This window comes from Gossypium arboreum, chromosome 3 (genome assembly GCF_025698485.1).
Source record: "Gossypium arboreum isolate Shixiya-1 chromosome 3, ASM2569848v2, whole genome shotgun sequence".
Lineage (NCBI taxonomy): Eukaryota > Viridiplantae > Streptophyta > Magnoliopsida > Malvales > Malvaceae > Gossypium > Gossypium arboreum.
This window is the reverse complement of record NC_069072.1, coordinates 25,257,894-25,329,982: the sequence shown is the minus strand read 5'-3', so window position 1 is coordinate 25,329,982 and position 72,089 is coordinate 25,257,894. Positions and strand designations below refer to the sequence as shown.

The 72,089-nt window shown below is 33.4% G+C and overlaps 1 protein-coding gene and 1 long non-coding RNA gene across 4 annotated transcripts; both read left to right on the top strand.

Moving 5' to 3' along the window:
* Positions 1–27,377: 27,377 nt before the first annotated feature.
* Positions 27,378–31,020, top strand: LOC108467559 (squamosa promoter-binding-like protein 16). Of its 2 annotated transcripts, XM_053025603.1 has the most exons (4): positions 27,391–27,690; positions 29,332–29,620; positions 30,056–30,192; positions 30,264–31,020. In XM_053025603.1, exons 2-4 carry the CDS (start codon positions 29,409–29,411, stop codon positions 30,842–30,844), a joined length of 930 nt encoding a protein of 309 aa, XP_052881563.1. In that variant the 5' UTR covers positions 27,391–27,690; positions 29,332–29,408; the 3' UTR covers positions 30,845–31,020. The 2 variants fall into 2 exon arrangements, with proteins under 2 accessions (XP_017623714.1, XP_052881563.1); XM_017768225.2 differs by having other exon boundaries at positions 27,378–29,620.
* Positions 31,021–36,927: 5,907 nt separating this feature from the next.
* LOC128290636 (uncharacterized) lies at positions 36,928–38,908 on the top strand. Of its 2 annotated transcripts, XR_008280416.1 has the most exons (3): positions 36,928–37,520; positions 37,623–37,690; positions 38,737–38,908. It is a non-coding gene; the product is annotated as an uncharacterized LOC128290636 (long non-coding RNA). The 2 variants fall into 2 exon arrangements; XR_008280415.1 differs by lacking the exon at positions 36,928–37,520 and having other exon boundaries at positions 37,561–37,690.
* The last annotated feature ends 33,181 nt before the right edge of the window (positions 38,909–72,089 follow it).

Below are 72,089 nucleotides of genomic sequence, written 5' to 3'. Positions count from 1 at the left end.
GTTATTAGCAGCTTAATTGCGAAAAGGACAAAATCGCATCAAGGGCAAAAGTTTTGTTTTACTAGAAAATGGTGTTAAATAACTAGAGAATGATAATTAGGGTTCTTTATAGAGAAAATAGACCTATTTTGTAGGGGTGGCCGGCCATATAGATAAAGAAAATAGAAAAGTCAAAATTAGGTGAAGTTGGTAACCTATTTTGACTAGACATAAGATAAAATAAAACAAAAGGCTTCATATTTTTACCATTCATCTTCTCCACTGAAAATATCAGCAAGAAATGGGTTTTTGAAGCTTGAAACTTTCAGCCATTAAGTTCTCTTATAAGTAAGTGATTTTGATGACTTTTCTTAATAATTTTTGTACTTTTGGAACCCTTGTAGCTTAATTTAGCTAATGGAGGGACTATTTTGCAATATGGTTGCGAGTTTAGGGTTTTGTCATGAAAGCAGTTACGTTATGAGCTGAAAATTTATGGAAAAAAATGAGTTATAGTTGTGAAATAAACAACTTTTTTGAAGTGGTTTTCATGAAAACCCCTAAAAGGGACCATTTTGTAAAAGTTACAAAATAAGTAGTAAGGGTGTGAAATAATTGGATTTGTGAGTTGAAATAAGCTTAAAATAGATTTTGCTAGGCTTGGTTTATGAGGAAATTTGATGAGAAATCGATTTACGAGCCTTAGGGAAAAATCATAATTTTTTGAAAGTCTAAGGGCAAAACGGTTATTTTGCCAAAATATGAATTATGAAATGTCTTGATTTATGTGATGATTAAATTAGTGAATTTTATCATTTTAGATCAAGAAATACGAAATTCAGACTTATACCGGGAGAAGACCAAGCTAGTAGACTAATTTAATCTAGTCGCCCACTTTTTGTATATCGAGGTAAGTTGCACGTAAATATTACAATTATATTGTTATTGCACATTAAATTATTGATATTGCATGAAATGTTCGATTTTGTTACGAACATGCATAACAAAATTTGATGTGGTGAAACTCCCGGTTGAACCGTAGGAGTAGATTGGATATCCATACTGTGATAATAGGGTTATGTGAGACAGTGTAAGACCATGTTTGGAACATGGCATTAGCATTTATATGAGAGCTAGTGTAAGACCATGTCTGGGACATGGCATCGACCTCGACATGTGGGCTAGTGTCAAACCATGTTTGGAACATGGCATCGATACAGATATATGAGAGCCAGTGTAAAACCATGTTTGGAACATGGCATCGACATTTATATGAGAGCTAGTGTAAGACCATGTCTGGGACATGGCATCAGCCTCGACATGTGGGCTAGTGTAAGACCATGTTTGGAACATGGCATCGGAACCGATATATGAGAACCGGTATAAGACCATGTCTGGGACATGGCATCGGTATCTTACCCTTTGTATGAGGCTTATTGGACATCCATTTATTTTTCTAATTGGTTCAACGGGTAATTTAAAGATTATATCAAGATTGAAAAAAGTTATGATTACGTTGCAAGTGGTACAGGTACCTACACGAAACTCATAAGAATGAGCCAGGTTATGTATATTAATAGTAAGGATGAAATGAGTAAGTTATGTCTATAATCATTCGAGAATCTTGTGCAAGTGTATGATATGTTATGAGTATGAAGTTACTTGGTAAAGTGATATTAATTATTTACTTCTAACTTACTAAGCTTTCTGCTTACTTTCTCTCTTCTCCATTTTTCTTATAAATCCACCAAGCTAGCTCAGGAATCAAAGGACGTCGGAGGCATTGATCATACTATCACCTCAAGTTTTTGGTATAGTTAGTTTAAATGTTTTGAGTGTGGCATGTATAGGGACTTGGTCTTTTTGTTTAGTGTCATGTTGGTTTAGCTACAAGTGTTGGGTCATATGGATGTGATATTCATTTTGTATAGGCTATTGATGTTGGCTAATATTGATTATTATTAAATTCATTTAATGAAAATTCTCATGGTTTGTGTTGATAAGTAGGAGATGTTGTATGTGATAGGAAATAGCTTGAAATTGATGTATGGATGCCTTGGTATTGGCTGATATAGTCATGTCTTTATATGGTATCGGTAGTGTTTTATGTTTTTGTAGGTGGGTGTAAGTAGGGGTGACAAAAGGCTTGGTAAATAGCCTTGTTTTTGTCCACACAGGTAGACACACAAACGTGTGTCTAGATCGTGTGTAACACACGGTCTAGACAGGCGTGTGGTCCAGCCGTGTGTCCCCTGCACCTAAATTTTGCAAAACAAAATGCCCAGTGGTAACCAACGGGCGATGACACGGCCGTGTGTCTCAACCGTGTGAAGGACACGACCGAGTACACAAGCGTGTACCAAGGCCTTGTTCCCCTAAATAGTTGATGACGTCAGAAGCAGAATGTCAAGGGTTTTGTACAACGCTGAGACATGGACATGTCATGGCCGTGTGAGGGACACGGGCCATGGACACGGGCGTGTGCCAAGCCTATGAAAACCCCTGTAAGTTCAAATCGAGAAATAAATTCACACAGGCTAGGGATATGGGCGTGTCCCTATATGTTCAGGCCATGTTAGCCACACGGGCCTTCAACATGGCCATGTTAGGAGGACAGACGGGCGTGTCGCCCTTCTAAATGGGCGTGTGCCCCTGGTTGCATTGAAATTTTTCAAAGTTTTCAAAAGTGTTTGGTTTATTCTCAAACTGTTTCCAAAGTGTGTTTTGGGCCTTGTAGGTCCATATTAGGGACGTTAAGAGAAAGTCTGAAAGTTTTAAATTTGTGCAAAATTTTATGACCCGAAAATGTTTGTATGTATGTTTTTAAGTTTAGTAACGCCTCGTACCCTGCCCCAGCGTGGGATACGAGTAAGGGGTGTTACACTAATCGTCCATGCTTAGATCTAATTTAATTTACATAATTTGTTTCCCAAAGTCTCTTTATTTATGTTATTTTCTTTATTGTTATAAAAACCTCAAAAATGTCTCTATAGGTTTATTCGAAATATAATTTATTTAAAGTACTAATTAGATCCATTTGTGTTTAGATTAAGATTAATTTAGTACATGCCTCCCTTGGGTACGGTCCTCAGAGTACTCATTTACTTCATTTTAATTATGTTACAACATGACCCATATAATTGTAGATTCCATATATTTCATATCTTTTGTATAGGTTTCTTACTTTAGAAGTTATTACGTCTGGAGGTGGTCAATTATCCTTTCAAAGTTTGCCACAAAGGCTATTAAAATGCCACCTAAACATTTCGTGACTTTTGTCTTAGCGATATGGATTTACTTAAACTCACATCACATAAGGTTTGCCCATCACCGATTTGGGACACACAAAGAACCCCCGGCAACATACGCTATCCTTAGTTCCATTTTTAAATATTGTCATGGCCATGGAGTTTCCTTTAGAGTTTCATATCAAAGTTCATGTTTCTAATCCGACAGACTTCGTTACATACCACTATAGTGACCAGACATGAACTCACTTTACAGATTCTTTAAGCACTAACACAATCTAAACCCAATACTTAAATTCCCTAACATACACCCAAAAGAAGACACATCTCCCAGCCTATATTCCAAATAGACATATACAGCCATACTTCAACATCACAATACTAATATACCACCAATCACATACGTCAACATCACAATACTCATATACCACCAATCACATACTTCATCTTACCAAATTCCATACCAAATATAAATACTATCCCCAGCAAACATTCATATAATCGCATACATATCATACTTATACTATACTTTCCATGGTATCAAAATTCATAGTTCGATCAATCTCCTATAAACATACTTCGGTGTGAATAGTATAAATGCAATAGTCAATGTAAAATTCTCCTGACGCTCATGAACAACAACTTAAGCTCTAGGCTCAAATATCCATTATGAAACTACAGCAATCATTGCTTATAAAACATAAGAACATCGTCAAAGACTCGTTCAAGAACAATTCCTTATGTTTCAAACACTAATAACCATCATGCAGAGCCTCATACTTTCATTCTACTACTCATCTACTCTTTATAAACTACTCTTTCTGAGTTCCAAGTGCAGAGTCATATTACTGGCCCATACATACAGTAAATACTAAGGAGATCTAGAATTACAACATCAAACTTAAAGGAGAAAGAAATGCTTTTGGTTCCAGAAAGAATTAGATAGTAGCAATTTAGAAGAAGGAAGAAGAACAACCCTCTTTTTCTTAAGCCCATGTACAAAAAAAATATAATCTAAGTCTCCAAAGTGGCACTTAACATGTGTCACATTCTTTCAAAATTGTCTTTAATAATGGTCTAGAACATCTGAGAAAAACATAAATGAAAATTCAATATTTTAAATACCTAGTTATTCAATTCAATTCACTTCTAACTAGGTTTCCTTGCATCATAACTTGAACAGTGCTTCAGAAAAATAGGTGCACTATACCTCTGACGTGAACTCATACCATAACTAGCTTTTTACTTTGTTATTATCATAATCTAATTAACATAATAGTTTAAGATAGAACCATCATTAACTTAAACATTTATCGAAATATGCCCAACATAGATGCTTGGTCAGATACTTACTCGCCATATAGATTATTTTGAAACTACGCACCATAACCTTGAATCCACCAAAACTGGGATGTTACACTATGTTATTATGCGAACCCATGTTATTATATGAACCAATGTTATTGTGTGAACCTTAATATTAACTTCTAAGTACTTGTGTATTTTTGTTCTAGTATACGAAACCTGAAATTCTATGTTTCTTTTACTTCATACGAACCCTTCCTATTTATGTAGATTTGATGTGCTTGCATGTTTAATATTTTATACATGTTAATATGACATTCCGCTGCAATATGATAACTTAGCACATTTTGGTGCTGTGAATCGTGGTGTGTTGGAGGTTAGGTTGGAAGTTAAAGGAGTCACTACGGTGGCTAATACGGTACGTCAGATTTTAGTCTAACCAACTCGGTCGGGTTTGGGGTGTTACATTTAGTTTGACTTGAAACAGCCTATTTTCAGTGAAATCAAAATAGTGGTTTTAGGACCACAAATTCGAGCCGAAAAAAATTTAATTTAATACTATTGCATGATTTGCATTATGATAGGAATGTCATATGAAAATTTTGATAAGAAAATTTTATCCATTATATGCTTAATTGGGGAAATGACCAAATTGCATAAAATGAAAAAGTTGAATTCTAGTGGCTAGAAGGATTAAATAGCTATGGAATTCAAAATTTAAAGTCCTTATATGGTAATTAGACCATTCAAGAAAAGTTAGTAGATATTTTTGGTGATTCATCTATGGAAAAATTAGACAAGGCTAAGGACTAAATTGGTAATTAAAATAATTTAAAATGATAAATAATTAAATAGAAATATCATCTTATTTTATTATCATCTTTATCCCCAAATTTCATGGAAACCCTAGAACATTGAGAAGAAACTAATCAAGCTTAATTGGGTAAGTATTCTTGTCCCGTTTTTAGTAATTTTTATATTTTTGAGATCGGGATAATCTAATCTATCTATTTTGGGGATTAATTTAAAAATTTATCAAAGTAACAAAGTTTTTCCATGGATGAATATGTTGAAAATTTGAAATTTATGGTAGAAAATGAAAGGTTGTTGATAGATAAACAATTACAAAGAGGATTTTGATAAAATCATGATTTAGGGACTAAATTGGAAATTGATAAAACCCATGAAAAAAATTTTGATTTTTGTGAAATTCAAGGGCTGTTATTATAATATATAAAATTTGGTTAGGCTTGGAATAAGGATAAAATTGCATGGATTTCATTTTCTGAGCCTATAGACGAAAATGGAATTTATGAAAAGTTTAGGGGCAAAATGGTAATTTTTCCTAAGGTGTAAATTGAATCCAATTGAATATGAAATGGATTAAATTGATGATTAAATTCATTTATATAGATTTGGACAACTCAAATTCGAAGCTAGATCGAGGAAAAGAAAAAGTTTCGGATTAGTAGAATTTCTTGTACGGACGATTATTAAGGTAAATTCGTGTAACCGATTTGTGTATATTTATATGTTTCTATTGAATGTGTTATGTGATTTTATGAATTATAAATGTTTAAAGTATGAAATAAATTATATGCCCTATATAACTTAAATAAATGTTAAGTTCAGTTTGAATAATGAAATTTAATGGATATATGTAATTTCCCAATTTGAATGTGATCCTGCATATGTTGTAGACAAGATTTAGCTCAAACGAGTAATCCTGATAAAGCCTTCCCGAGCATCCTGATAAATAGTGTAATATCCTGATTTTGGGCCTAGTCAGAATAGTGGTTTCGTGACCACAAAATCCGATATATAAATAATTATTTTATGATTATTTTAAGGTCTATGATATGATTGCATGATTGTGTGAAAATTTCGTGAAGAAATTTTATGCATAAAGTGCTTAATTTGAAATTTGGGACTAAATTGAATAAATTGCAAAACTTGTGTTCTAGAAGTATTTTGCATAAAATTGAATTAGATTATTAATTAGAGGTCCTTAAAGAGTAATTTTACCAATTTCTAAGTCTATGGACAAAAAATTGGACATGGATGGAATTTTGGAAAGTTTAGTAGTAAGGGCATTTTGGTCATTTAGGGTAAAATGAATTAAAATACAAAATTAAAAGCCAATTTTGCTCATCTTCAACCCCATGGCCGAATATAGCAAGGAGAAACCATGGCTAGGGTTTTCAAGCTTCCAAGCTCGATTGTAAGTCCGTTCTAGCCTCGTTTTTAATGATTTTACGTTTTGAGTCCCGGTAGCTCGATTTAGCTTATGCTAGCAATAATTTAACCTAGGGTTTATATTTGGAAAAATACCCATAGGTGAAATTTGTGTATTTTGGTGTTTTATGATAGAATGTGAGGTTTTAAATTATGTTAGACAACTTGTGCTACTCGGTTTTAAGTGAAAACGAGCAAAAGGGCTTAATCGGTAAAAATACCTAATAGTCATAAGTACATGTTAGAGTGAGAATTTGATGTTGCCATAGAAGGAAAAATGATCAGCATGTCATAAAACATAAGAAAATAGGCTGAATTTTAATTTACGAGCTTTGGGGCAAAAGTGTAAATATGCAAAAGTTTAGGGGCAAAATTGTAATTTTTCCAAAATATGATTTTGGGTCAATTTGAATAATGTGAGTCCTAATTAGACTATATTTTAAATGATAGAGCAAGGAAAACTGAAATTGGGCTATAATGGGGAAAATACCAAGTTGTGGACGAAATGGTAAAAATAGCCATTTTCGCATACGAGGTAAGTTCATATGTAAATGTTGGTAACATAGTTATTATTTTAAATGTTTTAATGTTTTTAAATGATATGATAATTATTATGAAATATTATACTTGTGATAATTGTTTGATAATATGTCAAATTATGTGATATACTTGGAAAATGTGAAATACTACCGAGTATCGATATCGGCATTCCGTAGAAGATGGTTGAGACACATGATTGGGAAAAAGGTCCGTTGAACCTCAGGAATGGATTAGGATACAAGTGACATGTCACTGGGATATTTGGTCATACGAACTCGTTGAGTTGAGTCCGAGTTCACTTATGGATGCGAACGCCTGAGCTCGTTGAGTTGAGTCCGAGTTCGCTTATGGGCGGGTTACATGGTAGCTTGGCTACATATGTGGCACTTATGTGCAAACTTTCCATGTATTCGAATTATATTCCGATGTGTTCAACGGGTAAAGTTCTACTCAAATGGAGGAATACTCAAGATGAAAGGGACGTATTGGTAAGTGTTGTGAAATGGATACTTTGAACAGTATGTACTTAACCCTCGGGTTGAAAACTCAATATAACAACAATATGGTAAGATGATAAATGAAAAGGTGATATGAATGTCTTGGTGATGATTATGCAAATGATGTTTTATGTTTGCTTATATGGTTATGTTACTTGCTATTTGCATGTGAGCTTACTAAGCATTTATGCTTACTCCTCCTTTTCATTCCTTGTAGTGTTGACAAGCCGGTCGGAAATCGGAAACGGTCGGAGGCACGCTCACACTATCCGTATACCATCTTGGCATAATGGCTTGTATATTTTGAGTATGGCATGTATAGCATTATAATCATTTTGTATATATGGTCTTATGATATGGTTATTGAGTGGTATGGAAATAGAAATGCTTGGTAATGATTAGCCATTGGAATGGCTAATCATGATCATATTTGGTATTATGTATGTCAAATTGCTAGCTAATCCATGGAAACCATGAAATAGGTAAAATTTACCATAAAATAGATTCAGACAGTAGCAGTGACGTGAGTTTAAAAAAATCACTAAAAAAGTAGAAATGGAATTAAATAATGAATAAGTTATGGAATCGAAGCTTGATGAGTCTATTTTCATATGGAATAAGCGAAACAGGTATATGAGCTATATTTTATGAGATGTTTAAATTTTTGTGAAACAGGGCCAGAGCAATTTCTGGATCCCCTGTTCTGACTTTGGAAATTCACCATAAATTTTACAAAGATAATTAGAAATCAAACTTTATATGTACAGATTCCTTATTGAGTCTAGTTTTATTAGAGACAAACGGCATAGTCATTGAAGCTCTGTACAGGGAGATATCTGATTCGTAATACATAGAGGTCAGAGTAGTTGAACCCTGAAACAGGGAGACTTTAACTAATAAACTGTACTAATTGGCCCAACCAAAATTCTAGAAAAAATTAGTAGATATATATATGAGTCTAGTTTCAGGAAAAATTTACGGAATTGGATTTCGAGTTTCGTAACTCGAGATATGATTTTTAAAGCGACTGTGATGCAGTTAGCCAGCTTGTCTGGAAATTTTAAAATGAATTGTATGAGCTGTTTAATTAATGAATTAAGTCCGTTAACACCTCGTGTTCGACTCCGGAAACGGTCTCGGGTACGGGGTGTTACAAATAGTTCTTGTGAGCATCCTGATCGGGTGATTCTGCATGTGTTGCATACTACTGCAACTCTTTGTGAGCGTTCTGTTACATGACTTGATTTGTTGTGATCCAGCATATAATGCGAACATAAACGCAGCTCTATATGAGCGTCCTGATATAAGCACTTATGGGCTTCCTAACATGGCTTGCTTGAACTCTCTGTTACCTTATCCGGTGCTCTCCGATATTAACTCTTCGGAGTTACCTGTTAAGCTTTACGAGCTCCCTGAGTAAAACTCTTATGAGTTTCTTGATTAGCCTGGATAAGTGTCCTATTACATAGCTCATCTGAGCATCCTGATAAGTGGCTCGAGAATGTGTTCCCTGATTAAGTGCCCTAATGGGTACCCTTGATATGAGTTGACCGTTTACGGTTTTTTACACCTTGTGTGTATTACCTGAGTATCCATCAAAATTTCAATGATTCAATAGAAAAATTCCTGAAATAAGAAATTATGAGATTAAATGAATTATATCTCGAATACGCCTCAAATACTTGAAAGTTTGTAACATGATAAGTTCATCTATCGTTTTTTGGTGTAAATGTGAATTATGTGACTAACATACTTGTTTGAGTGTATGTGATTAGGTAAACTTGTCAAGTTGTTGGAAATCGTGTTATCGTATGCTTATTATAATGAATGTAAATGGTAAGTTTAATTCTTGTTATACGAACTTACTAAGCATTAAATGCTTATTAGGTTTTATTTTTCCTTTGTTTTATAGTGCTCGGAAGCTCAAAAGGGTTAGAAAACGATCGGAGTATCATCACACTATCCTTCAGCCCATTTTGTTATAAATAGCAAACTTTTTATGGTATAATGGCATGTATATGCTAGTTAGGCAAATTGATGAAATATTTTGGTTGTAACTAGCCATTGGAATGACTAGTGTAAAGTATGTTTTGATGTAATTATATATGGCCTAGTCATGTTTGATGGATGAATGGTTTTAAATTGGTATATTTGATAACATAAAGCTATAATTATTATTGTGTCATTGGTAAGTTTAATCACATAAACAAATGAATTAATAAGTCATGCAAAAGACTTGTTTTTGGCTGATTATTATGTCTTGAATTGGTTGATATAAGTATGTAAGTGTTGATGTAGGTTGTTGGCAAATTTGGGTGAGAAATAAAGCTAGAAAATGGCTTTATTTTGTCCACACGGGTAGACACACGAGCGTGTGTCTTAATCGTGTGTGACACATGGCCTGGCACATGGGCATGTGGTTTGGCCGTGTGTCCCTTGCATCTTAAATTTGAGAAACAGAATGCTCAGAATTTGGCACATGGGCAGAGTCACGGGGGTGTGTCCCAGCCATGTGTGATACACAGCCTAAAACATGGGCATGTGTCATAGCCATGTGAACCCTGCACCTAATTTTTGAAAATTAAATTAATCATACGGCCTACTCACATGGGCGTGTGGCTAGCCGTGTGGCACAAGTCAGAGAGTTACACAGGACTGGACATGGCCTACAGCATAGGCATGTCCTATGGTCACATGGGCGTGTCCTTTGACCACACGGGCATGTGTACCCTGCATCTAGGAAAAATTTTGACATTTTACGAAAAATTCTTGAGTTCCTGATTTAGTCCCAACTCGATTTCAATGTTTTTATGGGGCCCCAAAGGTCCAATCAAGGGACAATATGACTAGTTTCAGAAAAGAATAGTAATTAACAATAATTGTCTGTAATTGTTCTATAAACTCCGATAATACTCTGTAACCCTAATTTGACGACGGATATGGGTTAGGGGTGTTACATGACCAGTTTTGTAATTTATCCAATATGAAAATTTTACTACACTAAGAGCAACAATTTACTTTTTTATTCCCTACTTTACATGTTTTACATATTGCCTTAATAGGTATGCTAAATGGCAAGCCCCCAATTGTATGTACTAGACATTTTGGAATTATATAACAATCAGAGATACATTATATAAATTAAGTTTTTATACTTCTCTAGCATCAGTATTCCGCCGATCAACTGAAAAAATGTACACTCTAGCATGATGTTGAATATCATTAGATGTTAGATTTCTAGGAGATGCTGGAGGTAGCTCTTCAACCATTTTATCTTTATCTGATGCCCTTTAAAATCATACTTAAGGTCAATACTTGGTCCTAACATTTGAACAAAGATTTCCCTAGATCGTACTCAGAAACTCACATTACTAGACACTTATTCATTGGAAAGCTAGTAAGTACCTCTCTATCTTCTGACGTTACTATCACTTCACCGCATGGGAGATGAAATGTATAGGTCTCAAGTCTCCATCATTCAGTCAGAGTGGAGATAATAAGGGCATTGATCAGCTGTTTAACGTCACAGCAATAATGTGCAAGCTTACACTGTCAATGCAAGTATAGTAGACAGATATGAGTCTGTCGGATATCGATCCCACGAGGATGGCTGTCTTTTGTTTATCAATGTCAGCGCAATAAATAGATAGAAATGAAAAAATTGTGAGAGTAGTTGTCAAAGTAATAACTTGAAAACAATAAGATAAAATATGATGATAATAAACTGGGATCCCTAACGTGAATATTCAACAGAATGCTAAGTACTCACAAGGTAAAAAAGATAAGTGATTGTCGATGCATTAAATTGCAATGAATATCTTACTAAGCTTAACTTTTATATTTAATCTAATACTTAAACATGCACATTAACCACACCTTCCGATGCTAGCAATGGAACACTATTAAGAACAAGTGGGTTAAATTCCTTTAATACTCAAGCAACTTCTATTGTCATGTTTGTTAGCTTGAATTGTCGCTGCACTTTCTAGTGTCAGTGATGGCAATAAAACTTCCATGCTAAAAATATTCAAACCCAAAGATTAAACAGTAGAAGCCAGGTTGAATAAAATAACATTTAATCCAGAAATCATGTGTGTAACAACCCGATTTAGACCTATTCAAAAAATGGTTTTGGGACCATGAATCCAAGTTAGAAAAATATTTAAAAATTATTTTCTGTGTTTATTGTGTGTGAATTTATGTGTGTGAAAATTTCATTCGAAAACTTTATCGTTTGAGTGCCCGATTTAATAAAATGGCTTAATCGCGTAAAATGAAAATTTGATAGTTTAATTTGTAATTACCGAATTGTGGTTGTCTTTATAATTTGAAGTGTTTAAGTTGTAATTAGACCATAGTTAAAGGTGATGGACGGTTGTGACCTTATTTTATAATGGTTACATATTAATTAATAAAGGTTAAAATGTAAAATGTAAAATAATATATATGTTATAATAAAACATAAAATAAACACATGCATTCATCTTTTTCCACCATGACCGAATGCTAAAAGAAAAGAGAAAGAATAAGCTTTGAAAGTTTCGGCCATTTGGTAGCATAATCAAGATCAAAAACCAAAGAAATCGGATTTGGATCAGGGGAAAACTAAAGTTGTCGAATAATCGTCCCGTTCTGATTATCATTGTCCGAGGTAAGTTTATAAGCAAATAGATGTTGTTAAATTTCAATATATATGATCTATAAATAATTGTAATGATTATTATGAATCGACATTAAGTAATGAAAAATGTGAATATGGTATGATTTGTGTGTTATATGATCTTATAATTCGGTTTTATAATGGTACATTTTTGAGTTGGCATTGATATGTGATTCTGATATGTGATTACGTGTAAGACCACGTCTAGGACGTTGGCATCGATATGTGATTACGTGTAAGACCACGTCTGGGACGTTGGCATTGATATGTGATTATGTGTAAGACCATGTCTGGGACGTTGGCATTGATATGTGATTACGTGTAAGACCACATCTGGGACATTGGCATCGATATGTGATTACGTGTAAGACCCTGTCTGGGACAGTGGTATCGATATGTGATTACATGTAAGACCATATCTGGGACATTGGCATTGTATGATATATGCGACTATCCGAGTATCCTATTTAATTCTGAATGGTTCAACGGGCAATGATAAGTTAAGACCGAATGTAATATCAAGTTAAAAGGCTCAGGTATGTATTCATACTAAGTTATGAAAATATGGTAAGTTGGATGTTTGAATTGATGATATAAAATTTATATGTTAATGAGAACTATGTGTATGCATATGTGTATGTATACATTCGGCCAAATAATGTAATTGTGATGTAGAAAATGAAGGTTAAACATGCTAATGTTCAATTAAGTATTCGGCCAAAGGAAAACTTATGCAAAATTATATGTCTTGAGATATGAAATTATAAGTTTGGAAATGTATATGAATTTATGATGGTTTATTTTCGTTTAGCTAAATTGAATTATGAATGTGACTGAATGTCTTATATGCTTATGACTTATTAAGCTATGAAGGCTTACTGTGTGTGTTTGCTCTATGTTTTATAAATTAAGGAAGCTAGTTACAGGGCTCGAGGATCGTCAGAGAAGTCTATCACACTATCGACTATTTTGGTACTTTTATAAGTTTGAACTTGAACTTATGGCATGTATAGGCTAGTTTATATATATGATTTTGAGGTATGTAAATATGAGCCATGCGAAAATGGCTTATTATTGTGTTAAGCTTAGATTTTATGCTTTGATCAAATGATGGTTATGTTTAGTTTTGGTGTTTCGACTATGGCTTATATATATAAGTACATATATATGTGAATCTCATTTCATATGCTTTGTTAAGGTTTTGTTATGTGAATTGGTATTAAGGTAAATTCGGTTATGGCATATAGTGGAAGTGAAGTTGATATGATTTATTAATATTTGAGGTTTAGTATGTTTGATTATGGATGAGTTTATTTTGGTAAAAATGTTAAAGATATATGTGTTTGATTAATGTATTCAGCTATGATATTAAATTTAGTAATGAATATAAGTTGTTTGAGATTCGCAATAGATTAATTAGGAAAATAATGTGTATTCATAAATGACTATGATTAAAATTAAATTTTATGCATTTCGACCATGTTTATATTTATATGATTTATTGATATGTTTGTTTTTTATGTGAAAGTTTGGTTAAATTATGTATATATATATATATATATATAAAACTTGTGAAATGCTTGACATGAAATGCAAATTATGGTTGATGTATGGAATTTATTTTATGAAATGTACCATGCGTGCGATATGGTTGAGTAAAATGAAAGTGGACATTGAATAAGCATATGTATTTAGCAAGTTTATATTCGGCTAAGGCATTGGAAAATGACCAAATGAATAGGAATTTAAGTTATAAGGAATCATGATTGTTTTTAAACAAATTAGGTAAGCTGATTTTCGAGTTTAAGTTATTAATCAAATGGTTCCTAATAATATGTACCATGCGCATACTGTTATAAATTTTGAAATTATGCTTGAGATATTTGTGAGATTTATTAACGCAGTATTTGTTGTATGTTTAATAGTTACGAATTAACAATTATTACTATATGTTTCAAAGCATGGTTACGCATTATCTTTATATGATTATTTTTGAAGATGACAAGGTTCGAGTATGAAATGAGATGTTTGTCTAATGTTAATGTTTCGTAGAATTTTACTATGTGTTTTATAAATTATTATGCATGCATTCGTAATGACCTAAGAGTTTATGTAATCATTTGGAAGTTATATCTGGTCCAGTAATACCTCATAACCCTATTCTAGCGACGGATTTGGATTAGGGGTGTTACAATGTGTACTTCCATACTAACATGAAATAGAAAGTAATCACCAACATTTAGAAAAGAAAAATAAAAGAAACAAGTGGAGAATACTATTCCTAGACAACTCGACTTGAGTCTCTCTATTCCCTCTTATGTCGCACTCAAGGCTCCTCGTCAAGAGTTGGTCTGCATCCTATTCACATCAGTTCACCCGTAGGAGATTTAAGCCGCCACAGCTAAAAAGTTTCGAAAGAAAGGTTGAAAAAGATCCTCCTCTTCTCTCCCCTCTTTTCACATAAATATATTGATATTTATCCAAATAGCACAAATGTCCTTTTCATCATAAACATGTTGCCTCTGTATGTACAAGTTTGTTGTACCAAACTGGACAGCTCACACTTCTTTGTTGTTATTCGGAAAACTATCAAGTGCGGCGACAATTCTGGACTCAATCTGAAAACACTTATGCAGCAGCATTAGTACCAAAACATGAAAAAATTAAGGATAAATAGGTTGAGATTCACTGAGTTATAAAATGCAATTTAATGAATTGAAAATGCTAAATATGAGCTAAAGATAACTAAATGGGTACAAATTAACAAATAAGTAGGAAAAAATATGTTCTTTCTAGTACTATCAGGCACATAAGTAACTTTCCTAATTTAGCTAGCATGATAGAAATTGGATTTTATTAAGTGAAGAATTATTGTGTCGTTAGGCCAATTTATTCTCATATTATTGTGACATCGAGCCACTGGAGAATACTCCAACTTTTTTTTGCATTCTAATCAACATATATTACTTTCAATCTTAATACAAGGACAATCATTCCTATTGATTGTGTAACAGTCTGGTTTTGACCCTAGTCGGAATAGTGGTTTCGAGACCACATATCCGAATTATAAAAATATTTTAATATTATTTTTCGTGCCTATTATATGTGAATGAGCATGTGTGAAAGTCTCGTATGAAAATTTGAATATTTGTGTGCTTAATTTTGAAAAAGGACCTAATTGCGTAAAATGTAAAAGTTGCCTGCTACTTGTTAAATTGTCTATTTGATATGGCTTTGTAATGAGAGGTCCTTATGTGGTTATTTTACCATTGGAAGTTTGTATGGACATTAATAACCATCCATTATGTGATTTTATAATGGTTTAACAAAGGTTATAATGGTAAAATGTTTATTATGTAAATATTATTATAACAAAACATGAAAAATAAGGCCATTATGTATGTTCATCCACTGAAAATAGAAAAAGAAAACTTATGTTTGAAGAGATTTAAGTTTCGGCACACACAAGGCTTAATTAAGGTATGAGTTTTGATCGGTTTTTGATAATTTTTACGTTTTTGTGATTGTTGTTAAGCATTGTAACTAGCCCATGCCTCAATTTATGATTTTGTTGATGACTTGAAAATTTTCCATGGATGAATTCATGAGCTTTGTGATGTTATATGATGAATTAAGAAAGCTTGATGTTGGGTTTGAATGTTTTGTTTTTGGATTTTCGATAAATTTGAGCAATTTGGGATAAATTGTAAAAATGTTATTTTGAGAGACTAAAATGTGAAATAAATGAAATGTGTGGACTAGTATGAGTACTAGGAGAATTCGGCTAAGCTTGTGTATATGAAAATTATGTGTATTTTGTGAATTTGTGAAATAGGGACTAAAGTGTTGAAATGTGAAAATGTGAGAGCTAGATTATAAAATGCCTTAAATATGTGTTTTGGATTAAACTGAATTATTTGGTGAATAAAATGATTAATTTTGAGAACATATAGATCAAGAAAGAAGGAATTTGGACTTAGATCGAGGAAAGTCGAAGGTTATCGAGTAGACAATTCAAATTGACAATTCCGAGTGCGAGGTAAGTTCGTACGTAATAAATGATGTTAGAGCTATGTTTTAATGCGTTGGTAATGCATAAATTGTATAGATATTTGATTACGATTTGAGCATAATGTTATTCGACTATGCTTGGCACTAAGTGTGTGGTTTAGTATAGCTTCGGCTGCAAATGGCACTAAGTGTGCGAGTTGGAATAGCTTATGATATATAAGGCACTAAGTGAAATGGCACTAAGTGTGCAGAATCATTTTAGCTTCGGCTAACCCTTATAGCACTAAGTGTGCGGATGTTAAAGTATGAATAATTTACGAAAAGTCTTGAATTACTCAAGTAAGATATAAGGATGAAAGTGAATAAGTATGGGAAGATCCAGGTATGTATGATGCCTTTGTGCTAGATGACATTATGTAGGTGAAGTTCATTGAATTATTATGAACTTATGGATCGGATTGTTATAGATTTGATAGATTATTTGAGAATTTATATATATTTATGTATTGATGTCTTATGTTTATATACTGTTGATAATTTTAGTACGAGCTTACTAAGCTTTTGAAAGCTTACTTTGTGTGTGTGTTTAAATTGTTTTTTTTTTTAGATATTGAAGCTACCACAAGCTTGGGGACCGATAAGGATCATCACCATACTATCGAACTCATTTTGCTACTTTTGAAAATGTAAATATTTTTAAGTATAGCATGTATAGGCTAGAACGTCTATGTATTTAAGCTTTGATATGTATATATATGTTATGCCATGAGAGTTGGCTAGCAAATGGTATGTTTTGTGCTTAGTTTTGGTAAATGGGTTGCCAAATTGTGTATACTTGTAATGGTTATATAGTCTTGTATGTGGTGGTCATTTTAAAATATACCAAGTTGAGGAAATGGTAAGTTTAAGCATGAGTTAGAAGGTGCTATAAGTGAGCTATGAAATGAGCATTTTGGCATGTTGTTATAATAAGAATTTTAATGTGTTTTGGTATGGATTTGAATAGGTTATTGAATGGTGATGACTTAGTTATAATGAAGCATGTGTTGAACATGGAATTGGCTGAAAATTTTAGTATAAATGTTGTTTAATATTGCTTGTGGGAATGATCCAAAAAGGGGTGGCAAGTTGGCTTAAACCAAGCCTGCATTTTACCACACGGTCAGGGAACACAGGAGTGCCTTGTGGTCATGTATGCAAAGCAATAACCTCTTAACATCTCACGGTTAAGACACATGGGCATGTCATATAGCCGTGGGCTCAAGTTAGTAGCTAGCTAAGTATCACACAACCATAGCACACGGGCGTGTCTGTTGGCCGTGGGTGAAAGTCAGTATGTATGCTTTGTTTTGGCACGGTTGGTTCACATGGACGTGTCTGGTGCCCGTGTGAGGCACACGGCCTAGTCACACGAGCGTGTGACCTCAACAGAATTGAAAATTTTCTGAGTTCTGAAATTTATGTATGTGTTTGGTTTAGTTCCGACTGTCCTTAAATGTATGTTTTAGGTCTCGTAGACTATCATAAGGGATGAATTATTGATCATTGCCTATGTATTAATGTTATGTGATATATGTGATTCTAAATTGGTCTGAAATGTTCTGTCTGTCTGGTTATGCCCCTTACCTATTCCGGCGATGGTTACGGGATATGGGTGTTACATTTTATTAGTATCAGAGTTATTATTTAGTCGGTTCTAGGACTACCATAGCATATATGAGTCTAGCTATACATGCCATATTTATGAATTGCGATAGTGTGATGAATCCTAACATTGAAATGTGCTTTTATATAGCAAATGGATCCCGATAGAGCTGTAGTTGACGATGTTGAAAGCAATGCACCTGTTCCCACGCAAGGGACGGTACAAGCTGAATCTCGACTAGCTACGAGTAGTCGTGATGGTGAGGCTAAACAAGCCTTCTATCAGATGATGAATGATTGGTTCACCCAATACATTAAAACCAATCCGGCTGTACAATAACCTCCACCCCTGGTTAATCCTTCTCAAACTCTTGATATGCCACGAGTGAATCTGGTACAGTTGAGTAGACCATCAGTTGATAAGATTAGAAAATATGGAGCTAAAGAATTCCGAGCTACAATAAGTGATGATGCAGAAAAAGTTGAGTCCTGGTTAGAAAATACAATAAGAGTGTTTGATGAGTTGTCTTTGAGGCCAAAAGAATGTATAAAATGTGTCATTTCACTGCTGAGAGACATGGCGTATCATTGGTGGAAAACTTTGACATCTATGGTTCTAAGTGAACGAGTTACGTAGATTTCTTTCAATCTGAATTTCGGAAGAAGTATATCAGTCAAAGATTTATTGATCAAAAACGCAAAGAGTTTCTCGAGCTTAAACAAGATCGTATGTCTGTCACAGAATACGAGCGAGAATTTGTAAGGTTGAATAAGTATGCCCACGAATGTGTATCTTCGGAAGCGATAATGTGCAAGAGGTTTGAAGATGGTTTGAACGAAGATATTCGTTTGCTAGTTGGGATCTTAGAAATCAAAAAATTCGTGGTGCTTGTTGAACGAGCATGTAAAGCAGAAGATATTGGGAAAGAGAAAAGAAAGGCTGATTTTGAAGCTAGAGAAGTACGAAAGAGATCATCGGGCAAATCATTTAAATTTGGATCCAAGAAGTTTAAAGATGATACCAGTCATTCAAAGGCTAGTGTGGGACATTCAAATAGAGATCGTGCTAGATCGCAATCAAATTTCAAATCTTTAGCCATGTCTGTTGCTAGTGTTGATAATGCAAAAAAGGAAAGGCCTAAATGTGATCAATGTGGAAGACGACACTTTGGTGAATGCTGGGGAAAAAGTAATAACCGAACTTGTTATAGTTGTAGTTCAAGAAATCATTTTATAAAAGATTGCACAAATTTAGTTGAAAAAGATAATGTTCAGAATTTGAGGTAGAGTGGTAATGTTTCTCGGGGTAGACCTCCTAAAAATTCGGGAAATGTAAGTGGTAGTCAAAGAGGAACGAAAGACACAACTGTTAAATTTGAGGCTCGTGCACTTGCTAGAGCGTATGCTATCTGAGCTCGTGAGAAAGCCTCATCGCCAGATGTGATTACGGGTACATTTACTCTTTATAATACTTTTGTGATTACTTTGATATATCCTGGATCGACACATTCGTATATATGCATGAACTTAGTGAACAGTAAAACTTTGCCTGTAGAGTCTACTGAATTTGTAATTAAAGTTTCGAACCCCCTAGGCAGATGTGTTCTAGTTGGTCAAGTCTGCAAGAATTGTCCGTTAATGTTTTGAGACAATTGTTTTTTCAGATGATCTGATGCTATTACCTTTAGAGGAGTTTGATATAATTTTGGGTATGAATTGGTTAACTTTGCATGATGTTGTGGTGAGTTGTAAAAGAAAAACTATTGTTTTGAGATGCAGGAATGATGAAATAGTCAGAATTGAATCTAGTGATTTGAATGGATTGCTGGCTGTAATATCTTCGATGAAAGCTTTGAATAACTTGAGAAAGGGTTGTGAAGCTTATTTTGCATATGTAATTGATTCAAGAGTATCAGAAAAGAAAGTTGAATCTGTACCTGTTGTCTGCGAGTTCCCTGATGTGTTTCCTGAAGAACTTCCGAGATTACCTCCATTTAGAGAAGTATAATTTGGCATTGAATTGGTACCTGGTACTGCTCCGATTTCGATAGCTCCATACCGAATGGCTCCGACTGAACTAAAAGAATTAAAGTCTCAGTTGCAAGAATTGACCAATCGAGGATTAGCTAGACTGAGTTTCTCACCTAGGGGTGCTCCAGTTCTATTTGTGAAAAAGAAAGACGGTACAATGAGAATATGTATAAATTATCGTCAGTTGAACAAAGTGACTATCAAGAATAAGTATCCCCTTCCCCAAATTGATGATTTGTTTGATCAGCTGAAAAGAGCTATTGTGTTTTCAAAAATAGATTTGAGATCGGGCTATTATCAGCTGCGAGTTAAAGATTCAGATATTTCAAAGACTACTTGCAGAACAAGGTAGGGCCATTATGAATTTTTAGTTATGCCTTTCGGATTGACTAATGCACCGGCTATCTTTATGGATTTGACGAATAGAATTTTCAGACTATATTTAGATCAATTTGTTGTGGTATTTATTGATGATATATTAATTTATTCACATGATGAATCTGAACATGCCGAGCATTTGAGAATAGTGCTACAGACTTTGCGAGATAAATAATTGTATACGAAGTTCAGTAAATGTGAGTTTTGGTTGCGAGAAGTTGGTTTTCTGGGTCATATAGTATCAGCATCTGGTATTCAGGTTGATCCAAGCAAAATTTTAGCTATTTTAGATTGGAAACCTCCGAGGAATGTACCTGAAGTCCATAGTTTTTTAGGACTTGCTAGTTACTATAGAAGATTCGTGAAAGGTTTTTCGATGATTGCGACCCCGTTGACAAAACTGTTACAGAAAGATGTGAAGTTTGAATGGTCTCAAAAATGTCAGAACAGTTTTGATCAGTTGAAGATTTGTTAACTGAAGCTCCGGTATTAGTACAACCTGAATCAGGTAAAGAATTTGTGATTTATAGTGATGCTTCGTTGATTGGTCTGGGATTTGTTCTAATGCAAGAATGAAAAGTTGTTGCTTATGTTTCGAGACAATTGAAGCCGCATGAGAAGAACTATCCGATACACGATCTTGAGTTAGCTACGATTGTGTTTGCCTTAAAGATTTGGCGTCATTACTTGTTCGGTGAAAAATGTCACATATATTCAAATCATAAGAGTTTGAAGTATTTGATGACTCAGAAAGATTTGAATCTGCGACAAAGAAGATGGCTTGATTTACTAAAGGACTACGAACTTATGATAAATTATCATCCGAGTAAAGCAAACGTTGTTGATGATGCCTTGAGTCAAAAATTGTTGTGCTTTGCGTGTGATGAATGCTCATTTGGTACTATCTGATGATGGTTCAGTTTTAGCTAAATTAAAAGCGAGACCTTTGTTCTTCCAATAGATTATCGAAGCTCAGAAGGTTGATAATGAGATTTTAACTAAACAAGCTCAGTGTGATGTAAAGTCTGATTCATATTTCAGAGTGGATAAAGATGATTGCTTGAGATTTAGAGATGGAATTTGTATTCCAAGAAATCCAGAGTTGATTCATATGATTCTGAGTGAAGCTCACAGTAGTTGTTTATTTGTACATCCAGGTAGTACGAAAATGTATAATGATCTGAAGCAGCATTATTGGTGGTCCGAAATGAAAAGAGATATCTCTTATTTTATTTCTAAATGTTTGATCTATCAACAAGTCAAAGCTGAGCATCAAGTGCCATCTAGATTGTTACAACCGATTATGGTTCCGGAGTGAAAATGGGATCGAGTAACCATGGATTTTGTTTCGGGTTTACCTCTATCTCCAAGAAAGAAAGACGCAATTTGGATTGTAGTTTATCGATTGATGAAATCAGTTCATTTTATTTCGATTCGATTTGATTACTCACTTGATAAATTAGCTGAGTTATATATTTCTGATATCATGAGATTGCATGGTGTGTCATTGTCGATAGTGTCAGATAGAGACCCGAGATTTACATTGTGATTCTGGAAGAAATTGCAAGATGCTCTGGGTACTAAATTGCATTTTAGCACTGCTTTTCATCCTCAAATAGATGGTCAATCTGAACGGATTATTCAGATACTCGAGGATATGTTGAGATGTTGCATTCTTGAGTGGGAACAATATCTACCTTTGATTGAATTTGCTTATAATAACAGTTTTCAGTCGAGTATTAAAATGGCACCGTACGAAGCCTTATACGTTAGAAAGTGTGGAACTTCGTTATACTGGTCTGAGCTCAGTGAAAATGAGATTCACGGGGATGATTTGATAAAAGAAACCGAACAGAAAGTGAAAGTGATCCAAGATAGTTTAAAAGCAGCTTCTGATCGTCAGAAATCATATGTAGATTTGAAAAGAAAAGACATTAAGTTTGAGATCGGCGACAAAGTGTTTCTGAAAGTGTCTCCGTGGAAGAAAGTACTTCAGTTTAGTAGAAAAGGCAAGTTGAGTCCGAGGTTCATCTGGCCGTATGAGATTATCGAGCATATTGGTCCGGTAGCATATAGATTGTTGTTACCACCAGAGTTAGAAAAGATTCACAATGTGTTCCACGTATCGATGCTTCGACGATACAAATCCGATCCTCCGCGTGTAATTCCTCCGTCTGAGATTGAAATTCAGTCTGATATGACCTACGAAGAAAAGTCGATCCGAATCTTAGCTCGAGAGGTTAAAGAGTTACGTAATAAGAAAATTTCATTAGTTAAGGTGATGTGGCATCGACCGGTATTGAAGAGGCCACGTGGGAGCCTGAAGATGCTATGAAACAACAATATCCAAATCTGTTTAACGGTAAGATTTTCGAGGACGAAAATCCCTAAGGGGGAGAATTGTAACAGTCCAGTTTTGACCCTAGTCGAAATAGTGGTTTTGGGACATCATATCTGAATTAGAAAAATATTTTAATACTATTTTTCGTTCCTATTATATGTGAATGAGCATATGTGAAAGTCTCGTATGAAAATTTGAATGTTTGTGTGCTTAATTTTGAAAAAGGACCTAATCGCATAAAATGTAACTGCTACTTGTTAAAGTGTCTATTTGATATGGCTTTATAAATGAGAGGTCCTTATGTGGTTATTTGACCATTGGAATTTTGAATGGACATTAATAACCATCCATTATGTGATTTTATAATGGTTTAACAAAGGTTATAATGCTAAAATGTTTATTATGTAAATATTATATAACAAAACATGAAAAATAAGGCCATTATGTATGTTCATCCACCAAAAATAGAAAAGAAAACCTATGTTTAAAGAGCTTTAAGTTTCGGTACACACAAGGCTTGATTAAGGTATGAGTTTTGATCGATTTTTGATAATTTCTACGTTTTTATGATCGTTGTTAAGTATTGTAACTAGCCCATGCCTCAATTTCTGATTTTGTTGATGATTTGAAAATGTGCCATGGATGAATTCATGAGCTTTGTGATGTTATATGATGAATTAAGAAAGATTGATGTTGGGTTTGAATGTTTTGTTTTTGGATTTTCGAAGAATTTGAGCAATTTGGGCTAAATTGGAAAAATGTTATTTTGAAGGACTAAAATGTGAAACAAATGAAATGTGTGGACTAGTATGATTACTAGGAGAATTCAGCTAAGCTTGTGTATATGCAAATATGTGTATTTTGTGAATTTGTGAAATAGGGACTAAAGTGTCAAAATGTGAAAATGTGAGGGCTAAATTGTAAAATGCCCTAAATATGTGTTTATGGATTGAACTGAATTATTTGGTGAATAAAAATGTTAATTTTGAAAACATATAGATCAAGAAAGGAGGAATTCGACTTAGATCGAGGAAAGTCGAAGGTTATCGAGTAGACAATTCAAATCGACAATTTCGAGTGCGAGGTAAGTTCGTACGTAATAAATGATGTTAGAGCTATGTTTTAATACGTTGGTAATGCATAAATTGTATAGATATTTGATTATGATTTGAGCATAATGTTATTCGACTATGCTTGGCACTAAGTGTGCAGTTTAATATAGCTTCGGCTACAAATGGCACAAAGTGTGTGAGTTGGAATAGCTTAGGATATATAAGGCACTAAGTATCCGATACCAACTTAGCTTCGGCTAACTGAAATGGCACTAAGTGTGCGGAATCATTTTAGCTTCGGCTAACCCTTATAGCACTAAGTGTGCGAATGTTAAAGTATGAATAATTTACGAAAAGTTTTGAATTACTCAAGCAAGAAGTAATAATGAAAGTGAATAAGTATGGGAAGATCCAGGTATGTATGATACCTTTGTGCTAGATGACATTATCTAGGTGAAGTTTATTACTTATGGATCGGATTGGTATAGATTTGATAGATGATTTGAGAATTTATATATATTTATGTATTAATGTTTTATGTTTATATACTGTTGATAATTTTAGTACAAGCTTACTAAGCTTTTGAAAGCTTACTTTGTGTGTGTGTTTGAATTTTTTTTTTTTAGATATCGAAGCTACCACAAGCTCGAGGACCGTCAAGGATCATCACCATACTATCGAACTCATTTTGGTACTTTTAAGATGTAAATATTTTTAAGTATGGCATGTATAAGCTAGAATGTCTATGTATTTAAGCTTTGATATGTATATATATGTTATGCCATGAGAGTTGGCTAGCAAATGGTATGTTTTGTGCTTAGTTTTGGTAAATGGGTTGTGATGCCAAATTGTGTATACTTGTAATGGTTATATAGTCTTGTATGTGGTGGTCATTTTAAAATATACCAAGTTGAGGAAATGGTAAGTTTAAGCATGAGTTAGAAGGTGCTATAAGTGAGCTATGAAATGAGCATTTTGGCATGTTGTTGTAATAAGAATTTTAATGTGTTTTGGTATGGATTTGAATAGGTTATTGAATGGTGATGATTTAGTTATAATGAAGCATGTGTTGAACATGGAATTGGCTGAAAATTTTAGTATAAATGTTGTTTAATATTGCTTGTAGGAATGATCCAAAAAGGGGTGGCAAGTTGGCTTAAACCAAGCCTGTATTTTGCCACACGGTCAGGGAACACGGGCGTGCCTTGTGGCCGTGTATGCAAAGCAGTAACCTCTTAAGATCACACGGTTAAGACACATGGGCGTGTCATATGGCCGTGGGCTCAAGTCAATAGCTAGCTAAGTATCACACGACCATAGCATACAGGCGTGTCTGTTGGTTGTGGGTGAAAGTTAGTATGTATGCCTTGTTTTAGCATGGTTGGTTCACATGGGCGTGTCTGGTGCCCGTGTGAGGCACACGGCTTGGTCACACAAACGTGTGACCTCAACAGAATTAAAAATTTTCTGAGTTCTAAAATTTATGAATGTGTTCGGTTTAGTTCCGACTGTCCTTAAAAGTATGTTTTAGGTCTCGTAGACCATCATAAGGGATGAATTGTTGATCATTGCCTATGTATTAATGTTATGTGATAACTGTGATTCTGAATTGGTCTAAAATGTTCTGTCTGTCTGGTAATGCCCCTTACCTATTCCGGCAACGGTTATGGGACAGGGGTGTTACAGATTGGAAGTTGGATGAGCTATTTATAGGTTTTGGAATTAGGGTTCTATTAGGGTTTTAAGAGAACCTTAATGCTCATGGGTGGCAGATCAATTTAAATTGTAATTTCTTTTTCAAATAATCGACCACAAATAAAGATGTACAATATTTTTTTTAATTTTTACAAAGAACTAGACACTCATGAGTGTCAAGTTCGTTTTAAGTATTATCCACATGTTAAGAAAATAAGTTATATTGTTACAATTTAAAGTTAATCATTTTACACGGAGTTGATACTCACCGGTGTCAAGATGCTTCAATAATTTTACAATAGTTATTCTAATTCAATGAGATTCAAAAAACTTAACGATACAATACATTTTATTAAACTCGACACCCATAAGTATTAGGTTAATCATAACAAAGTATATTCTGAAATTTAATTTTTAATGATATCTATTTTACTAAATGATAAAAAATTTACTATACTTACGTACAAAAAGTGAATAACTAGATAAGTGCAATTAAAATTAATATTAGAATATGTTACTTGGATACAAAGTACAAACATAATAGTGATTATAAGATGAAAATGAAAATACTAATTAAATACATTAATATAAAATTTTGTTTTTGGTTAAATTGCTTGTCTTTTTCTAAATAAGTATTTGGTACATAAATTGTAAATATTTAAAATTTCATAAGTGAATTTGAGATTTTTTTATGTGAATTTAAGTTGTATTTAAATAATTAAAATAAATAAATAATACAAAATCTTATCTCCTTGGTGGAGTTGAAAGTTTTCATCATTTGTGTATTAAATAATTATTTTTATAAAAAATATTTAAAAATTTAACATGTATTATTTTATACATTAACAGTTTTAATCAGTAAACAAATTATTTAAAACTTATATATAATGACTTTTTAGGGTTAAAGCCGACAGCCTAATGCCCCTCTCTTACTCAATCATTATTCCATTTGTTGCTGCTACTGATGAAGAAAAACATCATATCCAAAATTACAAGTCAATAAAAGTATGGGTTAATACACAGAAAATCAAAATATTACACTTCAATTTTGTTTTATTTATTCCAAAATTAAATTGAACCCAATAGTCATGTTAATGGCATGATAAAAGGTTCCCAGGTGCAAAATTGGGTTCCAATATGATATAATCTTCCTTATTATTATATACCCAAATTAATATTTTCTTTTTATATAATCTTTTTTCTATTTTACCGAATTTCAGGTTTTGGTTCAAAATTTAAAATAGAATCATGTGCTTTTCATGTGAAATAAAACAAATTCTGAAATACAATTGAATAGTGAAGTATATTCAAAACAAATTAATTCATAAAAGAATCTTTTAAAAATTCATAATTAATCTTTTAACCGTCTAATTTTATAAAGAAAAATTATTTTAATTTTTCACTTTTTAATTTTGAACTTACCCACCTCAAAATAGATAACAAAAAACAAATCATCCTAAAATTGAATTTAGGAAAAAAATATTTTTAAGAAAAATTATAATTAAAAAACAAAAAATATTTGATAAAATCAAATTAAAATAAAACTAAATAACCAAGACATCCAGCAAAGGACAAACAAACAAATAAAATCGGAACCGGAAAGTGAAACACAACACATAGGCCTTTTGTACTTTTTTTTCCCTCTCTCTCCGGATAAAAGGTTGATACTTAAAAAAGCAATTAGAACACCCTGTCACTTTCCTTGCCACTCGTTTCTTTTTTCTTTTCAGCAACCATTATTATTGAGTTTCATTTTATTATGCAACTTGTTTCTAACTTTCAAAGCTCTCTACACCTATAAAATAAGCTGGAAACCTTACATGCTCATCTCCTTTTCCACTTTCACTTCTCTCTCTTAATCTCCATTGTTGAATAAATTATTAACCCTAGCTTAGCTTTCATAGATTAAGAAGCTCACAATCCCTTTCTTAAATGGCTATTTGTTCTTGTGCTCAAAAGTAGTTCTTTTTCACTTCACACTTCTCCCCATTTCAAACTTTTTTTTCTCCTTTTTCACAGCTTATCTGAAACTATCATTGCAGAACGTGCCCAGCTTCTGCTAGATTTCTCTCAGGTACCCCTTCACCCTTTTACTTACCTCTTTATATATGGTAAGCAAAATACTAATTCAAAGTGCTTCATTCTTTTTAAGAAATTTGATGTAACTCTATACTTTATGCTAATAAAAATCGTAGGGTTGTTTTAGGGAGAAAGTTTAGGTCTCTTTATTACTTATCTACTAAATTTATTTTAATAAAATTAACATTTGTTACTGTTTGAGATATACGTGGGTTGAACCTTAAACAATATTAAAAATATAAATAAAATAGCCGTGATATAAAAATATTTTATTATATTTTTAAATCTTATATATCAATTTTATAAAAATTAAATAAATGTATTTAATAGTAAACTAAAGTGGTTTCTTCTGGTCGTTGCAATGATAACTATATGTCACGGTTGAAAAAGACCCATATGGTCTTCCCCCCCCCTTTTTAGTAAATCAACGGGGTTTAGTATATTCACCAACCTTTGCTCCAACTTTATAAAGTGAAAAAGTCTCTACTTTGGGAAATACCCACTTAACCTAAGAACAAAAATACAATTACTAACATGTTTTTTTTGGGGTTCAATACAAGTTCAACATTTCCAACGAATTATTATTTAAGCCCAATTGGGATTTTAAAAAGTTTTAAGTGTTTTGTTTCAATATAAAAAGGAAAAAGAAAAACACATATTGTGGCAAAGGCCTTTCTTTGTTTTCCAAAAATATCTTCCATGCTACTTGTGGTTGGGATGCGAGTGCCACTCCATTGATGTCACACTGTTTACAACATTTCCAATGTCTTATTTTTAAATTCAATTCCCAAAAGCCATGTTACCTATTAAAATTCAAAAAAAAGATAAATTTAACTTTAAATATCATAAAAGGTAGGGGGCCTATTACCATTAAGACCGCCTTCCTTTCCTTTCACACTCTTTTCCTTGACAAATGTATGATGTTTTATAGTTTCTTTTTAATATTCACATATTTATAAAACAACAAACACAGATAATGAGATTCATTAAGATCATTCAAATTGCTAAACATCTTGAAATTTTTAAATATAGTCATGTTTTGCTCTTATATGAATCATAATAACATGGCTGAACAGGACAATGGAAGAGTCAACATTAGACTTCTTTTTATACTTCTCCCATTGTAATAGCAAGTATGTTCATGACTCTTTTGACACATTTACAACTTTGCACCATCATTCCCATTCAAAATTTTTCAAGTTATAATTCAAAATTTCATTTCTTCCACTTAAACTTATTAAGTAGTAAGTATTAATTGTCAACGACTCTTTAGTTTGGTCATATATGATGAGTCATTTATAGTAGGCGGATGGATGGATCATTTTTATGAGTTTCCAACCCAACCCAACCAATCATCCCCTTCCTCTTGTTCTTCATCTTGAAATGACCCAAAAAAAGAAACAAACTTTGTAGTCCCAATATATTTTAATAAAACCCAACTCCCCGAAGTATAAATTTAACATTTTTCTAGATTTGGTTTAAGTCCCATTATTTGTTTCTAAGGAACGATTTTAAGAGGGGCTTGAATTTACGTTATAGTTTGATTAAGGTGATGGGACTGAAGAACAAGAAATAAGAAGACATTGTAATGTTTGCAGCGATATTGAGGTGTTTAAAGTCCATTGTAACTCAGCAGGTGAATTAGGAATCGCCAGCCATTGTTGGATTTGAGAGTTTTGGTTATTCTGAAGATTACTGTGAAGGGTGCCATTGATGGAATCAGCACCATCATCTGCTTCGTTTAAAAGGGCTCGGCCGCCTGGTTTCGGAAACCAAGTACCTTCATGCTTGGTTGATGGTTGCACTGCGGACCTCAGCAAATGCAGGGACTACCATCGACGCCATAAAGTATGCGAAGTCCACTCTAAAACCCCAAAAGTCTCAATTAGGGGTCAAGAACAACGATTTTGTCAGCAGTGCAGCAGGTAACAATTGAATCGCTTTATGCAGATTGAACATGGAGTTCAATAGATTTTGCTTTCCTCAATCATTTTACTTTTTTCCATTGCCTCCTCATCTGCTGATTTTTCCCTATATGGATCGATTCTTGCTTAGCAATGCGTTATTACTCCGAATTTGGGTATTTCCTTTGTGTTTTAAGGTTTATGAGTATGATTTGTTTATCTTGAGATTAGAATCGATAAGCTGTTTAGTCTCCGCTAAAACTCTCCTTTTTCATGATCGAAATTAATTCTATCAAGTGAGAAATTCTTTTGTGATGCATCATGAAAGTTAATGGAATCGATAAATGTTCTAATTTAATTTGCTCCTTTGCAAGATTTTATCCCATGCTTTCATTCTTAGCTTATTTTGTTTCATAAATGGAAAGAGTTTGTTTCTGGTGAATGCAATGTAATTAGGTTTCATTCGTTAGTGGAGTTTGACGAAGGGAAACGAAGCTGCCGGAAGCGTCTAGATGGACACAACAGACGGCGGAGAAAGCCTCAACCTAATGCTTTGACTGTAAATTCTGGAAGCTTACTTTCAAATCCCCCAGGTATGCCTTCATATTCTCATGCAATGGCTTATTTGTGATGTATTTTGATAAGAATTAGACTCTTAATGCAGGGAGTAGATATTTACTATTCAGCGGCCCCCAAATATTTTCCACTACATCCATGACCGATTCTTCGACTGGGGCGGTGAAAGTCAAAACCGATATAAGTTCAGCTTTAAACTTCAGCAGCCGAAATAGCTCGTTCGTTGGAGCCTCATCTCTCAACTACAAAGGTGAAAGGCAGTTCTCTTTCTTACAAAGTGCTAATTCGTCACACCCAGGAGTTTCTGTTTGTCAACCGCTTGTCAATGCTAATCCTTCACCAGGCAATGGTGGCATCACCCAGAAAATGTTGTTGAATGGGTTAAATCGAACCGTCGAGTCTAATCGTGCTCTCTCTCTTCTGTCATCACAACCGGCTGAGACTCGGGAGATTAGTTTGAGCCCTATGGTGCAGTCTGGCTCAACCTCATCCTTGATCCCAAACTTGCAATATAAAGGTCTAGGAATGGAGGGTGAGCAAGTAGGAACCATTTTGGCCACTGATCAAAATACCAATACTGATCTCCATGGAAATGGAGTGTTTCGAACCGGACATCCCGGATCATCTGCAAGTGGTACTCACCACACACTCACCTTCTCATGGGAGTAAATATATGCCATTTCCAACTATATGTTCAAATCATAACGTTTTTCCTTTAATTATGTAGCCCTTGTTTAAGTTCCCAAGGATGTATGAACCTGTTGATATGGACTTGTTTATGAGCCATTTCCATGTATCTTCAAATTATTATTTAATGCAGGCAAATGACACACTTCTCGTTACAAGCTGCCCAAGTTAATTTAACATTGTCTCAAGGTTTCAAACACCAGATCTCAAACTTGAAAGTGATTGCATATGAAGTATGTCTTTTGCTGCAATCAGGGTATTTGAAAGAGATGTCTTTAGATGATGATGGAATTAGATTGGTTTTGAATTCGAGTAGATCGGATTGGTTTTTTGGATTCGGGTCAGATAGTCATATGATAAAATTTCTGGGTCTACACGATTACTGTGTTAGTGTTCAATATATTTGTCTATATCTGAATGAAGGTAAGAAAGGTATAAAGTAAGTATTGCATCTATTCTATAACATCTTAAAGTGAATTTTTTAAATGAACCGAAGTTAAAAAATGGATAAAGATGTGATGGTTTTAAAGTCCATAAAATGCCTTATTTTAATTCAAGTTCATCTATTCCCTTCTTCACCTTTCTTCCAGTATTTTCCAGTGAAGGCAGATGAGAACTGAGTTAGTGTCATACAAGCAACAAAACATCACAGACATAAGACGACAGCAAATTAATAATAACAAAAATTCAGACCTCACGGATCCGCGGATTCAGACAATCGCTTGTGGCAGACATGGGTTTTGTTTTTCTTTTCTTCCTTAAAAGAACCGTGGCTTAACACGAAATACCTCAAATATAAAGTCATTAAGAATAAAAAAATATGGATTTAATCAAGTAAGTTAATCCAATATTTTTAACAGATAATATTTTAGCAGATGAAAGCGATAGTGGATCAAATTCTTTGGGTTAGGTAGAATGCCTAAATGGGGTTAGCAATTAATTTCTATAAAAAAAATTTAAAGTTAAGATTTGGTAGAGGTGTAAATTTGGCTTATATTTTAAAGAAAATTCTGCTTTTAGGTATACCACAGAGCTTGACTAAGTTGTGGTACGTTTAAACTGATTCTGATAGTGAAAATAAACAAAGTCGTCGGTCAAAAGTTTAAACAGCTATCAAATAAATCAATACCAATCAGGCTTTAGTAAATTCCTACGAAAAAAGACATCCATTAAAACCATGTTTAAGTAACCAAAAAAAAAAAAAAAACCTTAAAATCATAACCCACTTTTTCATCACTTCAGACATTGAAATAGAACTCTTTTAAAGTTAGTTTCATTAATCTAGTATTGTTCTAGATTCCCAATTGTTGGCCAGTGTTAGATATGCCCTTAGGATATGCATTAGATTAGGCACATTGCTTTCTGTCTCTCTCTCTCTATATATATATACGTGAGAGCTTAGCCATCTTTATGAACTACCAAACCAAACCAAACCATCTCTTCTCAACTTCAACTAAAAGAGTTCACTTATTCTTAGAAAACCCAATATGGAGTCCACTAAGAGGAAGGGTTTTTTTTTCAAAGGCAAGTTAGCCAAGTCATTGTCTCGAGTGACCAAGCCACGAGCCACCACTGCTCATCAGCAATGCAGCAAGGTGGTTCCCTATTCCTATGCTAACTCCAACCAACCAACTGATTCCCATGAACAAATGAATGTTCCATCCTCAATGCTGAAGGTATCCTATGCGAGGTTGATCAGGCCACCCAGTTTTTACGACCAGAATATGTATGCAAATGAGAGATGGGGTGTTGGCGACGAAAATGTGGATTTCAAGGCCACTAGCTTTATTTCAATCGTTCGAGAACGCTTTAACCTTGACAGAGTTGATTGATTCCACTGGTATAAAGTACCAGGAAGTTCTGTAGAGAAATGGAATCTTTGCTAAAGCAGAGTTTGGGTAATTTATACAAGCTATATATACTTTTTTATATGCATTAGTATTAGTGATATGTATTGCCCCATAAAAACTAGTATCCTATTGATATGTGTGATCTTTTGAGTTTTAATCCATCCTGAATTTTATACTAGTGTACTAGTTTCTACATATACATAGTTTTAACTTAATTAATTAGTACCTAATTACTACATATAACAGATTTCGTTTCATTTTTCTTATTCTACTCACGATATTTTATATTTTATCAAAGGCACCTTTAGAATAGGGTTTAATAGATGATGGATCTGGAATTAGTTTCGAGAACCAAATATAAAATAAAATTGTCTAATTTAAAATTTTCAATCTCAACGAACATCTTCTTGCTATGATTCTTTTTTTAACCTAATTCATTGCAAACTCAAATTGATTTTTATATCAACTTTTGGAACTGCTATAATCTTATATATTAGAATTATTTTTGCCTTTTAACTCTCATTTCCTAACTTGAATGATTTATTTCGACTTTTGTATCTTGGGTATATTGAATTTAATTTTTTTAAACAAGCTAATATCCATTTTAAGCCATAGAAAGCAAAACAAATTTCTTTGTTCAATATTCAAAACTAAGCAAAGATAAGAAATTATCATATAAAAGAGTGGAAAATTTGTAAAGCTTATAAATTTGGAGATGAAAGAAAATAAAAGGTTTATATATGAACAAAGAGTTAATCTTAAAAACCAAATGAGAATTTAGATAAAATTATTGTGTTAAAAATCATGATGTTTTAAGTTTAAATTCTATCTTGGTAATATTTTATATAAAAATATAAAAAAACATAAATATTAATATTTGTTATTTTGTAAAAAATAGTATTTTAGTTTTTTCCTATTTCAGTTAGTGTATGGTTGACTTTGACATTAACTTATTCAAAAACTTAAATAATAGTGTCACAACTAATATTAAGTCCTTTACTAAATTTGGTGTCACGAGTAGTAACATTAACTAAATTGATTAAATTACTAATTAACCTTTCATATTTAAAAATATTATATTATTTTATAAAGATACTTTTGTCTTTTCATATTTTTAAAGAAAATCAATAAAAATTTTCCATGTAAAAGATTTGAACCCATGTGTTAACATATGGTAAAGAGTTAATAATAGAGGAAGCACACATACCAGATGATCAAGAAAATACGATTTAATATATTGATCAAGACCACAAACGAAAATTGTTCACGTATGATAACACTAACTTAGAACAAAAAATGCTTAAGAATTAAATAAAAGAATAATAATGACACTAATCCTTTTGTTTTTGTTTCAACAAAACATGGGGAACTTGTTTTCCTTTTGTTTTAAAACAATGTTGGTAATGGTTGAGGGACTGACCCCTTTTATACCATATACCATGAAATTGCTTTGGGTTTTTTTCTATATTTTTTTTCAAAATATAAATTGTCATTATTTTTATCTATCATGTGGGGCATGATTTAGTGTGTGAATGTCCATTATAGACATCTACACCAACATCTCTCACTCGTGCATAATGATCATTATTACTCTCGCACTTAACATTAAAAGGTCATTATCTCTTTTCATTTCTCTTTAAGTTTCATATTAGGAAGTATGCCATGCGACCAACATTCATTATTCTTAGGAGCTGGTTGCTAAACAATTGTTAAGTGTATATGACATCTCGTGAATATAAGTAGAGTTTGTATATAGGATCCTAGATACATTTAATAACATTTTCAGTTTCTTATCATCTCTTTTATTATTAAAATTATAATTATCGTTTTTATTCACAATTATATTCACTATTAGAAAATAATTGATAGGGTTGTGAATACAATTGAATGAGACATTATAATGATTTTCCCTTTTTCTAGATTCTCTTTATTCTAATTAAACTGCTTTCTAGATATATTTCGTTAGATCAAATCATACTTGATCATTGATAACATACTAAAATAGCTAACATTAAAATGAAACTTTAAGAAAAAATCAAAGGTCATAAGATTACCTTATTGAGATATCTAGTTGATCTCATGGGTCACACACAACTTAGAAGCAGAAATCAAAACTCTTGTTACCCATATTGGTCGTTTCATGCACATATGGTATGAAACACGTGCTACGGTATTACTTTCCCTCTTCTTAGAGCATATGTCTATTATTGAAATTTCAATATCGTACAAGTGATAGTTCGGATACACTCAATATCTAACTTGAGTCCATAACTCTACCTTTAATGAATATATTAATCTGACTCTCATCTGGCAATAAAGATAGAGAAAAAAGTGAATTGTAAGATCTATTATTCACTTTCAATCATAATTTCATCACTATGTAACCTCAACTTGATCTATTTTCAAGGAGATTCTATTTTAAGCTTAAGCTCATCAAAACTCCTAATATTGAAAAGCTTAAAACTAATTTAATCTCTACATGACACTAATTCATAGCAGCGATTGCCTATGTGAGAAGGCTAATCATCTGTCCAACATACATTTAATCATATATATAATATATCTATTTAACATATATAGGTAGTCATGTATTCATTTAAGGAACAAAAGAACTAAACTTTAGTAGGCATTAATCATATATTTCATTCATATGAATCTGTAACATACATCAATAGTTAATAAACTGTTCATAAGTCTCAATGCAGCTAGTATATCAAATTCTACACAATTGCAAGGATCTAGCATGCTTAATAAAAACATCTCTCCAAATTGGTTTCGCAAAAGGGCATGCAACAATATCTTGCGTCAATATGTACTGCATGTTGACTTCTCTTTATGCAACCAAGTCCCATACAAATTGTACTTTATATCTATCTGCTTAGATCTTGAATGGTATTTGGGATATTTAGTGAGTGCGATTGCAACTTGACTGTCGCAATTTACTAACAGCCGTGATGCATTTTTACCAAATCCTAAATGAATCAAGAATTGTTTAAGCCAAACTACTTCTTGCACTACCGTTTCCATTGTGGACAATGCAATACAAGTTTGTTTCTTTTTAAATTTATAAACGTAATACTTATATTCTAAAATATTCATTCCAAAGCCCAAATATATTATAGTAAACCTAAACCAAATAATATACTATTATTCCCCAAACTCAAAATAAACTAATTATAGCTTAAATCTCAAAGTCCAAAATAAAAAGAATTAAACTCGATATTCAAATACAATTTTTAAAGTTAGAAGCTCAATCCACAATCTATATTATAACAATATTTATATATAATAGTAGTACATTATATATTACTTATTATATATTATTGTTTATTATTATACTAGTTGAAATATGCTTTATCTCTATACTTTTGTACATTTGAAAGCTAACCCTCCTACTATATTATGTAATGTTATATCATGTCACATAATATATTAATAGTTTATAGCATCAATAATTAAACATTATAATATCATGTGATACTATATCTTTTATTACAATCTATATATAATAATAGTTATATATGTTTTATATTTTCAATAATAGTTATATATTATATTATGTATTAGTAATATACTAATTTAGTATATCGCTTTAAGGTAAAGTTAAGTAATCAATTTCGATTTTAGTAATAGTTAAATTATATATTATTATAGTATCATTAAAGTTTACTTTATAGATTTTAATAATTATTATTTTACATATTTATTATACATATATAATTATAGTATTAAAATATTTTTATTAAGTTAATTTCTTTAAAATTTGTTTCACTTTATAATTTAACATACAAAATTATTATTTACTTTTCCTATTAATAAAATTTTAATATAAATATACAATGCTTATGATTAAATTATCATTTATTTATATTTTTTTATTTTAAGTAATATTATAAAATTATATTAATTATTAATGTCTATTATGTTCAGTTATAAATTTGAACATTTTTGAGCTTTGAGTCGGATTTATCTCGAGCTTAGGCTAGATCTGTCTCAGGCTCAGATTTGTTATGGGCTTGGGCTTAGATTTTATTAGGCTTGAATTTTTTTGGGCTATGATTTTTGCAGTCTCAGATCTGTTACAGGATCGGATTGGCGCAAGCGTGTAACGTCCCAAAATTTGAATTTTTCGATTTGTTAAATTTTGTCAAGATTAAGTATTTGCTTTAGTGGTTGAGTGTTTTGGATGTGTGTTTAATGTCATGGGATTCAAATCTCATTTTGGAAAATTTTATTATTTTTGTTCCTATCCCTATCTCTATCTTTGTTCGTTAGACTTAAAAGACTATTTTTTGCTTCACTTGAGTTAGAATGAGACTGTTGCGAGAAATTAGAATTATTGTTGCTAATGTTCTTGTGTGTCTCACAGTTAGAGGAATTTGGATTCAAATTGAAGTCTAGGAAATCTGTTAGATATGAATGGCGTTAGTTGGGATAACGAGCATATCTTCTTTATTTTATTTTATTTTTATCCTATTTCTTTTTGTTTTGAAAATTAGAACAATTGAATAATATTCCTAAAAATCTGCTTCACTAGTCACATTTCCCATTGTTTCTCCCCAATTTCCCCATCCGTGTGTTTCAGTTTGTTCTCCAGTAAAGAAATTCTAAATTTTCTTCTTTCTTTCTTCCTCCTTTCATACTTTATTGTTTTCTTTGGCTATCTCTCTTGCTTTTCCCCAAGCAAAGGTTGTTTTCAATTTTGTTCTTATTTATCCTACTTACTGAAATGATGTTGCTCGTAACTTCTGTTATTTGCAATTTCTTTCTTGTTGTTTCGACCCTATGCGTATTCACGTTTGGGCAAGGTTATAAGTTCTGCTGGTTGTTATGCTATTTGAGGTTGTTTAATTATTTTATTTGCTAATGAAGTGTTTTTGGAAATTGATTTGTATGTTGTGATGCGATAGGAGAAGATCGTGTGGCGATTGGTTCTCCGACAAACTGGGTTCATTTTAAGCTACGGATTTGTTAAGAGGTAAGGGGTTTCGCCATTGCAGGAGTTGTTTGCTTCTAATATTGGGTTTGTTCGACGTTGGTTTATTAAATTAGTCACCTAGATTGGTAGAATTTCGGGTACTAATCAGTGTTAATAAGTGTTAATAGTCAATCTAGGTACTGGAATATGTGATTTTTAGGCCTATATCAGAATTTGACTAGGTATGTAACGAATACCCAAAAAATTGCAAACGGTTGAAAGCTGAAAATTTGGGCTGTCGACGCTAGGTCCTGTGCTAGACTGTGTAAGCCACACGATATAAGTAAATTAGGCCATGTGGGCCACACGAGTGTGTGTGTGACTGTTTGTTAGGCTATGTGGGTCACATGGGTTGGCCAAGTAGGCCATGTGGGCCATACAGGCTTGGAACCTAAATGTTGAAAATTTTTCCTAAGGTCGTATTTGTAGTATGAATCAAATGTAGCCATTTCGTAGGGCCAGTATGGTACAAATTGGTCTATAAACCATGATTTCTGATGCTCTATTAGTGTTAAATACGATTTATGAATGCATTAGTAGTATGTTATATGTGTTAGCAAGATCTGTTATATGCTAATATTATTTGAATCTGATGTGTAAAGCATGTATGACATACACATATTTGATATTTGTTTAGTTATGCATGTGCATCGGGGTGGGATTATAATTATGGAGGAAGTGTGGGCAATTTAATTTATCTGTCGTATTCGATAGCTCAGCTACATATATCTGTTTATGGCGGGTTACCGTATTTTGATTTGGCAATTGCTCTGCATATATTATGTAAAGTGACTTATGATCAATTGCATATATTGGTGTGTAGGGATGGTCATAGATGATGTGTAACGGATAGGGTTAGGATCTGAATCTGTATCTGTATTTGTTTTGCATTTGAATCTGTAACTGATATACATCTAAATCTATATCTGTTATGCATCAATGTCTATATCAGTTCTGTAATCTGTTAAAGCATGTGTATCTGATTTATTGTATGTAGTGAGTTACACACTAAGCTTGTAAGCTCACTTCTGTTTGTTTATTCTCAGGTAACCTACAGGCATAAGACGAATCGGTGCGACGTCGCTCGGTTAAAAACATTTAAGTTGTGTTACTTTAAACTTTGTTTACTCTGTTTTGGTATTGTTGGATTGTTTTTGTTTTGAACTTTTATTTTTTGTTTTGAACCGTTTTAAAATTAAAATTACTCTATCAGCAAAACATTGGATTTTCAATATCAAACTGCATTTTTTCAAAACTAAATTTAACTAAGAGTTCCGCTACATACATAAGTGTTCTATAAATATAAATTTGATTGACAAAATTAACGAATTAATTAAAAAAATATTTTTTTTAAAAAATAAATTGGAATTGTATTTATCATAAGTTAGCGTTATTTCTACAAGCCTCAAATGATTTATGAATTTTCAGATTGAATTATAATAATTTTTACAAATTGATCGTAACGTCTAAGTTGAATTTAAGGTGTTATAGAGCGGGCTTTCAAGCTCGAGCTTGTTTTGCCACTCCTATATAGCATATACAATTTTATCAAGAATTTGATGTTTACAAAATTATTTTTTGAACAACATAAAACCTTAAGGAAGGGAACATATGAAGAATTGTGTAAAATTATTGTGCGGTGCGTAACATTTCTTTATTGTGTTCAACATACTGAGCATGATAACATTTTTGACATTTTATACAAAGATGACAATATATGTTGGAAAGTAATTGAAGTGCATTTAATTTTCTTTCTCATATATATCTATTTAAATCTCTTTTATCTCATAATATAAATTAAATTAAATTATTTTAATTTTGTATATATAACATATATTGTATTATTGTTAATTTTAAATTATATGTTTCATTATTTGTTATATGTCATTTTATATGCTCATATGTATGTTCTATATATATTGCTTTCATAATATATATACACATAATTATTTAGATAGTAGATGATATATGTAAGAGAAAATTTTCAAAATTCTGAGCTCAATCTTTTGAGCTCTACATCTAAATTTGAAACTTACTCATTTTTTAAGTCTAATTTGTATAAAAACATTAAAACAAGAGAGAAATTATAACAAAGACTAGTATTAAATTAAATAAATTAGGTTGATTTGAGGTGACACACCGGATGTAATGCCTAATGCTTTGAACATATTTGTGGTGTTAACACGCAAACAGTCAAATTATATGGAAACCTACGGAATCGTCAAAAGAAGAACCAAAAGATTTGCTAATTGTATGTCTAAGAAACTTTGATTTCACCTAAAAACTTACTTATGACAACGAAATTCTCCTACCATTACCATTACCATTACCATTACCATTACCATTACCATCATTCTTATTCTTATTTACTCAGCCCTACTTTTTTTTCCAAGCTACATAAATTAACAACAAATTTTATTATTTTTACTCGACTATTTACTTCATAAACAAACAATTTGAATATTTTAAAGCTAAATTGGATATCACGCGAACTCGAATTTATAAAAATTAAATATTAATATTAATATCTTTCCAATTTCTTATGTAATATGTTTTAAAAATTTAAAACTTAATAAAAGAATGTGTTTCCTTTTTTAAGTTTAACCAGAATGCTACAGTGTAATAATTACTTGCTTTATAAAACAGGTAAACTATTTAGTTGGTCACCTAATTTTTAGAGCTTTCATTTGGGTTACTAAAATAAAATCTTTGTAATTTCATTACTAAATTTTTGAAGTTCTTTTATTTTAGTCACCCAACCATTAAATTGCTAATAACGGTTAATTGTACACACCATATTATAGTCATACTTTCATTTTGGTCACCCAACTTCTATATTGCTTTCATTTTGGTCACCCAAAAAATTATCCTTTTTTAAAGTAATGATTGGGGTAAAAATTAATTAAGGATTAAAGTGAGAAAAGGTAGAAATTAAAATAATGTATTAAAAATGTCAAATTGTACTTGTTTATCACGTCATCAAAATTCTAATTTTTTTCCATATTAAAATATTAAATTTCAAAACATAAAAATCAATTAAATAAATTGTTGAATTTTTTTATCCCTTTATAATATTAATTGATTTCTTCTTGTATTATTGAAATTAGTTGTCTGCAAAACTTAATTTTCTTTTTATTACATAATCTCTAATATTTCATACGAAGCTAAAAGGAAAATTATTGCAATTAATTAAATTATTAATTACTTAATTAATTAAATTAATTGCTTGTTCTTTGTTTGGATAAAGAAGTGATGAAAATTTTGGGGTTTTATTTGACATGAAATACAAAATTAATTAATTTAAATAATTGTAAGAAATTTTCTTTACTTTTAGCTTAGTACGAAAGACTCGAGATCATATAATCAAAAGGAATTTGGGTTTCATGTACAATTATTAAAAATGATTTATTTGAGTTGATTTCAATTCGGAAAGATCACTTTCAGAACGGATGTGCGAGAAGTTTAATTACGAAGCTATGCTGATATCTATCTAAGAAACATAAAATAAAATTTTAAGATTTAAAAGGAGACTAAATTAATTAATTTAATTAATTACAATATTATAGTAACAAATTAGTTGAAACTATCAAGGGATAAAAATTTTCAAAAACTTATTTAATTGATTTTGATGTTTTGAAATTTAAAATTTCAATATTGAAAAGAAAATAAATTTAGAACTTTCGACAATGGGGTAAACAAATACAATGTGACAATTTTGAAATCATTATTTTAGTTTTTACCATTTTTAACTCTAACCTTTCATTTTTTTTAATCTGATCAATATTTAAAAAAAAAAAGAAATTGGATGACCAAAATGAAAGCAACCTAAAAGTTGGGAGACTAAAATGTAAACGTGAACATGATGTGGCATGTACAAATTAACTGCATTAAAATTTTAACGGTTAAGTAATTAAAATGAAATTACCCTAAAATTTAAATGACCTTATAAAATTGACTATTATCCATTAAAAACTACTTAACAAATGTACATGTTGGGGATAAACTCAACTAAGCAACGAATGATTAAAATAACAAAGAAATTGAAAAGATCGAACGCAAATACTTTACGAGAAAAAACCCTTTCGAAGAGTATAAAAAACCACGAGTAAAGATAAATTCACTATAACGGAAAAAAATGAAGAGTACAAAGATGTAGATAAAAAAACTAAACCCCAAAACTCGAAATAAGAACTCTCAAAACATAAACACAAAATTCTTTGAAAGCTTGTAAAAGCTAATACCTAAATGTATAATAGGTTTAATCTTTTTAGGGTAGAAAAGTGTCTTATTTATAAGCTAAATTTGTATATCAAAATATTAAAAATAATCTACACTAATCAAAATTTGACTAAAACAAATACCTAGAATTTAATTAGGAGAAGAAAATCGAGAAAATTGTTTCTACTTCTCTCCTATTTTCATCGTCGCAACGTCGCTCTCTGTTTGTGCCTAATTTTGATCGAAATGTAAGGCACACTCCATAAATCCCCACCTTGGCTCGTATTTCCATAATGTCTTCTTTTCTAAAGCCTGCAATTGGCCTATCTTGAACTGTGCAGGATATTAACTAAGTTGAAGTTGTGTTTGAACTTTGAAGTTGGAAGACTTCTGGGCTTCGACTTGTGCATTGCCAAATCAAAACTGATTTGAGTTTAATTTTCACAAACGCAATGCCCTATTTTTTCAAAACCTGCACCCAAAAGAACTTAGGAAAAACCAAATATTTTTTAAAAAAAATTCCAAAATAAGAACTTGGTTATGATATCTAAAATAATAAACATTTAATCAAAATTGCACCTTTTTGATTCGTCTAGGATGAATGCTTCGACCGAGTAGTCTTCTTTGTTATCCTCAAGCTCACGTCTATCGAGTGTGGGTTGCTTCGAATTAGAAAATTTTATACAAAAATTACTAATGGGGTAATTTCATAATTTCTCTAAACTTTTAGGCCAAGTTGTAAATAAGAAAAATATCTCTAGAAATTTTCTGAAATAAGTTCTTCAGAGAATTTTCTCTACAACTTTCTCATAAATTCAAGTGTGTGTCAAATAATCACCCAAGACTCTCTTTATATAGGAGAGTTTAGAGAGTTCAATTATAATTAATCTTAATCACTTTAATATTAAATTAGTATAATACTTATAAAGATAAATATTAGATTAAATTTATTATTAAATCTTATTAAATTAGTAGAATATTTATCTACAAGATAAACATTAAAATAAATTTAATATTAAGATAATCTTTTAATATTAAATTAATAAAATACTATTAAGATAAGTATTAAATTAAATTTAATATTAAATATATTAAAATAATATTATTTTTAGAACAGTTAATCTGAAATCAAATTTTATGGAGTGTACTTCCACTACTCAACCACCAAAGACCCACTGCCACCGACCATTTGTCGGTCACCGAACTGCCACCGTGGCAGCCGCTGGCACCCTGAGCCGGTTCGGTTGCTGTCGGTTCGGCTTGGGCCAGTGAAAGTGTAACACCTCATACCCGTAACCCATGCCGAGGTGGAGTACAAGGTATTACCTAACTCGATATCATGCTTACAACCAACCTCAAGTCACTGAGACTTGGTCCAAATTAAAACTTTTTCTATTTCTACTTTAACCTTCTTATTATGGGCCTACGAGCCCTAAATCGATCATTGAAAACTATTCGGAACCTTTTCGGGTCTTTAAACCAACCTTAAGAAATTTGCCTTTAAAACAGGACACACGCCCGTGTGGAAGGGTTACACGCCCGTGTAGAATTAATTTCTAATTCATACCTACAGGGGTTTTCACACGACCGAACACACGTCTGTGTCAATGACCCATGTTTCTCACACGGCCATGACACGCTCAGGTTCTAGCCCATGTGCAAAAACTTGGACATTTTGTTTCTAACATCAGCATCCCTAAAATGTCACACGGCCATAGCACACGCCCATGCACTAGGCCGTGTCCTTCACACGGCTAAGACACACGGTTGTGTCTCTATCCGTGTGTTTATTACCAAGCATACTGACTTGAAATTTTTACGTGCAGGGGACACACGGCTGGACCACACGCCCATAGGGCTGATCATGTGTCACACACGGCCTAAACATACGTCGGTGTGTCTACCTGTGTGGACAATATAAGGCTATTTACCAAGCCTTTTTGCCACCCTAACATACTTAGATTCATACAAATACCAACCAATATCAAAACAACACAACTTCTAATATCAAATCAGCCACAATAGACATTCATTTAACCATGACAATACATCTTTTATAAATCAAAATGAGTGTTAGCCATTATTCAAGGCTTAATACAAAATGAAGGGTTCCTAGTGTAATATCCTGATTTTGGGCCTAGTCGGAATAGTGGTTTCGTGACCACAAAATCTGAGATAGAAATAATTATTTTATGATTATTTTGAGGTCTATGATATGATTGCATGATTGTGTGAAAATTTCTTCATTTCGTGAAGAAATTTTATACATAAAGTGCTTAAATTGAAATTAGGGACTAAATCGAATAATTTGCAAAACTTGCATTCTAGAAGTTTCTAGTATGAAATTGTTTTGAAATATTAATTAGGAGGTCTTAAATAGAATTTTACCAATTTCTAAGTCTATGGACAAAAATTGGACATGGATGGAATTTTTGGAAAGTTTAGTAGTAAGGGCATTTTGGTCATTTAGGGGTAAAATGAATTAAAATACAAAATTAAAAGTCAATTTTGCTCATCTTCAACCCCATGGCCGAATATAGCAAGGAGAAACCATGGCTAGGGTTTTTCAAGCTTCCAAGCTCAATTGTAAGTCCATTCTAGCCTCGTTTTTAATGATTTTTACGTTTTTGGAGTCCCGGTAGCTCGATTTAGCTTATGCTAGCAATAATTTAACCTAGGGTTTATATTTGGAAAAATACCCATATGTGAAATTTGTGTATTTTGGTGTTTTATGATAGAATATGAGGTTTTAAATTATGTTAGACAACTTGTGCTACTCGGTTTTAAGTGAAAACGAGCAAAAGGGCTTAATCGGTAAAAATACCTAATAGTCTTAAGTACATGTTAGAGTGAGAATTTGATGTTGCCATAGAAGGAAAAAATGATCAGCATGTCATAAAACATAAGAAAATAGGCTGAAGTTTAATTTACGAGCTTTGGGGAAAAAGCGTAAATATGCAAAAGTTTAGGGGCAAAATTGTAATTTTTCCAAAATATGATTTTGGGTCAATTTGAATAATGTGAGTCCTAATTAGACTATATTTTAAATGATAGAGCAAGGAAAATTGAAATTCAGGCTAAAATTGGGAAAATACCAAGTTGTGGACGAAATGGTAAAAGTAGCCATTTTCGCATACGAGGTAAGTTCATATGTAAATGTTGGTAACATAGTTATTGTTTTAAATGTTTTAATGTTATTTAAATGATATGATAATTATTATGAAATATCATACTTGTGACAATTGTTTGATAATATGTCAAATTATGTGATATACTTGGAAAATGTGAAATACTACCGAGTATCGGTATCGACATTCCATAGAAGATGGTTGAGACATATGATTGGGAAAAATGTCCTGTTGAGCCTTAGGAATGAATTAGAATACGAGTGACATGTCACTGGGATATTTGGGCATCCGAACTCGTTGAGTTGAGTCCGAGTTCACTCATGGATGCGAACGCCCGAGCTCGTTGAGTTGAGTCCGAGTTCACTTATGGGCGGGTTACATGGTAGCTTGGCTACATATGTGGCACTTATGTGCAAACTTTCCATGTATCTGAATTATATTCCGATGTGTTCAATGGGTAAAGTTCTACTGAAATGGAGGAATACTCAAGATGAAAGGGACGTATTGGTAAGTGTTGTGAAATGGGTACTTTGAATGTATGTACTTAACCCCGGGTTGAAAAATCGATATAACAACAATATGGTAAGATGATAAATGAAAATGTGATATGAATGTCTTGGTGATGATTATGCAAATGATGTTTTATGTTTGCTTATATGGTTATGTTACTTGCTATTTGCATGTGAACTTATTAAGCATTTATGCTTACTCCTCCTTTTCATTCCTTGTAGTTTTGACAATCCAAATTTCGAAATCGGGAACGGTCGGAGGCTCGCTCACACTATCCGTATACCATCTTGGCATAATGGCTTGTATATTTTGAGTATGGCATGTATAGCATTATAATCATTTTGTATATATGGTCTTATGATATGGTTATTGAGTGGTATGGAAATGCTTGGTAATGATTAGCCATTGGAATGGCTAATCATGATCATATTTGGTGTTATGTATGTCAAATTGCTAGCTAATCCATGGAAACCATGAAATAGGTAAAATTTACCATAAAATAGATTCAGACAGCAGTAGTGACGTGAATTTGAAAAATCACTAAAAATAGTAAAAATGAAATTAAATAATGAATAAGTTATGGAATCGAAGCTTGATGAGTCTATTTTCATATGGAAGAAGCGAAACAGTATATGAGCTATATTTTATGAGATGTTTAAATTTTTGTGAAATAGGGCGAGCAATTTCGGATCCCTATTCGACTTTGGAAATTCACCATAAATTTTACAAAGTTTTATATGTACAGATTCCTTATTGAGTCTAGTTTTATTAGAGACAAACGGCATAGTCATTGAAGCTCAGACAGGAGATATCTCGATTCAGTAATACACGATGTCGAGTAGTTGAACCTCAAACAGGGAGACTTTAACTAATAAACTGTACTAATTGGCCCAACCAAAAATTCTAGAAAAAGTTAGTAGATAGATATATGAGTCTAGTTTCAGGAAAAATTTACAGAATTAGATTTGAGTTTCAGTAACTCGAGATATGATTTTAAAGCGATGTGATGCGCTTAGCCACTTGTCTGGAAATTTTAAAATGAATTGTATGAGCTGTTTAATTAATGAATTAAGTCCGTTAACACCTCGTGTTCGACTCCGGCAACGGTCTCGGGTATGGGGCGTTACACCTAGCTTGAGTCATTACAATTTTCCAATTCTTAAAGACACAAAATGATAAAGTCTAAGCCCTATACATGCCATATTCAAAAATATAAATCCAGCTATACCGACTGCTTCGGCTGATAGTGTGATTGATATCTCTGACTTTTGGTGATCCTTGAGCTAGATAGGCGGCACTATAAGGAAATGGAAAGGAAAGGGAGTAAGCAAAAAGTTTAGTAAGTTGTACATAAATAAATATACAACACTAAGTCTACCATTTATCAACAACTCATGATACCAAAGTGGGCATAAGCATGACTTACTCTTCACTTCATACAAATCACATAGCATATACAATGAGTTCACATCTTATACATATGTATCACTTAGGTACCTGTAATACTTACAATACAGTCATACTTTCCTCATTAACTTAAATTTATAACTTTCGCCGTTGAACCATTTGGTACACTATCGGATATTCCATAAGACTCAAACATGGGTAAGGTGCCAATGCCATGTCCCAGACATGGTCTTACACTAGCTATCATCTTCGAGGCTGATGCCATGTCCCGGACATGGTCTTACACTAGCTCTCACATAACCGTGCAGATGCCATGTTTCAGACATGGTTTTACACTGACACATCTCGCAGCCGATGCATGTCCCAGACATGTCTTACACTGGCTTACGTCTCGAGGTCGATGCATGTCCCAGACATGTCTTACACTAGCACTCGTCTCGATGCCGATGCCATGTCCCAGATATGGTCTTAACTGGATCTCATATTTTGGCCAATGCATGTCCCAGACATGTCTTACACTAGCTTACACAAGTGACCCAAATGTTACGGCATGAATATCCGGTTTATTTCCTAAGGTTTCAACGGAAGTTCTACTATCTCAATTTCATGATCAATCAATTCATGCTATATCAATTCAATGATGATTCCAATACATATGCCAGCAATGTAGTTGTATCATTTACATACAACTTACCTCGAATATCAAAATGTAGCGAATATACGGTTTAGTCGATTTGCTTGGCTTTCCCCCGGTCTTGGTTCTGATTTAGAAATTCTTGATCTATATTAGCAAAAATACACTCATTTAGTCACTAATTACAATTAGGCAATTAAAAATTTACACCTTTGGTAAAATGACCATTTTGTCCCTATACTTTGGCAAAATGACCATTTTGCCCCTATGCTCGAAAATTTATTTTTATCCAATTTGTTCGCATCTTAAGCCTAGCTGAACTCTAATTACTCTTATAAAAACTCCAAATTCTCTCTATTTCACACACTTATCACTTATTTTGCAACTTGTGCAAAATAGTCCTTTTAGGTGTTTTCATGCTAACACCTTTCACAAAGGTTGTTTATAAGACAACCAAGACTCATTTTCTTCCATAAAAACTCAGAAAACAACACAAATCCTTTCATGGAAAAACCCTAAACTATTGATCATTTTGCAAAATAGACCCCTTATTAGAAAGCTCATGTTTATAGGGTCTCAAAAATGTAAAAAATCATTAAAGAAACTATCAAAATCACTTACTTGAGAGGGCTCAAAGTTGCTGAAATTTTTAAAGCTTTCAAAACCCCAACAATGGCTGATACTTTCGGTGGGAAGATATGAGAAGAAAAGAAAGTTGACTATTTTTTTCTATTTTAGTCAAAATAAGTCACCTAACATACCAAACTTAAAGATTTTTCCCCCTCTTTGACTCTATGGCCGGCCAAGCACTTTTAAAAGGGACTAATTGCCCTTTAATGACCCCCAATTTTTGGTTCTCTATCTATTTGACACCTTTAGCTATCAATTTAGGACTTTTGCACTTTATGCGATTTAGTCTTTTTTCGCAATTGGGCTCACAAACGTTAAAATTAGCTCACCAAATTTTTCATGCACTATAATAACCATGGTATGACTCTATTTTAAAAATAAAATAATTTATCCAACTTTGAATTTATGGTCTCGAGACCATTACTCCGACTAGGCCCTGAATCGGGCTGTTACAGACAGCCCAACCGGTCCGGTCTAGCCATCAGCCGGACCGTCAGCCCAGTTTCACATACTAGGCCCGATTCGACCAATTTTGGGATATTGGTCTCGATTTTGGGCTCCTAGGCCCAATTTACAATCTTAGGTCCAATTTTCAAGTTCAATTACCCATTGAGCCAATTTCTTACTTGAAAATTAATTTCCAAAAATATCATATTAAATTTAATTAATTTGATTAATTTAATTTTACTTGATCAAAATTAATTTTCCCAAAAATCACTTAAATTTTCCAAATTAATTTTTCAAGAAAATTCTTTAATCAAATTCTCTAGTTGAATAATTTTTACGACTGTCCAATTTAATTCCATATCAAATAAACTGACTCAATTAAAATATTTCCAAAGTCCTAGAATTTTCTTCTAATTCAAATGTAGTCCGATCGAGCTTTTATTGAGCTAGCAGAGACACTAATCAAACTATATAGTTAGGCTTTAGTAATTGCAATTATGTCTAGAAGCATTGTTCCTATAATTTGTAATTACTTAATCATGGAGTCAGCCCACAAGAAGTATCATGATTGAAAACTCCTTATTGTATACTCTTTACGAAAGCAATTCATCCAACTGCTTTGTCCAATGACCTCGTCATGTGTATGTTACCCTCATAAGATATCCTCAATTCCTTTAAGTTAAATCCATTCACTCAATACAGCCTTATTTTATCTCAATTTTATCATTGTGTCTTCTTAATGATTAATATGATCATTGTCAACTAATGTCTGTGATAAATTGCTCGTTTGAGAACAAGAAACCTGTGACTACGTTCCATATTTATCAATCCATACAATGCCAATGAGAGGATATCGTTAACTCTTTAATTGAGCTATGGATTCCACTATTGCTAATAAAACCATACCATACACAAGTCATGTACCCAACATACCGGCTATCAGTTCGATCATTTTTAGAGTATAAGCCTCCACTTTTATCAAAGCACATGAGTTACTTACGCATGGTTAGTGACTAACTCAGGAATTAGGTAAAACACACCATGAATGTCACAAGTGGATTAATTTACAAATGAATTTATAATTAACTCATCTTGGGTCTAGTCTAATGTATCATTTTGCCAATGAATACATCTATGTCTCTACCTATGGAGTCAACTGCTCCGATAGCTAAGACTAATCATCTCCTTAATGGAATTATAAATGACATAATAATCATTCTTAATATTTGAATCAAATGCTTACTTTAATTCTTTTTCGGGATTACAATGCTCACTTTAATTCTTTTACGGGATTACTGACTCGTTTAGATTATCTACTGAAGTAAGTTATCTTTCTTGCAATGTAAACGTTTTTACAGTGCCATTTATCATCAGTTTGAACTTAGACAATCAATGAGCTAATATTTTCTTGTCACAATTTTGCTATGCATGCAAAATATGAAAGACAGAAACACAAAAGACATAACAGTGAAATGCAAAATATGAAAGACAGAAATACAAAATATGTCTTGTTACACCGATCACTGTTGATCCTTCCAGAACATAAAGACTATCAATCCTTTTACCTGTCATCAAAACGAGGGCCCTACGAGATACTTTAATGTCGCTTTATTCGATGTTAATTCTACAACCCTTCGAGTCTAAATTTCTCAGGGAGATGAGATTCCTCTTTAAATCAAGTACACAACTAACATCTGATAGTGCCTTCATTGTCTCATCGTACATACTGATCTGAACAGTACCAATACCGATTACCTTACTAGGTGAACCATTTTTCATACGCTCAACTCTACCTTTAATTGAACTGTGTAGAGAACCAGTCCCTATTGGGACACATGTGGAAAGAACACTCCAAATCCAGGATCCACTCAAATGTAAGCTTAGAGCTTTCGTTTGTTGACATCAATAAGAAATCATCACCCTTGCCATAAACCAAATTAGCACCAACTAAATCTTCGTCGTTGCTCTCAGTTGCCCTTTTATTTCGCAGTTTGAAACAATCTACCTTGATGTGACCTAACTTTTTACAATAGTGACATATCTTGTCTCGCTTTCTTAATGCTACCAAAATTGAGGCTTGCCTATATGACTTGCTATCCGAACCAAACTTATTGTCGAGTTTGTATTTTCTCAACAAATGACCATTTACATCCTCGAACGACAGATTATCTATGCCCTAAATCAGGGTCTCCTACAAGACTTGTATGAAGGAAGTAAAGAGTACAATAATAGTATAACCTGATCTTTGTCGTTAATTTGAACCTTAACATTCTTTAATCATTTAAAAAAGTAATAAATTAACCAATGTGACCTCTAAAGTGCTCACCTTCATTCATGCGGAATGTGTACAATTGCTGTTCCAACACCAATCAATTAGCCAAAGACTTTGTCGTGTAAAAGGGTTTCTAGCCTTTTCCATAGGGTGTATATTGTTTTCTCTATCAACACCTTCTGCAATACATTATTCGTGAGGTACAACTGAATTATAGATAGGGTCATCTCATCAAGATTTTCCCATTTTGATTGTTACATATTCGCAAACTTCTTCCCTGTAATGACCTTTTTCAGACCATTCTTGTAACACCCCTCGCCCGTATCCCATGCCGGGACAGGGTTCGAGGTGCTACCGGACTCAACTCAAGCATACGCATATAAAAACAGACCACAAATTTATTTTAACTTGAAACTTCTCGTTCACATGCATTATGTCCCTTGAACAGGCTCACGAGGCCCAAAACAGACATTAGAAACTATTCGGGACTAAACCGAGAATTTAAGAAAAACTTGGAAAATTCATGCTTTAAGGCTCTACACGCCCGTGTAGGTATAGACCGTGTGGTCACACACGCCCGTGCCCTTAGTCCATGTGCAACACTGACTTTAAAACACGGCCATGGCATACACCCGTGTGGCCTACCCGTGTACAACATTGACTTAAAATTTTAAGTGCAAGGGACGCACGACCATAACACACACCCATGGAAGTGAGTCGTGTGTTACACACGGCCTAGACACATGCCCGTGTGTCCAACCATGCGGACCCTAATAGGCTATTTTCCAAGCTTTTCTTCACCCTTTTCACCACTTATACTTAATGGTAACCAAATACAAAGCAAAACATGATTATACTCTTATAAATGATCTTAGCAAAACTTATTGCATAGAAACCTCATATCATTAGTTTCATACATGCTAGATTATTTTCCTATCTTGTATTTATGGTTTTCCATGTCACTATAACACATTCAAAATTGGCTCGTTCTTGTGACTCATTGCCATTTATAAACAAACCATCACATATGAATATAAACATGCATAGAATTGTAGGTCATAGCCTACCTCAAAATAAGCGAATTCCCATGGCCATATACAAAAATATAGGTATATATTTACATGCCTACATTTGGTAAATCAAATGACACATATAACAAAATACTCAAAGGTCCTATACATGCCATTGAATAAAATAGAAATGTCTTTATACCACAGCTGGTCTATTTGATAGTGTGCTGGCTCTCCAACCGTCTTCCAATCCTTACGAGTCCTTGAGCTTTGAAAAGTAGGGAAAAGAGAAGAGTAAGCATTTACATACTTAGTAAGCTCGAATAACCGAAAAGTAAACTTACCAAGTAATTAGCATACATCTATAATAGATAAAAAAAACCAACAAGTTTGAAATGGTTCCCTATTACATGCCCTCAACCAATGAGTTAGTCACATAACAAAACACCATGTAATTTATCTTAGATGAGCTCATCATTCAACATTTCATTTTGTACATGTATTTGATGTTAATCCCGTTGAGTGTCTAGGAAATCTCGATGGAATATCCATTAATCATCAATTCATAAGGATGATCATTTCAGGAGTGCAGTCTTACGAACCTCACATCTTATGGTAGGATTACCAGTCCAGGCTAAATCCCACATATCGTAAACTCATAAGGTGATGTTGGGATTACCAGTCTAGGATAAGTCTTTTATTACGACAAACACCTTTAATGAGCTCAGATCTGGATTACCAGTCCAGGCTAAATTTAGACCCTGATTGGATTACCCGTCCAGGCTAAATCCATAATGCACATGTATTCTTCGGGAGGCTTAATCATCCAAAGGAACACCCGTCCGGGCTAGATCTTTTTCATAATTGAGATCAGCGGATTACCCGTCTGGGCTAAATCCTTTCCGCAACACATGCAAGATCTCATTACACATGTAAAACATGCTTTATCCATCAAATTCCCTTTTTAACTTCAACCGAGATAATTTTTCAACACATCATTATTAGGAATGCATTTCATGAAATCTTATGCTATCAATAAATGCAATCATAATTCATTCACAAATCATATAATTAGGCATATTAGGAGTTTACTTTAAGTTATCCGAACTTACTTGGTATTTGTTTCGGTGCAATGTTTCGGTTATTCTAAAACCTTTCGTTTTCCTCGATCGATCTCCAAAATTTTTTTCTCGGGGTCTATTACAACAAAATTAAATCATTAACACTCCACATTATACATTTCAAGTCTAAATTCCACCCCCGATCCAAATGACCGTTTTGCCCCTAACATTTCACATTTTTACGATTTAGTCCCTAGGCTCGTATAACGAAACACATGCAATTTCTATCTTATCCAAGCCTAGCTAAACATTTTTCTCTCTTATGGTAGCCCACATTTTCCATTATTTTCACATTTCTACCTCACATTTTACAACTTTTGTAAAAGGGTCCCTTTTGGGGTTTTTCATGAAAATCACCTAGGAAAAGATGTTTAACACACATCCAACTTTCATATTCCTCCATAATCCATCAAAATACCAGTAACTCATGCATGGGTAAATTTTTAAACATGAACCCTAGCATGAAATATGGGTAGAAATGGGGAGAACAAGCTACCGAAATTTCAAAAATACAAAAAACATTAAAAACGGGGTTTGGGAGCACTTACTATTGAGCTTGAAAAACTTGAAAACCCTAGCTATGGAGGGCTTGAGAGTTTCGTCTGGTACAAGGGAGAAAATGGCTGATTTTTGTTTCATTTTTCCCATTTTATTTCATTAAAATACCAAATGACCAAAATGCCCTTAAGCCCTTTCTTTAAAATTTCATCCATGCAAGCCCATTTTTGTCCAAAAACTTAAAAATTGGGAAAATTTCTCCCCAAGACCTTCTAATTTATAATCTAAAACAATTTCATACAAATTGTTTCTAGAATCCAAGTTTTGCAATTTATTCAATTTAGTCCTTAATTTCCAATTGGACACCTTACTCAAAGAATTTCTTCATGAAACTTTAAAACATGCATATTCTCATATTCTAAGCCTCATAATAATCATAAAATAAATATTTTGATGTCGGATTTGTGGTCCCGAAACCACTATTCCGACTAGGCCCTATTTCGGGGTGATACAATTCTGGACCAGTATTGCCGTCATCTGAACTTGCCATAAATTGAAATGTTTGATGCCATCGAAATTTTCAATGTCGAACTTTATTGCTGCTATCTCTGAACAGGTTGAATGAGGAAATCGAACTAGCTTTGATACCAATTAGTTAGGGATAAACTCGATTAAGCAACAAACAAGTAAAATAACAAAGAAATTGAAAAGATTGGACAAAAATATTTTACATGGAAAATTCCTTCGAAGAGGATAAAAAACCACGAGTAAAGATATATAACGAAAAAGAAAGGAAGAGTACAAAGATGGAGATAAAAAACTAAACCCCAAAACCTGAAATAAGAACCATCAAAACGTAAAAATAAAAGTCTCTGAAAGCTTGTAAAAGCTATACCTAAATTTGTAATGAGTTTAAACTTTCTAGGGTAGAAAAGTGCCTACTTATAGGCTAAATTCGTAGGCCAAATAATATTAAAAATAATCTACACTAATTAAAGTTCCATTGAAACAAATACTTAGAGTTTAACCAGGAGAAGAAAACCGAGAAAATTGTATGATATGTCGCCACGTTGTTTATGCTTCTCCCCTATTTTCGTTGCCGTGATGTCACTATCTGTTTGTGCCTAAATTTGACCGAAATGCGAGGCATACTCCATAGTACATATATTTATCATCCAATGAAGATTTAAAACTTTTCCGCACTTCAAACATTACACCAAACAACATTAAGATTTATTTATTTTCAAGGTAACAACATTAAGATTTATGAATCTTAAAATTACATATAATTTTCATATGAAATTTGATATATAAAATTTTAATTGAATACAAATATTAATATCAAATTTTGATTTCGATTAATTTATATTCATAAAATTTGATTTTGATTCAATAATATACGTTAAAGATAATAAATAACTTATTAAAAATTCAACTATTTATATATTAAATAAATATAATTGTTTGATCCAATTTTAACTATATAAAAATCAAATTAAAATAAAAGATTTATATATAAAATTGGATCAAACCATTGTTTATTAAATAAAAATTTTATATGTAATTTTGATTTTCATCCTAATTTAAAATGATTATTATTATTCTTAATAGGAAGAAGCCTGAAATCATTATGTAATAATAATGAGGAGTTAAAATCACCCAATTTAATTGGACTATATCGTTTTAAAAGAAATTTGCATTATGGTGATTCTAATCTAACCATACACTAATAATGTATACAATTCATTCGTTTATATATATAATATTTATTTCTTATCTCATTTTAACAAAGATAGACGTGAAAGAAATGCTTTACCGTGTAGACAGGATAATAATAATAATAAATAATAATAAGAGTTGTTAATAATTAAGCAAGGGAATTCAGGGTGAGAAACGGTGTTAGGCAGTCTACGCGGTTCCTTCACGGGGTTAGGCAGGTAGGTAGGTAGGTAGGCAGGCAGAAAATTCCCAATGAAATAATATCAAATTCAACATTCTATGCCTAGCTAATTTATGGCTCCTCCTATTTTCCTACCCCTATATTTGCATATCAAAGTTGGGTCAGGTCCTTAACCGACTTTCATTAGATTTACCATTGTTCAGCGATGTTTTTGATTGTCCAAAAGTTTTATAGTGAAATATCGGCTTCTTTTTTTCATATATATATGAAATAAAAATATTAATTAGTAAAATAGATGGGGTTGTAAATTAATTAGTGAAATAGTTGAAGCCGGCATTTGGAGCATTCAACTTGAAAGTATATGAGCTCAAATGAAAATTGGGAAAATGTCATAAACAGTCCTCATATCTTATCAAACTTCCATAATAGCTAATTTTTAGTTAGTTTCAATTGTTTTTTTTTTTCAGTTTCAATACAATATTACTAGTTTTCAAGCCAATAATTTGTGAGAACCACAAGTAAATATGATATTTATTTTGTTAATTTCTTATTTTTTTAAAGAATTTATCTTGAAATTTTGATAAATTATGAGGGACCATTTATGATATTATTTTACTAGTCCAAAGCAGGGAAACAAGGTGTTCTTACGCTCACCTAAAATAAAGGAATAATATAAAAAATGGTCCCTTATAATTTTATTACAATTTCAAGATAAATTTTTTAAAAGAAGAAATTAATTAAATTAATGCCATATTTGCTTGTAGCTCCCACCAAAGTCTTGGCTTGAAACTAGGAAAAATAAACAATTGGAACTAACTAAAATTAGTTATTATGGAAGTTTGACAAAATAGGGGGCTCTTTATAATATTTGCCCAATTTTCATTTGAACCCCAATATATATATATAGAACATGGCACCTGGAGATGCCGACTTTGAAGTTGGGTTCTCCGGGTGCGGATTTCAACTATTTCACTAATTAATCTACAATCCCATCTATTTTACTAATTAATCTTTTTGTTTCATATATATGGAGAAAAAAGTTGTGAAATATCCCTATTATCATTAGGAAATGGGAGACAGTATTTAAATTCCTACAACTTAATCTGCACATCTCCTTTGTTTGGATTCAACTTGGAAACGTTCCATTGGAGTTATTTAGAGCTACAGGGTTGAGCTACATTGCTATTGAACTTGGCAAGTCTTTGTACATGGACAGAATTACTGCCAATAAACAAAGGCTTCATTTGCCATGAGTGTGGTGTCCCCTCAAAATGCACTAAGTGAAAGGTTTTTGGTCACTCTCTCAAGAACTGCCTATGCTAACTTGAATTAAGCTTCTGCAGGCTAGACAAACACTTTGCTGATTGACAGTTATTATAATACTACTGTGAGGCAAGCAATGGAAGGATTTGGATGCTTTGCAAAAAGATTCGAATCCTATTGTTTTAGTGAAAACAAATCAATGTATCACATGTCACCTGAACCGGAATAATTCATCCATTTTCCTTTTATTAGCAGTGTGTTGGGGAAAATGATAGATTTTGCAGGAGGCCCCTTTGCTCTCACCTACAATTTATTGCTAGCATTGCCTACGATAATGTAGGGATTTGAACAAGTGACTTCAATGTGGTGGCTAGACCTAAGGCTAAGGAAAGCTCCTACTATAGATAGTGGCTTTCAAGGTAGCACTTTAGACATTAAATGCGAGTCCAATTGATCATGTCAGCTTGCTTGAAAACTCGAACATGTTCTAATTAATGATCAATGACATTTCTCATTTTTTCACTCACAAGTTTCAGTTCGTAGCTCCTGAAATTTCATATCATTATGCAACTCTTCTTAAGGTGTACACTTTCAAGTTTTTCTACTTTTGGACTAGAGATTCAAATTTCATGGATGTGGTTAAGAACTCTTGGGAAGAGCCTGTCCCTGCTGGTACACTTATGGCTAGAATTTTCACTAAGTTGAAGAGACTAAAAATTCAAGTTAAGATGTTGAAGGTTTGCTTAAACTACTGCAGTTAAAATAATTTAGTTATTTTAATCAATTGCAAAGTTTTAGATATTTATTGATTATGAATCTTTTAGTTATTTATTTTTAGCCATTGGTTTAATTTTTCAGTTTAATAAAATATATACTTTCCATAAAAAATTATTTCTACTTTATTCTTGCTTTTTAAAAAAACTCCAAATAATTTGGTATTAGAGCCATCTTCTTAAGAGACCTATTATTGAGAGAAATTTTTTTTTTGTTCCATGGATTCAGAAACCTTTTTCACTGCACTTGCACCGCCTATTTTTTATAATGACCCGAAAGTCAGTGGTGGAGAAAACGGTGGTTTCAAAACCTCATTCTCCGATGATTGAGTCAATAAATGTTATTAATTAAAATTTACTTGTCAATTAAAGTATTATATTGAATTTAGGTCTGATGAATTTGTTAATTAGATAGTTAGTTAAAGTATAAGTGTTTTAACCCTAAAGTTAGTGGTATTGCAAACTGAGGTATCGAGACCTCATTTTTGTAAACCGAGCCCGTAAATATTTTTATTAAACATTCAATGAGTTATTACAAAGGTGGATTGAGTTTTGACTAAGTAATTTTTCTGAATTAGTGACTAATTAAGGTACAAAGACTAAATTGTAAAAGTGGTAAAAGTTATTCGCTATAGATTTTTAATTAATTAGAGGGCCAATTAAGCAATTGGACCCTTATAATTATGATAAACGGTAGTGGAGATGGGCTAACACACTAATTTGGCTAATTATACATAAGGATTAATTAATCAATGTTTAACAATATTTATTCATAATTGAATAAGTTAAACTTAGTATAAAAGTTAAAAATAATAGAAAAAATAAAACATTACCTCCCATCATCTTCAACCTCACGAGCTAAATAAGAAAAATTTAGGTTTTAGCTTTTGAAATTTCAACATTAATTAGGTAAGTTCAATTTGGTCATTTTCTTGTAATTTTTATATTTTTGAGGTCCTAAGAGCTTGATTTAGCTAATTCGTGTGTCCATTTGTAAAATTTTTAAAGTTTTCAAAAAATTACCATTGTTGATTTCTTGAATTTCTTGGTGTTAAATGATTGTATTTTAAGCTTAAATATGAAAAATGACTAATTTGTAAAGTGAAAAATTTTAGTTTTGAACATAGGGAGTGTAAATATTTCAAAATCGGCATGAAATTTCTGTAATTATAGATAATAAAGGGTGTAGAAGAATTACATTGAGATCAATTTCGAAATCGATGCTCAAAATGGAAAGTTTTGGTAATTTCAATTTTAAGGACTAAATTAAATAAAATGAAAAATTTGAGGGGCATTCAAATAATAAAATAGAGATGACATATGCTTATAATAGGATGAAATAAAAGGGTTGGAATTGATAAATTAAAATGAATTATTGAATAGATCAAAAAATGGGACCAAATCGAAGATAATCAGGAAATGGAAAGATTTGCTAATTAGCCCCTAGAGAGTTGTTTGTTGTTGTTTTTACTAGGTAAATTCATATGGTATGGTTGTATATAAATTTCTCTCTCTCTCTCTATATATATATATTTAAATTATGAATTTGTGTATGTTTAATAGTAATTTGAATTGTTTGCAATTTGGTACAAAAGGTGAGATATGAACTAAATTGTAAAGAAAATGATAAATTAACCGATAATTTGAACATGATGAATTGCAATATGAAATGTTAATGAATTAATAGCTGATGATGACTAATCAAATCAAAATGGTATGAATTTGAATGATTATCAAGATAGAGGATTAAATTGAATAGAATTGAAAATAGTGTAATTTGATGAAATTATAGAATTGACCTTGAATTGGCTTGAAATAGGAAATGCTATGTGATAAACTGATGATTTGAGATATGAATTGAATTGTTTAAATGCAAATTCAACAATATGACGATTAAATAAAAGGTTACCTATTAACTGTTTGGGTAGGGTTGAATATAGTTGGCATTCCATAGGACAGTCAAGTATGGGTTACTTTGACCACGAGTCGATGAGTAACTTATACCGACGAGGCACTGGATGTCAAACACATTGATGAGCGTGAGGCACAGACCATTTAATTCGGCATTGTCCGATAAGGCATTGTATGTCAAACCAGTGTGATTAGTTAGATCTGTGTATCCATTCGAGTCCGAGTAGGTTAATAGGGATATAAAATGTAAATTTGATAAATGATATTAGAATTGAATTGATATTATGATTTGATAATTTATATACACATTGTGATATACGAATATTGATAACATGTGAAAGATCATACAAACCAATTATACGAGCTCGAAGGGCTGATATGGAAATGTGACGAACTAATGAATTCAATTAAAAATTCAAATAATTAAATGAAATAGTGAATGAAATTATATTGAAATTGGAAGTATTGTTGATAATAGATAAAAAATGATATGGAATTGAATAAATGTTGGTTATTAGTGATAAGGATGTTAAATGCTTTGTAATAGCCCATTTTCAGTGAAATCAGAATAGTGGTTTCGGGACCACAAATCTGAGCCGGAAAGAAAATTTATTTTTATATTTTTGAATGGATAGTATTTTAATAGGAATGTCATAAGAAAATTCTGATAAGAAAACTTTATTGATTTTGTGCTTAATTATGGATGAGACCAAATTACATAAAATGTAAAAGTTGGATTCTAGTAGCTAGAAGGATCCAATAGCTATGGAATTCAAAACTTGAGGTCCTTATATGGTAATTAGACCATTAAAGAAAAGTTAGTAGATATTTTTGATGATTCATCCATGGAAAAATTAAAAAAAGGGCAATGACTAAATTGGAACAGAGAAAAATTAATGGATGATAAATAATTAATAAGAAATAAAAATCATTATATATCATCTTCTTCCTTAAATATTTCATTGAATCCCTAGGAAAGAGAAAACAAGCTTTCTTGGCATAATTGGGTAAGTATTCAAGTTTTTAGTAATTTTTATATTTTTGAAACCGGGATTATCTAATTCATCTATTTGGGGATTAATTTGAAAAGTTATCAAATTATAGAAGTTATGCCATGGATGAATATGCTGAAAATTTGAAATTTATGGTAGAATATGAAAGGTTGTTGATAGATAAACAACTGTTACAAAGTGAATTTTGGTGAAAACATGATTTAGGGACTAAATTGTAAAGTTGTGAAAATTGAAGAAAAATTCTAAATTTTATAGAATACATGTGCTGTAAATTTTATATTGAAATTTCGGTTAGGCTTGCAATAAGGAGTAAATTGCATGAATTTCATTTTTCGAGACTAGGGAGGAAATTGGAATTTATAGACAGTTTAGGGGCAAAATTATAATTTTGCCTAAGATATAAATTGAGTCTAATTGAATATGAAATGTGATAAATTGATGATTAAATTCATTTATATAGATCCAGATAACACAAATTCAAAGCTAGATCGAGGAAAAGAGAGTTTCTAATTAGTAGATTTTCTTGTACGAATTATTATCGAGATAAATTTGTGTAACTTATTTATGCATATTAACATGTTAAATTGATTGTTGAATATGATATATGTTTATGTGATTTATAGAATGTTATAAATACATGAAATAATTTCATGATTGGAAATGTATTTAAAATGTTAAGTTCCGTTTGAATAATGAAAATAGATGGATACATATGATTTCCCGTATATGAATGTGTTTCTGCATATGTTGCAGACGGGATTTAGCTCAGACGAGTAATCTCGATATAGACTCTCGAGCATACTAATATACATAGTTCCTGCGAGCATCCTGATAGATAGTGATTTAGCATGTGTTGCGCACTACCGCAACTCTTTGTGAGCGTCCTGATATGTGATCTGTAACACCCCGAACCCGAGACCGTCGCCGGAGTCGAACACGAGGTGTTAACAGACTTCAAACCACTTATTGAGAATTTCCTGCATAAGTCGCCAATCTGTACTAGTCGCTTCAAAAATCATAACTTGAGTTTTACAACTCAAAAATCAGTTTCGTAATTTTTCCCTGAAACTAGACTCACATGTCCATCTACAGATTTTTTCTAGAATTTTTGGTCGAGCCAATTAGTACAGTTTATTAGTTAAAGTCTCCCATGTTATGGGGGTCGACTACACTGACCTTCGTGAGTTACAACTCGAATAACTCCCTGTGCAGGGCTTCAATACTGATGCCATTTGTTTCTATAGAAACTAGACTCAAAGAGGAATTTATACATATATGGTATGACTCCTAATTATCTCTGGTTAATTTATAATGAATTTTCATAGTCGGAACAGGGAATCCAGAAACCGTTCTGGCCCTGTTTCACGAAAACCCAAATATCTTTTAACATACAACTCATATGACAGTTTCGTTTCTTCCATATGAAAATGGATTCATCAAGATTCATTTACATAATTTATTCACTATTTAATTCCATTCCTACTATTTTTAGTGATTTTTCACATCCACGTTACTGTTGCTGCCAGCATCTATTTCTAGGGTAGACTTTCTCTAACACATAGTTTCTATGATTCAACCACCCTTTTTCATATATAGTCCAAAATATAATCATGATGACCCATTCTAATGGCTGGTCATTGCCAAACATTTCGTGCTTCTTAATGAGCATATACATACCAAATGATTATAACATTATGATCAAAACATTTATACGCCATTTTCGCATGGCTATTCAAAATTTTACATACCAAGTTCAAACAAAACATAATAGCCTATACATGCCGTAATGTACTCCAAGACCAACTACGAAGAAAATACCAAAAGTTGTTAGCCGGTGTGATGACTTCGATGACGGTCCCGAATACGCAAAAAGTCGAGTCCAAGAAACCTAAAATAGGTGACAAGCAAACACTGAATAAGTATATAACTCAGTAAGTCATAAGCAATGCACTAACAACCATTAATAACATTATCGCAAGAGGAAACAAAATGGAACTAGGCTAATTACTCCATTCAAACCGAACTATACCATAGTTCCTTAGACCTTTCGATTCAATCATACATCTACATGACCTTTCACTCATTCCGCGATAATTCTTATGTACGTGACTTCAATTTACATTGTCACATAGGTTCAAACTTACCAAGCTCAACTCCAAATATAAACATAACGCCTATTAGCCATGAACTCAAGGTACTTACCCGACCACTGTCCGTGGTCAACTCAATAATGTCGCACACTCAAGTGTCAATAGTGATTCAAAAGCATATAGTGAGTCCGCACACTCGCTGCTATATAATCAACTCGCACACTTAGTGCTATATGATCAAACTCGCACACTTAGTGCTGTACAAATTTTAAACCCGCACACTTAGTGCCATTCTCATGATCACAAATGTTTATACCCGCACACTTAGTGCCGAAATCAACAACTCAATACTTCTCACCTCTTTTCTTTTCATTCAATACTTTCATCACCACATACATACATGTATATAAATTTATCATTCCTTTTGACATAATTACATAGACATTATGTCTATTTAAATCAATACAAAATATATGCTTAGTGACCTACCTTGTGTTGGGTAAAACAGTCCAAGTCGGCTACTCGATGACCTTCGTCTTTCCCTTGCTTGATTCTCCTTCTTTAACTCCTTGAGCTTAATCAATAAATCAACTAGTTTAACCATCTTGCTAAACATTCATAATTCAATTACACATGCATCTCAGTATGTTTGTATATTCGCAACCATCCTCACTTATTACCCATTTAGTCAATTATCTAAGCCAAGATAAGGCTTCAATACGGTTGCCTCTAACCGAATACATGCACACCAATCTACTTCATTTGGCCGAATATGCATGTCTATGTTGAGGCCAATTTTACACTTAATACCACACAAAAAAAAACAGCATACATTTTACTAACTAACGCATTACATATTGTAGCTCAATACACATCTCTCATTTACTACATAACCGAAACATCATCACAAGCAAATATACACCTTGAAATAGTATATATGTCATACCAATTCATCATGTGCAAACACATATTCATGTAGGTGCAAGGGCCGAATCTCAAGTTGTTTATATCCAAATATAAACACATATCCAAAGCTCAATCTTACCTACCATGCAACATGCATGAATCATACTTATAGATATACCATGACCGAATACATCACAACACCATAATTTTGGTCATGATTAAGTAAAGAACTTAATGTCTTACTCAAAAATACTAAAAAGAAAGTCCAAGAGCCATCAATCCCCCATCACATATACCATTAACAAGCTTCATATTTAACATGCAATGGCATTAACACAAAATCCACCTTGGCCAAATACCATCCCCATGATATAACAAAGATTTGAACCATGGGCTAATAAGAACATCAAGCTAGTAACTAAAAACATGCATGAATCTCATGGCACAACCTCAAACATACCTTAATCTTGATGCAAGTATAGCCAAACCCTTCCTAATCCTCTCCCAAATCAAACATGAAGAAAAATTCTCTTCTTCCTTAGGATTTTCGGTTAAGAGAGAATGAAAGGATGATCAATTTTTTCTTTTCTTTTCTTCAATACACGGCAATAGGGGGGTTCACTCACACACATTTTTTTTCATTCTTTATTACCCATGCTTATTTGTTTATTTCTTTTCTCCCTAATGCACCAACAAAACATGTCTATGACATGTTTTGCCCATCCCTCATTGTCATGGCCGGCCACCTCTTATAAAAAGAGGGATATTTGACATGCAAGGCCATTGTTTTGCATGCATGCTTTAATTAGTCATTACACATTCCCCCATCATACTTCCAAAGTTTTCTACTAGGTCCTTTCTAGTGAAATTCTCATTTATAACTCTAAATCAAAACATCAAAATGTCACACATGAGTTAACACATATTATAGGCAATAAAATAAATATTAAATTATTTTTATGCCTCGGTTTTGTGGTCCCAAACCACATTCCGACTAGGGTCATTTTAAGGTCACAATTCTCCCCACTTAAGAAATTTTCGTCCCTCAAAATCTTACCGTAAATAGATTTGGGTATCGCTCTTTCATAGAGTTCTCGGGTTCCCAAGTAGCTTCTTCTATCCCGTGTTTGAGCCATAACACCTTCACCAGCGGAACCCTTTTGTTTCGCAACTCCTTCACTTCACGAGCTAGGATACGAATCGGTTCTTCTTCATAACTCATATCGGCTTGAATTTCAACCTCGATGGACTAATTACGTGCGACGGATCGGATCTATAGCGTCAAGCATCGAAACATGAAAGACGTCGTGAATCTTTTCAAGTTCGGGGCAAAATCGACGATACGCGAATCGGACCGACTCGTTCGGATATCTCATATGGCCCGATGAACCTCGGACTCAATTTGCCCTTGTGCCCAAATCGAGTATCTTTTTCCAAGGCGAAACTTTAAGAAACACTTTATCTCCCACCGATACTCAATGTCTTTTCGTTTCAGATCCGCGACGACTTCGACGATCGGAGGCTATCTTCGATTTTCACGGATTACTCTTACTTTCTGCTTCAGCATCTTTAATCAAATCCACTCAAAATTTTGCTCTCACCGAGCTCGGTCCAAAAAATGGTGTACGGCATTAACGCCTGCATAAGGCCTCGTAAGGCGCCATCTTAATACTTGATTGAAAACTATTGTTGTAAGCGAATTCAATCAAAGGTAAATATCGTTCCCATGAACCATCGAACTCGAGGATGCAACATCTCAACATATCCTCAAGCATCTGAATTATTCGCCGGATTGACCATCGGTTTGGGGGTGAAAGGCGGTCTGAAATGCAACTTGGTACCCAAAGCTTCTTGCAATTTCTTCCAAAATCGCGAGGTGAACCTCGGATCTCTATCCGACACAATGTAAATCGGTACCCCATGTAATCTCACAACTGGGAACGACAATTCGATTAGTTTATCCAATGAAAATCCGACGACAGGATAAAGTGAGCCGACTTAGTCGGCCTATCAACAACAACCCAAATCGCATCCTTCTTACTAGTCGACAATGGCGGCCGGACACAAAGTCCATTGTGACTCGATCCCATTTCCACTCGGGTATCATGATCGGTTGAAGTAACCTCAAGGCACTTGATGTTCCGCTTTCACTTGTTGACATATTAAACATCTTGAAACAAAGTCGAGATGTCTCGTTTCATACCATGCCACCAAAACCGACATTTTAAATCGTTGTACATCTTCGTACTCCGGGTGAATTGACATTCGGCTACAATGAGCTTCGCTCGTAATCATCGAAATGAGTTCAATTACTTGGAACACACAAACGATTTCGAACCTCAAACAATCATCATCATCAATTTGAAACTCCGATTCCTTGTTCTAACACACTCACCGCTTTTGCAACCAACTCATCGTCAACTTTCTCGAGCTTCGCGAATTTGATGAGTCAATAATGGTTTGGCCTTTAATTCGGCTATTAACACATTGTCGGGTAGGATAGACAAGTGTACATTCATTGCTCGTAAAGCAAATAGTGATTTCCGGCTTAAGGCGTCCGCAACCATATTAGCCTTTCCCGGGTGATAATCAATGACCAGCTCATAATCTTTCAACAACTCAAGCCAACGTCTTTGTCTCAGATTTAAGTCTCTTTGAGTCATCAAATATTTGAGACTTTTGTGATCCGAAAATACATGGCACTTCTCACCAAATAAGTAATGTCGCCATATTTTCAAGGCGAATACGATGGCAGCTAATTCGAGATCATGGGTTGGATAATTTTTCTCATGTGGCTTTAATTGTCTCGACGCATAGGCCACAACTCGACCTTCTTGCATTAATACGCAACCTAACCCAAGTAGGGAGGCATCACTATAGATGACAAAATCTTTGTCGATTCGGCAGACTAGTATCGAGCTTCCGTCAAATGAGTTTTCAATTGGTCGAAACTTTTCTGACACTTTTCCGTCCATTCAAACTTGACATCTTTCTGAAGCAGTTTGGTCATGGGTGTGGCTATCATCGAGAATCCTTTTACAAACCGTCGGTAGTAACCGGCAAGTCCCAAAAAGCTCCGAACCTCAGAATATTTCTTGGAGGCTTCCAGCTAAGTATGGATGAAATTTTGCTCAGTCGACTCGAATACCCGATCGCGGATACCACATGACCCAAGAAGCTAACCTCTCTAACCGAACTCACACTTGTGAACTTAGCATATAACCGCTATCCCGTAAAATTTGCAACACTAATCTCGTGTGCTCCACATGTTCGGTCTCATCTCTTGAATAGACCAAGATGTCGCCAATGAACACAACTACGAACCGATCCAAATACGGTCCAAGATCCGATTCATCAAATCCATAAATACCGCGAGGGCATTAGTGAGCCCAAACGGCATCACTAAGAACTCAGAGTGACCATATCTCATTCTCAAGGCGCTTTGGGTATGTCCAATCCCGAATTCAAGAATCGATAATAGCCCGATCTCAAATCTATTTTTGAGAACACCGAGGTTCCTTCAGCTTGATCGAACAAATCATCGATACGCTGTAACGGATATTTGTTCTTTATTGTCACTTTATTAAGTCGACGATAGTCGATGCACAACCTCATGGTTCCGCCCTTCTTTTCACAAACAACACCGGTGCACCCCAAGGTGAAAAACTTGGTCGAGCGAAACCTCTATCCGTCAACTCTTGCAATCGAGCTTTCAACTCCTTCAACTCGATTGGTGCCATACGACACGGAGCTATCGAAATTGGCGTAGTCCTGTGTACAAGCTCAATACCAAACTCTACTTCCCGAACAGTGGTAAACCCAGTAATTCTTCAGAAAACATCCGGTATTCACAAGCCACCAAAGACCGATTCTGTGATGACCTTAAAACGACCCTAGTCGAAATGTGGTTTCGGACCACAAAACCAAGGCATAAAAATAATTTAATATTTATTTTATTGCCTATAATGTGTGTTAACTCATGTGTGATATTTTTATGCTTTGATTTAGAATTATAGATGTGAATTTCACTAGAAAGGACCTAGTAATAAACTTTGAAAGTATGAGGGAAATGTGTGATGACTAATTAAAGGATGCATGCAAAACAATGGACTTGCATGTCAAATTCCCCCATAGTTAGTGGCCGCCATGACAAGGATTTATGGGCAAAAATCATGTCATGAAACATGTTTGGTAAATGGGTTATGATGGAAAGAATAAAATAAGGGTATGGAATAAACAATTAATGTTAGTAGATGAGAAACAAAAAAAAAAAGTGTCCATCTTCCTCCATAGCTTGGCCGAATGTCCTAAAGGAAGAAAGAAAAAAATTTTGTTCATCTCTTTTCACTCTCTTGTTGGCCGAAAATACTAAGGTTAAGGAAGGAGTTTTGCTTCATACTTGGTTTGGAAGAGGATTAGGAAGAGGTTGGCTAAACTTGCATCAAGATTAAGGTATGTTTGAGGTTCATGCATGTTTTTAGTTGCTAGCTTAATGTTCTTGTTAGCCCATGGTTCAAATCCTTGTTATGTCATGGGAATGAAATTCGCCAAAGTGAATGTGGTGTTAATGCCATTGCATGTTAAATAACAAGCTTGAAAGTGATACATGTGATGGAGGATTGAAGATTCTTAGATTTTCTTTTAGCATTTTTTGAATGAGATACTAAGTTCTTTGTTTCACCATGACCAAATTGAAATGGTGTGGTGTTGTGGTATTCGCCATGATATATCCATAAGTATAATTCATGCATGTTGCATGGTAAGTAAGATTTAAGCTTTGGAAATGTGTATATATTTGGATATAAGCCACTTGAGAATTCGCCCTTGCACCTACATGAATATATGTTTGCACATGATGGATTGGTATGACATATATACTAATTCAAAGTGTATATTTGCTTGTGATGATGTGTTGATTATGAAGTAAATAAGAGATGTGCAATGAATTACGATATGTAATGTGTTAGTAGTAAAATGTATGCTGTTTTTTTTTGTGTGGTATTAAGTGTATATTCGCCACATGAGGGGTAATTAGTGTGCATGCATTCGGTTTGAGGCAAGCATATTGATGCCTATTCTTGGCTTAGAAAATTCGCTAAGAGGAATATTAACTAATGTGTTGAGTTCGATTTATGATTTCGTACATATACAACTTTGATGCCTAATGTATATAAGGGCCAAGTACTTTGAACTTCACGTTGATGTTTGAATGTATTGAATTGCTTGTTGTGATGTAAAAATGTGCATGACCATTGTGTATTTGAGCTAAAGGATGGCCATATGACCATTTACACTCCTTGTCATATTCGCCATAAGCTATCATGATGAGATTTTAATAAGTTAAATTTGTGTAAATTAGCTCAAGAGCAAAGGGAGCTAAATCCGATAAAGGGAAGGAAAAAGTAGTTGAATAGTCGTTTAAATCGCTCGACAACATCCAAGGTAAGTCTTCGAGTGATGACCCTACTTGAATTATATCAAAATTATGCTCCTTGTTTGTGTGGCCATTGAGCCGAAATAGTAAAGGTTGATAGATATTTTGTGTTAGAGCTTTAGTAACTAAAATGAACTATGGACGTGTCTTGAATATTGATATATATGTAAGTGAACATTGAAATATATCCGGCTAAGACCAAGGCATTCGTGCGAGTTGATATATCCGTGCTAAGACCAAGGCATTCGTATGAAGTTGATATATCCGGCTAAGACCAAGGCATTCGTATGAAGTTGATATATCCTGCTAAGACCAAGGCCTTTGTGCAAGTCACCAAATCCGGTTATGACCAAGGCAATCGTATGAAGTCGCTATATCCGGTTAAATCCGAAAGTATGTGATTCGAAGTGAGCAATCTTGCTGTGAAAATTTCAGCTTATACACTTGTGAAAATTCCAGCAATGAGGTATGTTTGTATGTGCTTGTACTAATTGAATTCTTACAAGTAAGTATGCGCTAAGTTGATAAACGAGCTACCGGCCTTGGGCTAAGTTGTTCTTTTGTGTATGAACATAAGGGTTGGTGATGTGAAATAAGTATGAGTATGGGAATGTGAATTAGTAAAGTGGTTTAATTAGCCATGTGAATAAAATACCTTAGTCAAAGCTGATTTCATTGCTTGAGACTTACTAAGCATTAAAATGCTTACCCCGTTGCTTTGGCTCTCTGTTTTATAGGTTTCGCCGTTAGCTATCGGATTCGGGATCAAAGAAGTCAAGTCATCCACACTATCGAAGCCCCATTTTGGTACAAATTTTGGTTGAACTTTGAAATGGCATGTATAGGACCATCCTTTGTTGAAGGTCATGTACCTTCCGGTTTGTGTAAACTTGGATAGCCATGCGAAAATGGCTTATATACGTTTTTAGCATAGAACTATAATCGCTTGTATGTTGACCCTTATGAGGTATGGAATTATTTTGAAACGATTAGCCATTGGAATGGTTAATCATGATCACGCTTTGTGCTATGTATGTAAAAAGGGCCAATTGAATCATGGAAAGTATGAAATAGGTAAAGCCTACTAAAGGCAGATGCTGACAGCAGCAGTGACGTGGATGTGAAAAATCACTAAAAATAGTAGGAATGGTATTAAATAGCAAATAAATTATGTAAGTGTACCTTGATGAATCTACTTTCATATGGAAGAAACGAAATGGTCATATGAGTTATAAGTTAACAGATTTTAAAGTTCTTGTGAAATAGGGCCAGAACGGTTTCTGGATCCCCTGTTCCAACTTTGGAAAATCATTGTAAATTAACCAGAGATAATTAGGAGTCATTCCATATATGTGTAGATTCCTCTCTGAGTCTAGTTTCTATAGAAACAAACGGCATTAGTATTGAAGCCCTGTACAGGGAGATATCCAATTCGTAACGCACAAAGGTCAGTGTAGTCGATCCCTACAACAGGCGAGACTTTAACTAATAAACTGTACTAATTGGCTCGACCAAAATTCTAGAAAAAATATGTAGATGGACATATGAGTCTAGTTTCAGGAAAAATTTACGGAACTGATTTTCGAGTTGTAAAACTCAAGTTATGAATTTTGGAGCGACTAGTACTCAGATTGGCAGCTTGTCTGAAAATTGTCAATAAGTGGGTTGAAGTTCATAACACCTCGCGTCGACTCCCATGACGGTCTCGGGTTCGGGTGTTACAATTTTATTGGTATCAGAGCTACGGTTTAGTCGATTCTAGGACTACCGTAATGCGTTTGGGGTCTAGCTATACATGCCATTTTATGTGATTATATGATAGTGTGGTGATTTCGACGCTTGAACTTGTGTTTATTTATAGTAATGGATCCCGATCCCAACCGAAGCGATAGCTGATGATGTGGAGAGTGTGGCGCTGCTCCCCCGACAAGGGACAGCGCCATGGACTCTCAACCTGTTGCTAGTAATCCGAATGACGAGGCTAGACAAGCCTTTTATAGCGTGATGAATGATTGGTTCAACCAATACATTCGAACTAATACTACTGTTCCACAACCTCCATTCCCAACAAACACACCCCGCACCTACAATGCCTCCAGAATTGACCAAATATATCGAATAAGCCCCAGTTGATAGAATCCAAAACATGGGGCTATGAATTTAAAACTACGGATAGTGATGATGCCGAGCAAGTCAATTTTGGTTGGACAACACGATCCGTACTCGATGAGCTATCTTGTACACCCGATGAATGCCTAAAGTGTACCATCTCCTTGCTACGTGATTCGCCTACTATTGGTGGAGTACTCGACTTGTTGTGCCCGCGAACAAGTAACTTGGGAGTTCTTCCAAACCGAAGTTTCGGAAAAAGTATATCACCGAGATTTATGGACCAAAAACGAAAGGAATTTCTAACTTAAACAAGGTTCCATGTCTTTCATCGACTATGAACGAAAATTGTGAGGCTTAGCCAGACGCTGCGAGAATGCATTTCTTCGTAAGTCGTGATGTGTAAACGCTCAAGATGGATGAATGATGAGATAAAGTCAGTATGTTGGCATTTTGGAAATCCGAGAGTTTGTGACTCTCGTCGAGCGAGCGGCAAAGCCGAGGAGTTTAGTATGGAGAAAAGGAAAGCGGAAGCGGAGCAAGGGAGTTTCAGAAGAGGTATTCGGGAAGCCCTTCCAACAAATATCAAAGAAACTTAGAGATGGCTTAGGCCGATCTAGAGACACTTCGGCTTTTCTAGACGAGATCGCGATCGACCCCTCGTGACCACACGAATCACTTCGATCGCCAAGAGTGGGAATGATCGACGAGAGAGGACGGAGTGCCGATTGTGGCAAATGGCATTTTGAAGTCAGAGATTCCGTGACCGCCTCATTATAAGTGTGGATCAGTTGACCACTTCATTAAAGATTGCCCGAGGTTGTCTCGAATGAATGTAGATCGGAGTGGGAAACCGGTACTACCACCGCCGAGGTAGACCATCCGGAAATACGGCAAGGCTAGTGGTGGTCGAGAGGATCTAGAGATGTCATGACCAGATCCGAGGCTCGCGCTCCAGCTAGGACTTATGCTATACGCCAAGACGCGAGGATGCCTCCTCGCCGATGTTATTACGGTACTTTCACTCTCTTTGATACTAATGTGATTGCTTTGATTGACCCCGGTTCTACTCATTCTTATATATGCGAAACCTTAGCATCCAAAGAAGACTTTGCCTATTGAGTC

What these genes read in the sequence shown, in the direction of transcription:
- LOC108467559 (XM_017768225.2), top strand. Translation starts at nt 29,409, where the DNA reads ATGGAATCAGCACCATCATCTGCTTCGTTTAAAAGGGCTCGGCCGCCT. An exon ending in TTTTGTCAGCAGTGCAGCAG is followed by an intron (nt 29,621 to 30,055) that starts GTAACAATTGAA and finishes CAATGTAATTAG; the next exon opens with GTTTCATTCGTTAGTGGAGT. An exon ending in CTTACTTTCAAATCCCCCAG is followed by an intron (nt 30,193 to 30,263) that starts GTATGCCTTCAT and finishes CTCTTAATGCAG; the next exon opens with GGAGTAGATATTTACTATTC.